The 72,089-nt window shown below is 38.5% G+C and overlaps 1 long non-coding RNA gene across 1 annotated transcript; it reads right to left on the bottom strand.

The window, feature by feature from the left end:
- Positions 1-37,601: 37,601 nt before the first annotated feature.
- Positions 37,602-40,933, bottom strand: LOC138826610 (uncharacterized). Its single transcript, XR_011371775.1, has 2 exons — positions 40,619-40,933; positions 37,602-40,220 (listed from the first exon to the last, which is right to left on the bottom strand). It is a non-coding gene; the product is annotated as an uncharacterized lncRNA (long non-coding RNA).
- Between the last annotated feature and the right edge of the window lie 31,156 nt (positions 40,934-72,089).

The following is a 72,089-nucleotide window of genomic DNA, read 5'->3' as shown; positions in this document are numbered from 1 at the left end:
GTCCCATGGTTTCCCTTATTTGCAATATCTAGTAGATGTATGAGTCAAGTGGAAAAGGTCAGTTAATGTGATGTCAGGAAAATGAACCCTTAGATGTGTATTTTAATGTTTTTTCTTTCTTCATGCATGTGTTTCTAACGCATTTATAAGATTATCCCTTTGTTGCTTTGTATGTCCGTCCCCCACAGTATAACCCCTGCTTTCACTATATTTGATGTCAGTATAACTTGTGGAAGAGATGGGGAAAAAACAGTTGTTTAAGGATACAGGTGGACCTGTTTCAACAATGAGAAGTACAAGTTGTCATGTCCAAAATGAGCTTTACAAAGTCGGTGCTGGGGGGGGGGGGGAAAGGAATAGGATTGTGATGGGGGGGAGGCGGGTGGCTGGTAAGGGATGTGAAGGGTAAACAAAGGAGGAGGCTGCAATGCTTCGTAAGAAATGTATGCATTATCCTGCCATGTAATTGTAAGTCCTCTGTACAGTATGTTCACAAATAAAATAAAATAAAATAAAAACAAAACACAAAGACACATCTCTTAGAGAAAAACTTTGTGCATACATTCTAAAAGACATGTGCATATGATATTCACAAAAATATTAGCTCATTTCACTTTTTGTCATTCATTCTTCAAATAATTTCTAAGCATTTCTTGGAAATTTGCTAGTCACTGAAAGAGAAAATCCTCAAAAACTGAAACATACTACCTAAAATACAGTATAATGGTAGTATTATAATTATCTGTGGGGGAGAGGTATACAAACCTATAGGCATGTATGTGTGTTTCAAATAATGCAGTTTAAACAAGATGGCTCCATAGCTACGTATGTATGCCCATAGAAGATGAGGCTAAGTGAAATGAACTCCAAGACATGAACACTAGAAGTGTGTTTGTTGTTGTTGTTTTTAATGTCTACGTGACTTTTTTTGTTTCTTTTGTATGTTCTTCCCACTACATTTGTCCCCTGTTGTAACTGTATTAGATTTTGGTATCTTAGTATTATATATACATTTATTTGAATTAGGAAAGGGAAGGGGAACAACAGAATGGTGAGACAAAGAACTAATGCAAGAGCAATATACACAAGACAATATGTTGGAAATGATCATCTGTACAACTTGAGGGGTGGGGTGGGGGAGGGAAGTAAGAGAAAAATGAAGGAAGGGGTAAAATGTTTGACAAGAAATGCACTTACCACCTTACTTCTGTAAATGTAACCAATCTGTAACTCACCTTGACAATAAAAAAAATACTATCTTAAAAAAATAATTGGGATAATAAAATAGTATTGAATTTCATTCTGCACTACTTGATAAAGAAACAAAAATCAGCAACACTGCTCAGAATTTTGTAGATATTATTTTCTAGATATAAATGAATATAAGACCATGGATGGATCTATGTGAATGATTCACAAAAAGAAAAGAACGTAACTCATAGGAACACTATTTTTTAATGTAGAAGCAAATGTTAAAAATATTTATTACACATTTTGTATATCTCACCTGAGCTGCAAAAAAAACTGAGGTTTCATATGCCTGAATAGCTAATTAAAACAGCAAGTCAACTAAATAAGGGAAATGGAATTATGGCACTTTCTCAGCATAAATGAATCAAGAATTTCTACCTAAAAATAACTTAAAAGATTTGAATATTCAGTGACTCAGTTGTAATTAACATTATGTATGTCATAAAAACAGAAATGTAGAGTTCTGTCCATTGCTTGTAAGCCCAGATTATCAGTACGTTGAGCTCTGAAGCCAGCTTAAACCCCATATAATAAAATAATCAAAAAATGCTGGAGGCATGGCTCAATGGAAAGAGTGCCAATTAAGCAAATGTTTTGCCCTGACTCAGTAACTCTGATCCTCAATACACAAAAGGAAGGAAGGGAGGAAGGAAGGAACGAAGGAAGGACAAAAAAGGCTGAGCTCTAACATAGAATATAGCACAATTTTTTAAGTAAGTTTTATATGGTGAAGATACTGTAAAGAGGGGTTACAGTTACATGGGCAGGTTAATGAATACATTTCTTATCAAGCATTGTTGCCTCCACCTTTGTTTTTCCCCTACCATCCCTTCATTCCCACCTCCCCAACTATCCTACCTCCATCACTGCCTGAATTGTAAAGTTCATTTTTTGACATAGCTCTAGTACATCTCATTGTTGCAATGGGTCAACCTGTATCCCTACTTAAACATTTTGTTTCTTCCCTTACTCTCCCCAACTTATACCGACATCAGATACAGTGAAATCAGGGGTTATACCTTGGGGGAGGAATATCAAAAGCAACCAAAAAAATCACATGGTACCTTATAAATAAGTTAGAAACAATAGCAAGAAAGGAAAAAAATACTTGTGTCCCTATCATGGGGTTCATTTTGCTTAACATCATCTTATCTGTTCATATATACATAGCTTTTGACCTTTTCTGCTTGTCCCAGACATATACTAGTTATTGCAAAAAAGGGAAACCATGGGGCCTATGTTTCCATTAGGTATTAAAATGTTTTTCAATTGCTCCTGTGAACAAAATACACTGTTTTTTTTATTGATATCGTACATAAAAAGTTAAAATGTTAATATAATATTTTAAAATTATAGTTATATACTATGCTCATATGTTAGTGTGAAAATGATCATAAATTATAAAACGTGACTAAAATTTGATTTTTAAATAATTGAACTATTCTGTATTTGATACGGTAAAATGTGTCATTTTGAAAAAAAACAAAAAATATACTGTGTGAATCACAGTCACTTTTCATTTCATATATTAAATTGTGTGTGTGTGTGTGTGTGTGTGTGTGTGTGTGTGTGTGTTTCCTTGGAATTTTCACAAATGCACATACTAGGCAAACACTGAACTATAGAAATATACTTTGAATCAGAAAACTATATTAAGTATATATTTACTTACATTTGGTTTTCTCATTAACATATAATATACAGAGAAAATGCATTCACTAAGAAATATGGAACAAGAGAATTTTGCATATGTTTAGAAGAATTCTAGAATTGACGTACATATATAAAGGATGATATACTGGTGAAGGCAGGACAGTGATTTTCTCCAGCATGACCTTCATTAGGCTGTCCTTTCCCTTTCTAATTCATCTACTGATGCATTGGAAGGTTATTGAAAGTGAAGGTAGAGGTTGCATACAAATAATATATTCTATAACACCTCACTAAAATTAAGTATGCATATAATCTGTACAGTCACTTTGGAGTAATTGGACTCTGAAGCTTTCCTCTGTCTTAATTGGTGACAGAAATCCCTGACAAACCCCACTTCACTGTGGGGGAAAAAAAGAATCGATTATGATTTTCTGTGTTTCCTTGACAGCTTCTTATTCACATACTCACATGAAAACACATATATACATAGACATGCATATGTACCTTCATTTATAGGTACATGAGTGTGTAAGTGTACAAATTTACCTTCTAAAAGAATGTAAATGATTTTGACTTAAAATATAATCGCACCTGGTTTCTTCTAAATATTGGTCAGGAATCAACTGAGCATGCTACCAAAACTGATCAAAATTCCCCCCAACTCTTCAAAATATGAAGAGAATGTGTACATTCAACAATTCTGGATGGCTTCAGTTTCTTTCCACAGCAAGAGTATGTTAGTTCAGCAAGAGTTTCAACATTCTGTTCAAATGCAAAACGTTAAACAAACAACTGCGGTTGAGATATTTATGCCATTAACTATGAGCAAAGATATTCATACATATATCTGCGATTACCTGCTAATCATCAAATGGTATTACCTGTGACAGAGACTGCCATAAATTTGTAATTATTTATGTACCCAAAGTAAAATGAAATCCTGGTATACATACAGAAATAATAAAATGGTTGGCCAAAGCAATATGGAGAACCTATGCTAAAGAAAGCTGTTGAAGAGAAACTTGTGAGAGTTTATCTGATAATAACTGAGCATGTCTTACTCCATTGTAATGAGCCAATAGAAATGATCTTTGATATCTGCTTTTAAAGCAGCAATAATATTGAGGCATTATGGAAGAAAGTAATATATCATTTAATAGAATTTGTCAAAATTCTGTTTCTAATAGAGGCTTTTACAACCAGTTGGGAAGAATTGAAATGACATTTAGTCTAAGTAATTAACAGTCACTTTTTAGTAAGTGGATTAAAAACATGAGTAGAAATATACATATATGTGCAAATTGACATGCTTTTTTCTGTCCTTCATTGAGAAGCACAGGTGTGTATGTGTAGGTTTGTATGTATATGTGCTATTGTACACAGATGCATAGCTGTATGCATATTTTAGGGCATATTTATTTATACGTGTGTATGCATGTTTGTACATGTGTGGCTATGTGTTTCTGTGGATACGTTTGTGTAACTTTGTGTGTGTTTTATATGTGTGGTCATAGGCCACAGGTGTGAGCCACTGGCACCTGACATATTTTCCAGTTTCTATGTATGTGGGTTTGTGTGTATTTTTGTGAAGTCTAAGAGGTGCCATTAACCATCATAATTTCTTTTCTTTTTCTTGAAATCTAAATTTCCTAATTTTAAGTTGAGGAAATACATTTTAAATTGACTAAATGACATTGTCAATGATACTTGTCCTATACTTGAATAACTTCAAACATCTTGACTTTTCTTTTTTATGAATTACACTTACACTAACTAAGGCTGAGGTTTTAAAGTATTTGAACAGATGGCAAGCCTGTTTCTTTATAACCCTGCATTTAAGGTTGAAAGCATTCAAAACACATTTGTTTTTGTAAATACATGTTTTTAAATCAAATACATTATTATTAAAAATCATAATTAATTTTATTATTTAAACGTTAGATTTTTAAGCTGGGCACCAGTGATTCATGCCTGTAATAATGCAGGACTGTAAATAATGCAGGACTTATGGTATACATGTGGTGGTGGACATATTCTTAGAATTTAAGAGATTGGTGGGCACCAGTAGCTTATACCTATAATGCTAGCTACTCAGGAGGCTGAGATCTTTATCTGCAATAAAACACCAAAAAATGGGAAGTGGCATAGTGGCTCAAATGGTAGAATGCTGGCCTTGAACTGATGTGCTGAGGAACAGCGCCCAGACCCAGGGTTCAAGCCTCATGGCCGACAAAAAAATAAAAATAAACAAATAAATAAAAGTAAAAATTTTCAGGGGTAAACCCCTTTGTACACTAATTTTACATTAAAAAACATTAAAAACCGATCAGCGGTAATCTTTGCTACTTTATGCTGCTGTAGTAGTGAATACCTAATTAATGCAAAGTAACCGCTGATACTCTTATGGCCCATCACAACGCCATCATTTTGCTGCTTAAAGTGATTCACTCATATCATGACTTCATTAAGGACCCCAGCATTTCATAAATACGTTTTAAAACTTAGTTTCTATTATCATATACAAAAAATCAATTTCAGAAATATTCTGAGAGCTTTTTAAATATGAATTATGGTAGATTCTTGCTAGAAGTTCATAAAATGTGTTTTGATGTTGCATGCATAAGTTTTTATACTCACACATATTATTTTATCAATATATGCTATCATAAATTTCTAAGAAACCTGAAGATATTTCCTTGGAATGACCTACTAAATTGTCAATAAAATTATTTTTAAACATCTAATTTGTTAATTTTATTTCTATTAAAATAATAAAATAGAATAGAGTTTATATCACTTTATTACTGGCAAATTAAGTACTATATAAGGATGATGATCTTATCTTTTAAATTATTTATATTTTAAAATAATTATTTCCATATTAAATTATTTCCATATTTTGTAGTTGATATATTAGAAACACATTCTATAAAGCTGTACTAATTGAACTATCACTAATTTAAACTATATTTTAAAACCAAAGGAAATAGTATATTTATATATTATATTCATGGAAAATTGAATGTACATCTTAAAACTCAAAATCTCACATATGCAATTTATAACACATATTTCATCCTGTATATAATATTGATATGCCATCTTTTTGAATTATGTGTACATTAGTCAAATATTTAAATATACATATGTTATGTTTTGATAAAGATATATTGTTTACTACATTATTTATGATAATGAGAAGGAATAGAAAATATATATAAGATGCAATATTGATATATCCTAAAAATTAAAATGAGATATTTAATGGTGAATAAATGGTAATACCAGATAAGTATTGTCATATGCTTTCTCTTTCAACAACAACAACAATAATAACAACGACAACCATAATAAAACACTATACTTTTTATTCTAGACTTCCAACTGACTAGGACCATACCACATAAAATATATTACTTTCCTTAGTCATGTAAATGTAACTCATCTGTAAATCTGCAAAAATTGTATTGCAGATGTAAATTGTATATATCCCATAAACATATTTACTATAGTCATAAATATTCCATAAACTTTTCATGTAAAATATTTTATATTTTTATGCAAGACCAACTCCACAGTATTTAATGTTATTCATTTATATTTAATATGTTATATATATTTACAAGGTTCAATTCACTTTGTATTTTTTTATCTGGCCACCTACTAACACGAAGCATTGATATCCTATGGTGTTTAAACTTATAGCTAAAGATTCCTAAGTACTATAAGTCTATGTAATCATTACAGATTATTCATTTTACTTTTGAAATTAAATCCTTTTTAATATAATGAATTAGAATTGAATATTTCAAATTGATATTTGTTCCCCTTCATCTGTGTGTTCTTGTATAGTGGAAATTCAACAAATATCTAACAGTAATTCTCACACTTGAGTGGCAGTCAATGTTTTATGACTATTGGGAATTCATTAGAGATTCATCATATAATATAATCATGCTATTTTAATATTTCATTTTCTACAATTTCATATTTCCCATTATGATGAAAAATTTTATTTATATAAAAATATTTAAGTTCCCAAGGAGGAATATACTAATCATTTATCCAATTAAAAATGTATTGAATAGCTGCAAAGAATAAAGAAAGGATGTGATGAACTCTGTGTGACTAAATGTAATTAAGAAAGAATTGCAGATATGGAAAAATAAGTAGACAGCAGTGTGGGACAGCAGGACTAAGGGAGCCAGGGAAGGATGAAAGGAAGGAAGAATAAAATTCTTTTGTGGAGGGGGAGTCTCATTTAGACTTATGATATTATATATAGAATTCAAAAACATCTCACTGAAATTCTTTTCCCAATTTGAACAGAAAGGATTCTTATTTAAATTTCAAATTGGAAATCTCCTTCAATTTTTCAAACAGTTGTTAACCTGAGCATTTGCAATTTGAATAAAAAGTATGATGATTTCCAAGGCAAAACTTTAAAATTCAGGTTTCTCAAATGGGAATAGGAGAGCAATTCTCTGTGCAATGCATTGCCTGCTGTTTTCATTAAACAGGAACTGTGCTTTTGTTTGAACCTTTGCCCCATAAAAATAGACAGAAAAAAAATCGAATGAATTCAAGTCTAACAGTTTGAGTTTTTAGTATAGCTGCTGTATTTTACAAAAATATCAAGTACTTAAATGCAGGTGGTTTCATTCACTGTTATTTTACAAGCAGCATTCTTTGGATTGGAGCTGGTATTGATGCAAGTTATGCACATTACCACCCCCTCAGGAGCTGGATGAACTCAGCTACAGAAGGATAAAGACAGAGAAAGCACCTGCACAGACACAGAAGTTGCTGACTAGAAATACATGCTCTGTTTGTTTCTTTATTTGTATAACATGAGCAGCTAAATAAATTGCCTCTAAACAAACAAATCCCTTTAGATATCAACTACAGGAAAACTAAACAATCCAAGTGGCACATTTCTAGTGCCTTTATTTACCACGTTTGTCTTGAGAAATTTTTAAAAGGTTCTCATAATTATATTAACTATTCATTGTTTTCATTAATTTAAATATTTAGATCATTTTATATAAATTACATGTAAGTTTTGAAGGTGATAAAAATTGTAGGTTGTATTACAGTTTATGGATAAAAATTGCATGTAAATTATTTAGTGTATGCAATAATGGGTATTACATATATTATACTATGTTATATCATAAGATGTATATACATGTGTATATAATATATAATATTGGATATTAAAAGAAACACAAAGAGACTAAGATTCTTTTTTTCAGTTTGGATATTACAAAACTACAGTGTTAGGTTTCTATGAACCTATGATTGAATAAGAAAATGTTTTTCACAAGTTCACCAAGATTTTCCTAGGAACAATGGTTTATTGTTTGATAATTCAGAATTCCAGTGTGCAATGCTGAAAATACCAATAGAATATGACTTTTATGAATGACAACAGTGTACACTTCATGGAATATAATGTGTATAATAAACTTTGCAAACACTTCATATACTTTATTTACATATATCCAGGCTGCCATGTCTAATGTTGAGTAAAAATTTTATAGGGTCAGGTAGTTTCAAGGTATTGTGTAAAATACTGTTATGTGTGTTTCCATAAAGACACTTCTGAATGCTACTAACACTTAGTTGATAGACTGAGCGAAGCAGACCAACTTGCCCAGACAAGTGAAGCTTTGAAGACAGAAGAAATTCTCAAAATAGGAGCCTCCCAGATGACATTGAGCTAAGATGCTAAGATACATATACATACATATATATTTCTACCTCAATTCCTGTGTGTATTCTCTATTTGTGTATCCATTCAACCCCCCATACACATATGTATTCTTGTATATATATATATATATATATATATATATATATATATTTGTGTGTATGTGTGTTAGTATAATAGACCTATATTTATATTTACCCCTGTATTAACTTGTATATCTATAAACATATATAAATATATATTTATTTAACATATACATATGTTCATAAAGGAACTTAGATATATAGAAATTAATTATACACATATGACAGAATTAATGTTCATATATACACACATATTTATATAAAATATGTTCATATTTATACATATATATACACAAACATATAGAAAACTTCTACATCTGCACATGTACATGTTTGGTACTATTATTATCTATTCTACTTCCACAAAATAAATTACAATGAAACCACAATAATGTAGTATAAATGAAAATAAATTCATGAAAATAATGGTGGCATAGAAGTAAACCAGAGATTATGACAATTTAGAGGTGGTTTTTCACAAGTGGAACCCATTTGACCAATGAGAAGAAATCAGATCTATTCTAATGCTCTTAGAAAAGTTGGCTTTTCCTGTTCAGAAATCCTTAATTTTGGTGACAAATGAAAAAGAAATCTATAATATTTTATAAATTAATTCATATAAATTTTATATTAATTTCAGTGTGCATCAATAAGATAAGCAGTGAGACCTGGATAAAAGTAGATGTCTAATCAAAATAATAATTTCACATAAATATCCAAATTCCAGTGAGTATTTATTGGTTTCTTACAACATTTTTTTTTTTTTGGTCCGATTGTGGGGCCTGACGCTGTCCCTCAGCTCCCACTTCAGCCACAGTGCCACTTCCGGCTTTTTTCTTTTTGCTTATGTGGTGCTGAGGAATCGAACCCAGGGCCTCAGGCATGCAAGGCAAGCGCACTACCACTGAGTCACCTTCCCAGCCCCCTCTTACAACATTTTGATCTGCACGGGAGATGGGTCATGGACAAATGTCCTCTTCAGATATCACATCTAAAACTGGATTTACCATGTAGCTAGAGTGCACATAGATGTTTTTAATTAACAAAAGATTGACCGACTAGTAGAGAAAATATATGTCAGTTTCCTCAGTTTGCCAATTGTACATTATTATGAGTGACGGTGCAGCACAAATATCAAATATTTAACAAAAACAACAAGAAAAAGAAATACTTCATTGAACAAGCAGATGAGAATCTAGACAATATCATAAATGAGGGAATCATGCAAATTTAAAATGATAAACATGAGTAATTAAATACTGACAATGACAAGGCTCTAGGATCTATAAAGATACTTTACAGATTACAAAAGTAAAAGTAATTAAAAGAGGAGTACTGACTCTGTGGAATCATTCCAAACTTTTGCTTTTTTAAATTTTATTTTATTGTAAAGATTCCATACAGAGACGATACAGTTAGTTACATGAGTAAGGTAATGAGTACATTTCAAAACAATCACAAGAAAGAAAAAAAATGTACTCATTACCTTGCCAACGTAATTGTAACCCCTCTGTACGGTATTTTCACAATTAAAAAAATGAGTACATTTCGATGTTGTTCAGTCTGAAATCATGAGATCTCTCTTGAGATGACACCTGCAGCTCCCTGAAATACTGAGAGCAGCAAAATGGATTTCTTTTCTAATTCTGGATTACTGGCTGGCTGGGTGTCCTCACTGGATTTAAAGCTGGTAAGAACTGTGGGTTTGTTCTGTTGCTAAAATTGCTGATCTGTTGCCACCAGATTGCTTGACTTACCCTATGGTTTTGTCCTCAGATTTCCCTGACCCCTAGTGAGCTGGGATTGGAGCTGGCAGTCTCTCTTTTACTTTATATTATATAAAATCAATTTTTTCCATAGCTTTTCAGTTGTCCAGTTACTTCATGTGTAATGTCGGATCCTTCTTCTTTCTGCCTTCATTATAGTCTATCCTTTGTCATACTCACGCCACTTATTCCTGGACACATCCGAAGCAGCTTCTATTCTGTGGTATGAAATCACCCAAGAAACTGAACCTTGAATTATTCCATTAGGAGAGGATGCATTTTAGATAAAACAAGACTGCTTGAATAAACACTTGATCACAAAATCATAAACACTAAATCAGGATGTAGGCAGTATGTAACGGAAGAAAAAATGTAAAAGAAACAGATGTTTGATGACAGTAGAAGTAGTGGATTTAAAAGAAATTCAATGTATGACTACATCCTTGGGACCTACAAGTGGTAACAATTCCTCTTCTCTTGTGTCTTCAGAATTATAATGTGACATGAGTTTTTCCTCTTTCACTTTAGAAGATGTGAATAAGAGAAAACTGGAAATAGAAAAGTGAGCACTGAGGCCAGAAGTTAATATCCACAGGTTAAATTCTAATATTCATGGACCTAATGATCGTAATTCATTTTGTTGCAGCACATAATGAAAATTCATAACTAAATTACTATGTACAAATATAATATGGACAATCTTTTATAAGACTCTCATGCCTACACCATTGAAAACCAATTTTTTATTAGTTTTCGTAATTTCGATAAATCATGTTGTGGTCCTACAATTTATTATTCACTAACTTTATTAAATTAAATATGAGCCTGGAAACACTTTCATATTTCTTGATTAATATTTGCAAAACTATATTAAAATCTTAAACATACAACATGTATATTTCTTTGTCCAAATCTAAGTTTCAAAAAATGCAATGCATTTAATTTATAACAAATTTTTATAGAAAAAATAGGAAAAATATAGAAAAATAAGTATAAATTAAATATGTAATCAAAATGAAATAACAATATCATCACTGTAGAGTACATCCACACTCATACACAAACAATATTTGCACACATTATATGTATATGGGTTTTAAAACCATGCACCATAAATCTGAATGTTGTAATTCATGTGATAGAATATTGTCATTGCATGAATGATTTAACTAAATTTATATAAGTTATACATACTATATTATGTTAAACTTATTACAAATAAATATTTATATACTTAATTTTGTCATTTATGGTATGTAAAATAAATTGGTATTCTGATGTATAAGATAATCTTTGTAACATGAATTCTTATATTTTGGGTTTATAAGTTTTACTTATCAACCATATGACTGTAGTATTTGGGGATGTATTTTTTGCTAACAATTCTATAAAGCTGAGTTGAGCTATAATAGTTTTAGTAGTCCATTTGCTCAGAAAATTATAAATAACTTGTTTATACATTGGGGATTTGTCACTCAGACAACTTGCATGTTCTAATTTTTCCACCTTTATACAGGCATATATTCTTATTCTACCACTTCAGGTGAATAAATACAAAAATAATAGGACAGATTTTTCTTTCATTATCTTATTGATATAGACATATGTATTTCAAATTTTAACTTTATTCAAAGATACATATTATAATATTCAAAGAAAAATAGTCCTATTTAGTAGTTAATATTACTTATTAACTACTGCTTTCCAAAGTGTATAGCTTATGATGACCAAGACCTTAAACTCATATTACTAGGTGTCTGTATTTTTATTTAATACTTATATACTGATACACGATGGTCTTCATTATAATCATAGTATTGTGGATCCAATAATAATATTTATTGTCAATAATTCATCTAGTTCTTAATAATGCACATGTGGCCACATGACACAATTACTGATATGAAGACTGTTGACTTGGGGCAGGGATGAGAGAGGATTCCTCAGAATCAATTGTTTGTCTTGTCTCACTGGCATGATTCTCTAAACTTGCAATAGAGATTAAAAGAAAAAAGGGTGATTGGCTCTTAGTTGTATTGTTTAATTTGATTTCAATGCTTTATAAAATTAAGGTTTTTCTTTATCTGTTATGAATTGGATGTGCAGTGACAGCGCTAATGCTCAGACAAATGGCCCACTCTTTTCTTTCTGCAATAGACTTCTGTCAGTGCATTGTAAAATCCTGAGTGCTATCAAGATTGCTTATTAGGTTAATGTTTAAACCACTTTTGGAAATGTATTTGGCTCGTTGGCTGATGCTGTCTAGCATCAAATTATGCTTAGCTTATTTTTTTTCCATGCAGCTCCTGATCCTTAGTGAATTTTATTTGCCATACTAAGAATGCAGGGCAGCACTCTGCACTGGAACTTGTCTCAGCTTTGCTTCTCTCCACTCTTTTCTTTTTCTTTTGCATTTTCAGTTTTTTAAAATTTATGCACAGGTAATTTTTCCAATATGTCACAATAATACAATGGTAATAATGGTGAAAACATTGTTTCTTCTTGTAAGATGCTTATTAAAACTTTCATATTTGTTCCAAGTATTATTTATTTTAATCTTCACTACTGCTGTGATTTAAGTATTTCATTATCCCTACCTTACTAGTGAGTAAATTAAGGCTTTTAGAATTTAATTTATTTTCAGTATTTACACAGCTAAGTTTGCTTTAATTGTTTTAACTTACCTAGAAAAATCATAATTTTAAGAAAGAAAAGGACTGTTCATTTTTTATCACAGAGAATGTCCAATTTCTTGCTTATCATATCTCACACTTGAGGATTTCTTCATAAACTTTACTATCTTTTTGAGCAGGCCATTCAAAATTTTTCTGGCAAATTTAAGTTCACTCTTTATATAAATTAATTTATAAACACTTCATATTTCAATGGTACTATTTTTAGAGGAAGTAAAGAATATGTGTAGATATGAGTCATCTTTCATTTCTGAAGTTCTCAACACTGTCTTTATTCATAACACGGTTCATAAGGCTAATGGGCACCTTCATAGGGTATAAAATTATGTACTCATTTTTATTATACATACTTATCAGCAAAACAAAAGCCATACATCCAAAATGTTAATATACTTATGCATAAACTTATGTTCATGTCAACCCATATATTCAATATTATCTGGCTTCTTTATTGCTGTCTTTAAATAGTTAACATAAGCTTTAATGATTTAGTCACATAATTTAGCTCTTTGATCATACTCTTAAATTATTTCTTGTCTAGAGAACATTCTTTAAACCTCTTCCAAAACCATTTTTTTCTTTCTGTCCTTTTAACTCAATAAAAGTGGCCTTTCAAATTAGTGCACAGCAAATTGATATAATTTGTGACATAGTTTATGTGCACTTGCCTGTTTCCTTCCTGCTTCATCTTTTAGTTCTCCCTGTCTGTCTTCCACGATGGTTTAGTTCAATTAGCTAATTTGAACTATCTTTATCGCCACCCAAGAGCTTTTATTTTTATACTTATTAACCATCACATGGATTAAGAAAACTTCCATGACATTCTAATCACAAAATCTTGCCTTATCCTTAAAATTTGGAATTTCATTCTTCTAATTACTGTCACACCTTCTGGCAGGCCCAGTCTCTGGAGTACTTTCTCCTCCCTGTGTGGCCATTGTAAGCTTCTCATCTCCCCCAACTTTCCTCCAATGATTTTCGTTCAATCAACTAGATTACCAGGAGATCTCAAATGTAGTGACTGTGTGACACTAGCAGTCTTGAGACACACGAAAAACCAAAGTTTTCTTTTGAATCCAAAGCCTGAGAATTACACATTTAGAAAAAAATTACTTTCTTCAGAGTTTCCTCTTTTCCTTTGAGTCTCCAGTGTATTTGATGAAGAATAACACATTAGGAAAGACAACCAGTTCCATACTTAAACTTCTGGGCATGTTCTTTGTAGTGGTTAAAGTACCATTGTCAACAAAAGTCAATTAGAACTTGGGGGGAGAGTATCTTATTATCTACATATTTCTAATATAATCACATTATTTTTATAACAGAGACGATAAAATTTTAGGGGAAAAAAAAGGAGATTTAGTGCTGACGGTTCATGTTGTAGAGTACCTATATAAAAAGGGCAAAACCCTTAGTTCCAACCCCAGAACAAGGAAAAAATTAAAAATGAAATAAAAAACCAAAAGTATTTGATTAAGCAAACAGAAATGAGAAAAAAAGTCAAGGACACAAAACATGGAATGACGGCAGTTTGGGCAGGAATGGTTAAGGATAGGGAATCTTCTCTTATTTAAGAGAATGGAATTATTGGAAGATACATAATAGTTCCAATTCCTTACCTTTTGGAATTCTACCTTACAGAAATGTGAAAAGAACTTCATATATATTGTTTAAAATCCATTAATTGTGTGATTGTTATACAACAATTTAAAATAATTTAGTTTTCAATAAGAATTTAGTATTTTGTAAACAATGCAAAAAGAACAGCCTAAACATTAAAAAATTAAACAGAATGATTTCTTATTTGACAAGTCTTAATTCCAGAAACCCTACAAAGCTAGGTTGAAATTTCACATTTTCTCCATTGATTTTTCTTTCTCAAGCAATAGCTCTTTTGACTACCACCAGTAGATTATTTGGTACATGTTTACAACGTGAATTTCCAGGATATCCTTTCCTGAAATAACATTTGCTTTGCTACTATAAAAGAAATGTATAACCTTCTCTTTGTCATGAACATATACTTAGGACAACTTAGGTGGGATATGAAACAAAAATGAGGAATTTCAAACCCTATCAAATCTATCCAATTACTGTCTAATCAGCCCAAATAATGGAATGTAGATTAAAAAAAGATGCAACTTTGAGATCAGCCAACAGCCGACTAAGCACTTCAGTTTATCCTAGATTGTCTCTAACCCACAGAACTTGGCATAAACCTGTTGTAATCAGTAATAATCAATCTTTGAAATTTGTGCATATCAGTAATACACTAATGTAAATGTATTGCTATGGAAAACAGATTCTTTCATTAGAGATTTTAATACCTAGCATCCTAATGTGACTCCCAAGGCCAGTGTATTTGTTAACATGTTCCACAAATTAGAACAGGAAATGCAAGTCAATATAAAGCATAGATAACTTTAGTATGGTAACTTTAGTATGGTAAGGCTCTGAGATTTCAGCATCATTCCTTACAAACACATTATTCCATCTTTATGGTTAAACATACCCATACCAATTAGAACATCATTTGTTACAGAAATAATATGATAAGATCAGCCAACATTATTGCCAGCATATCTTACTATTTCTCAGGTATAATTATATAGGTCTCCTTCAGATACTTTTTTTTTTAAGTGTTTTCAAATGTGATGTGCATCAAGGCTATTTTCACTTTCAAAATTCAAACACTAAAGCTCAAGTGGATTAAATAAAATTTTTCATGGCCAATGTTGCTGGGTAAAAATATTTATTACCAATTCACCCAATTTGTCTCAGAAAACAAAAATAAATGGACATGTAAAACTGAGTTGACTTCCACTCTTTTATATCTGGTCATTACTATCATCATAATTTTTCAAATTATTTTTGTAGCATTAATGTACTTATGTAAAGCCATGATTTTTTCTCTCAACTTCTGGAAGTCTCATGGCGCCACTGTGGTTTCTATTCAGTGAGCTGAGACACATTCTTCTATAAAATGCATGCATTTAGATTCTAACCCTAGTGTGTGAGCTTACTTGGAGATACAGTCATTGTAGATTTTTTTTTAAAGATACTAATGGGCACTTGTGATGGATGCCTATAATCCTAATTTATCAAGAGGCTGAAATCTGAGAATCATGGTTTCACGGCAGCTTGGGCAGGAAAACCAGTCAGAGTCTTATCCCAATTTATTACTAAAGTCCAAGAAAATGCAGCTGTAGCTCAAGTGGTAGAGCACTAAAAAAAGGAAAATGACCTGACTCTTGAGGTAAAGTACTAGTAAGTTCAAACATAAAATAAATAAAAGTATAGAATTTATCACTGAGTTTTAGGTCAAAGTGAAAAATGCCTTGTGAAAATAGAAAGTTTTGGATAGATTTGTCTATTTTTTATGGAAGGCAAAGGATTGCCTACATTCTCAAGCCAAGAAAGATGGGCAAGAGATTCTCATTGAAAGCCTCTAGATGTAAGCAACTTTACTAACACATTGGTTGCAGTCTCCCAGGCTTTACAATTGTGAGAAGATAATAATTATTTGTTGTTGTAGTCTACTCATCTTGTGGTATTTTGTTATAGGAGCTCAAAGGAACTAGAATGATTAACTTTGACCTAAAATTTACCATGATCATGTTATTTATCAAAAACAAAAATAATGACATAAAATACTTTGACTAATCCCTGCATTTAGTCACATTAAGTTGGAAGTTTTTTTTAATGCTTGAAACTTAACTAAGCCCTTCAATCATGTCCTTCAATTTATGAGATTTAAAAGCTGTTTAATGCTCATAAATATTTTAATCTGGAAAGTCTCTTGCATGGTTATTCGAATTCTCATATCTGGGTATGTATGTACCCCTCAGCTTCCCAAGTTCATCCCTTCTTTATATTTTATCAGATTTACCCAATAGTAATTAACATGGTCTATGAAATATTATTCTAGATTGTTTTCCCCCCCCAAAATTAGGTCTGAATGGTCTAAAAGAGATATCATGCCTCCAAACTTATCAGACATCTTAGGTGTATGACTCTGTTAATTATAAATGTTGAAAATGTTGTGCTTGGCACCTCATGCCTATAATTCTAGTTTTTTGGGAGACTGACATGAGGAGGATGTTGGTTCAAAGGCAGCCCAAGCAGAAAAGTTCCTAAAACCCTTCGTTATCTAATAGCTGGGCACTATGCTGTATACATGTCAGGCGAAGCTAGCTCCTATCTGAGAATCTGAGATTGGGAGGATTCAGATTCTAGTCTTTCATGGCAGGAACGTTTGTGACCATCATTCTCAACCTATCTCTGTATATGGTGACTTATATAACTCATTGTAGCTATTGCTGGGAAGCCTAAAGTATAGCGATTATACTTTAGGAATGAGATTATGCATGAGCTCAGGCAGAAAGCAAGTCCTTCTCTCAAAAATAACCAAGGAAAGGGGGGACCAAGATGGCGATGGAGCAGTAGGGAAACGCCACAGCTCTCTCCAATCAAAAAGAGAGTTCGAGTTCCAAGGCTTAATCTCCCCAAGAGATGGACAACAACAAAAAGACGAACACTCAGAGAAAAACCAGAGGCGGAGAATAACAAAAAAAGAAAGAGAGGAAAAGAAGAATTTCAAAACAGAGAAAAGCGAAGACCCCTCCCCCAACCTTTACTGGCCGCGCGGCAGTGTGACAAGCCGCCGGCCAGCCGGCCCGGCAGGGGCTGCGGGAGCCCCAGAGTCACAGCAGAGACACAGGAGGCCACTTTCAGATCACCAGGTACTGGTTTGCAGAACAGTGGCTCGCCAGGAACAGAGAAACCTACCAGCCGGGAGTCTCCACGAGGATCCCACCCCCCCTCACTCTCCACCGGAGCAGAGAGGCTTCATCCCGCCAAAGCTGCAGCAGCGCCACAAAGGGACCTGTTGGCAGACCACCCGCCTGCCTGATCGCGATCGCAGCGACCTGGCTGGGCCGCTTGGGCCCCAGAGGTACCGCGAAGAAGCTGCCTGAGTGTGGACACTTTTGACCCGACAGCTTCGACAGAGGCAGAGACAGAAACGAATCACACAGAGCCACCACCGCCCAACCCAGCCCGGATTGCAACAACAACTGACAACCTACACCACACAGAAACAACCAGCTCCAGGGTGAGTACCCCACAGGGGAAGTGTATCCCTCAAGGGAGACCAGAGCTGGAGGGAATCCCCAGACCCTGACCTAGATTCCATACCCCAACACCCGGACCACAGGACCCACTAAAACTGGGAACTGTTTGAGAGCTCCACCAGCCCATGGAGCACACTCAGCTGGCCAGGCTAGAGCAAGAGCACCCCTGGAAGGGAGCTTAAATGCCCAAGCCAGGAACAGCGCCCCTGGGTCAAGACTAGCAACAGTAGAAGAAATTTGAACTGTGTCCCCCAGGCTGTATAACCTAGGTGGTATACACATCAGCACAGGCCTAATGAGTGCGCTCCAGGCTGCATAACCTAGGTGGTACACACATCAGCACAGGCCTAACTAGCGCTCTCCAGGCTGGGGCCGGAACCAGGCCCGGGGATCCGGCGCCTGAACAACACAACCAACTCCTCCCAATTGAAGTAAAAAGCTGAGCATACGCCTCAACAGAGGGGAGAAAACCAGGAAACAACACTCCCCAGCAAGCACGCCTGTGACAACAAAAGACCTGGAGGCCCAGGACAAGAGAAGCCCAAACCCCACCAAAACTCCACCCATATACCCTAGACTGGGAATTGGGCAACACAGGCTGCCAGCACCTGATAGTAAGCAGGAGCTCAGACTGTTAAGGCGGCTCAGCAATAGAGTGATAGTCTTGGATGTATGAGGCCCTGGATCTGATTCCTCAGCATCACAAAAGCAAAAAGGGTCAGAAGTGGTGCTGTGGCTCAAATGGTAGGGTGCCAGCCTTGAGCTGAAAAGCTGAGGGACAGCACCCAAACCTAGAGTTCAAGCCCACAACCAGCCCAAAACAAACAAACAAAAACACATCAGGAGCCCATAGCAGACTCCAGTATTTGGGAGAGTGCATCCAGAGCATCTGATCTTCACAAGAGCACCCGTAGGAGCAAACACAAGGAGTCTAGGCTGCTCAACCCTTCCAAAGGCGGGAACTGCAAGCAATCTACAGCAGAGAGCTGAGAATCCAGCTGGAAATAGGCTCCCAACAGAACCCAGATCAGGCACAGACTCTCTCTACCAATACAGAATCAGCAACCAAGCAAAGACAGACACACCAAAACAAAATTGAAGAGCAGTCTCCTGAACCTCCATGCGAAAATCACAGAAAAAAATCACAAGGTTTACCACCACCCAGGACAGCAAGCTCACCTCAAAAGCCAGCAGCCATGCAGGGGAGAGCCCCAGTGGGAGCAAAGCAGGAATGAAAGACAAAAGCTACATCCAAGGGTTGCTGGAGGCAATGACTCAAGAAATAAAGCGAGAAATTGATCAGAAATTGAAAGAGCACAAGGATGAACTATCCAAAGAGATACAGGGTATCAAACAAGAGATGCATGCAAAAATAGAAGCTGCACAAACCTCAGTAAGAAGTGAGATAAACGCCAAATTAGAGGTAATGCATACCTCATTGAGAGGTGAGATCAGTACTCTGAGAACCAACATTGAATCCATAAAGGGATCCATTTCCTCCATGCAAACCACAATAGAAGCCACTGTCAACAGAGTGAATGAAATGGAAGGTAGAGTGTCAGATACAGAAGACAGAATACACCAACTGGACCAAAAAGTGACAGATATGGAAAAATCACTCAAATTAAACCAAAGGGATATTCAAGAGCAAGCAGATAATGCTAAAAAATTTAACCTTCGCATAATTGGAGTGGACGAAGGTGAGGAATTCCAGAGCAAGGGAATGCAACACCTATTTAAAAATATAATCAATGAAAATTTTCCCCACCTCAAAAACGACCATCTTAACTACATCACAAAAGCTTATCGAACACCCAACAAGCAAGACCCCAGGAGAAACACTTCTAGACACATTATAGTAAAAATGATAGATCTGAATAATAAGGAAACAATCCTGCATGCAGCAAAAATGAAGAAGGAGCTATACTACAATGGGAAAAAAATAAGAATTACTGCAGATCTCTCCACACAAACAATGAATACAAGAAAAGCCTGGGAAAGCACCATACGAGCCCTGAGAGCCAATAACTGCCAACCCAAACTGATATACCCGGCAAAGCTAGCATTCACATTCGATGGAGAACTGAAAACTTTTAATAGCAAAGAAAAACTAAATGAATACATAAACATTAAGCCAGCATTACAAAGAATTCTAAGAGGGGGGACACAACCTGAAGAAAGCAACCAGGAACTGGGGACTGCCCCAAACAGGCGTTACTCAAAGTCTAACTGAGCAAGCACAGGAGGAAAGGAAAGAAGAAAAACTTACGAAAACGGAATGGCAAGGACAACAATGCATCTCTCTATACTTTCTCTTAATATAAATGGGCTGAATTCGCCAATTAAAAGAAAACGAACTGAGGACTGGATCAGAAAACAAGACCCATCCATCTGTTGCCTTCAGGAGACCCACCTCTCAGCCAAACATACAAACAAACTCAGCGTGAAGGGGTGGAAAAGGATCTACCAATCAAACGCCCCCAGTAAGAAAGCAGGTGTAGCTATCCTGATATCTGACAAAATAAACTTTTCATTAAAATCCGTACAGAAAGACAAGGACGGACACTACATATTAATAAAGGGAACAATCCAAGAGGAGGATATAACCATCATCAACTTATATGCCCCAAATATTGGTGCACCCAGATATGTCAAACAAATGCTCTCAAACTTACAGAATAAAATAGATCCCAATACGATAATACTAGGAGACTTTAACACACCACTCTCACCAAAGGACAGGTCTACCAACCAGAGGATTGGCAAAGAAGCTACCGAATTAAGAGAGGCCATACTTCAAGCGGAATTAACTGACATCTACCGAGTATTTCACCCTAAAACAACACAGTACACATTCTTCTCAGCAGCTCATGGAACTTTCTCCAAAATAGACCATATCATAGTTCATGCAAGGAACTTAAGCAAATAGAATGGTATCGACATAATCCCCTGTATCCTATCTGACCACAGTGGAATCAAGCTAGCTCTCAATAACAAAGCATACCGCAGAAATTTCTCTAATACATGGAAATTGAACAGCACACTCTTTAACAATGCCTGGATAACAGAAGAGATCAGAGAAGAAATAAAGCATTTCCTACAACTCAATGAAAATGAAAACACCTCACAAAGAAACTTGTGGGACACAGCAAAAGCAGTCCTGAGGGGCAAATTTATTGCCCTCAGTGCCCACATCAAGAGAATGGAGACAGACCAAGTAAATAATCTCATGTTGCAATTAAAACAGCTAGAAAAACAAGAAAAAATGGGACCTAAAGCTACTAGACGAAGCCAGATAACCAAATTAAAAGCAGAGATTAACCAATTAGAAAATCAGAAAACCATAACCAAAATAAACCAAACAAAAAGCTGGTTCTTTCAAAAAATAAACAAAATTGATGGCCCATTGGCTAGATTAATTAAAAAAAGAAGAGAGGAAACCCATATTAATAGGATTAGGGATGCCACAGGAAACATCACAACACGTACCCAAGATATCCAAACAATTCTAACAGACTACTTTCAAAAGCTATACTCTCTAAAGGAAGAAAATCGGGCAGAAATGGATGCATTTTTAGAGAAATACAAGTTGCCCAAACTGAGCAAAGAAGAAGTTAACCAATTAAATAAGCCAATATCCTATAATGAGATACAGGAAGCTATCAAAAGTCTTCCAACAAAAAAAAAGCCCAGGACCAGATGGATTCACAGCAGAATTCTATAAGAGCTTTAAACAAGAACTAATACCCATACTCCTCAAGCTCTTCAGAGAAACAGAGAAGGAGGGAGCTATCCCAAACTCATTCTACGAAGCCAATATCACACTCATCCCCAAACCAGGCAAAGACCCAACAAAAAAGGAGAATTACAGGCCAATCTCCTTGATGAACACATATGCAAAGATCCTTAACAAGATTCTAGCTAACAGAATCCAGAAACACATAAAAAAAAATAATTCACTATGACCAGGTAGGCTTCATCCCAGAGACACAGGGATAGTTTAACATACGTAAGTCAATAAATGTAATCCAACATATCAACAGAGCCAAGGTCAAGAATCACATGATTATCGCCACAGATGCAGAAAAGGCCTTTGACAAAATTCAACATTCATTCATGCTAAAAGCTCTGGAGAAAATAGGAATAGAAGGAACATTTCTAAAAACAATAAAAGCCATTTATGACAGACCAATAGCCAATATTATACTTAATGGGGAAAAGCTACAACCAATTCTCCTAAAATCAGGAACAAGGCAAGGATGCCCACTGTCTCCATTTCTCTTCAATATAGTCCTAGAACCCTTAGCCAGGGCAATAAGGCAAGAAAAAGACATTAAAGGGATCCGCATAGGGAAAGAAGAAGTTAAGCTATCCCTTTTTGCAGACGACATGATACATCCACAATCCCAAAAACTCCATCCCCAAACTCTTAGAAATCATAAATCACTTCGGCAAAATAGCAGGATACAAAATAAACCCACAAAAATCAGTTGCCTTCCTATACACTGATAATGTACAGGAAGAGAGGGAAATAAAGGAGCAACCCCATTCACAATAACCTCCCGAAAAATAAAATATTTAGGAATTAACCTAACCAAAGATGTAAAAGAACTATTTTATGAGAACTATAAAAAGTTAAAGAAAGAAATTGCAGAAGACAGTAGGAAATGGAAAGACCTCCCATGCTCTTGGATAGGGCGACTTAATATAGTAAAGATGGTAATACTTCCAAAACTAATATACAAATTCAAGGCAATTCCTATTAAAATCCCAATGACGTACATCACTGAAATACAGAAAACAGTCCAAAAATTCATATGGAACAACAAAAGACCTAGAATAGCCAAAACAATTCTAGGGGATAAAGACAATATGGGAGGGCTATCCATGCCGAACTTCAAAATCTACTACAGAGCTATAATAACAAGGACAGCATGGTACTGGCACAAAAACAGACCCGAAGACCAATGGAACAGAATAGAAGATCCAGAAATAAATCCACAGGCCTACAGCCAGCTGATATTCGACAAAGGAGCCAAAGACATACAATGGAAGAAACACAGCCTCTTCAACCGCTGGTGCTGGGAAAACTGGGCAGCCACATGCAGAAAACTAAAAGTGGACCCCAGCCTATCACCATGCACCAACATCAACTCAAAATGGATTAAAGACCTTAACATTAAACCTGAATCTCTGAAACTACTGCAGGACAGAGTAGGAGAGACACTTGAACTAATAGGCACAGGAAGGAACTTCCTGAACAGAGTCCCAGGGTCACAACAAATTGGAGAGAGACTTGACAAATGGGACTACCTTAAAATAAAAAGCTTCTGCACAGATAAAGCTATCGCAACCAAGCTAGAAAGACAACCAACTAATTGGGAAAAAATATTTACCAGAAATATATCAGACTAGGGGTTAACATCCTGTATATACAGGGAACTCAAGAAACTAATCCCTCCCAAACCTAACAAACCAATTACTAAATGGGCAAGGGAACTAAAGAGGGACTTCTCAAATGAAGAAATAAAAATGGCAAAGAAACACATGAGGAAATGTTCATCATCCCTGGTGGTGAAGGAAATGCAAATAAAGACAACCCTGAGATACTACCTTACCCCAGTCAGAATGTCCCACATCCACAAATCAGCCAACGACAAATGCTGGAGGGGATGTGGAGAACGAGGAACGCTATTACACTGCTGGTGGGAATGTACACTCATACAACCACTTTGGAAAGCAGTCTGGAGGGTCCTTAGAAAGCTAAAGATTGACCTCCCTTACGACCCAGTCATACCACTTCTAGGCATCTACCCTGAACAACAGGAACCAATATACAAGGACACGTGCACCTCCATGTTTATTGCAGCACTGTTCGCAATAGCTAGGATATGGAAACAACCTAGATGCCCCACCACAGATGAATGGATCCAAAAATTGTGGTATCTATACACAATGGAATATTATGCAGCCATTAGAAATGACAAAATAATGGCATTTGCAGGGAAATGGATGGAGCTAGAAGGAATCATGTTGAGCGAGGTAAGCCAAGAACGAAGAGACAAACAGTACATGGTCTCCCTGATAAGTGGATGATAAATCCAAAATGTTAGGTGATATGACAAAACTAACAGGACTTAAGAAACAAAGAACTCCCACTCATCTGGTTGAACCACTACCAAATATCCCCATGCTGCTGATCACATATATTGTATATAACATGTGAGCACCGTTATATATTACAGACTGTGATAGACAATTTGCTCCAGGAAAGTTAGAATGAACTTGTGACTTTAAACGAGCATCATTATTCCACAATACTGTGAATTATCGGAAATTAAGTAATCACTTAATCACAATCAAAAAAAAAAAAGAACCTTGGGGAAGGGAGGGAGGGAGGGGATGGTAGGGGGAAAACAATGGAGGGGGTAACAATGCTCAAGAGGAAGTGTACTCATTACCTCACTCATGTAACTGTAACCCTCTGTATAGTATCTTTACAATAAAAAAATTTAAAAAAAAATAACCAAGGAAGAAGTGGAGCTGGTAATGTAATTCAAGAGGTAGAGTGTCAGCATGGTAAATGTAAAGGCACTCAAGTTAAATCCCACTACCATCAAAGCAAAACAAAATGCTGAAATTAAACAGTTGCTTAGGCTTGGGATTAAGAAAAAGGAGAAAGTATTACAGGTAGCAAGTAATATATATTTTCATTTAAGTATGTATTTACATACACATCTGAATGGCAAATATCCTATAAAAATTAAAAGACAAGAAAATTCACATCCCACCCAAAACCTCATTAAAAGGGAAAAAAAAACTCAGTGAAACATTTGCCTCTTACAAATCAGCACAAGATAAGGTTATTTTGTGAAACAATGATGAGGTTCAAATTTAGTTTTTCTAAATAGTGTCTATTTCTAAATAGTGTCCATTTTACTTGGATTTTTGTTATTAGGATTCTACTTTCTTTTATGGCAATATAACTTTCACAGCCAATAAGAAAAAAAACTGAGAATCTAATACTTAAGTTTTTAGATATGTGCAAATGTTTTGACAGATTTATTGGAATTTATATTATGTGTGTTTCCTTCATATATATGTAAATATTTATACAAACAGAAGAAGAAAAAGGGAAGGGTAAAGCGTTGAGAAAAAGAAAGGGAGAAAATAGTCAGACAGAGTCAGAGGATGTACTTTATCCTAGCTCTGTGTGTGTGTGTGTGTGTGCACATGCACACAAGTACATATTTGTTGTATGCTTCTCAATGTGTTGGAAAGTAGAAGAAAGATTAAGCATGCAAATTCAAGCACCTATATTCCCAGATGTCTTGTCTCAAGGGCAGTTGGAACTGACTGCAGCACATGAGGATCACAGCTAGGCATTTAATGCAGCATTTATGCGGAATTATACTTACGAAGAGCAGATTGAACTATTGAATCATCATACTGGGTAAAATCTACTAATTTCCCACATCTGCTCAAAGAAATTTGCATTTAGGTCACAGGCAGAAGCTAGCAGTCGTCTTCCCATATTGTAATCATTTTCTGCTAGAACTTTTCCAACATCCGCAACCAAACCAAGCCATCCTCCTTCCGGCACCTTCCACCCTTGCAGAAAATTCTACCTCTGCTCTCATTGCTGGGAATCTTGTAAGTGGCTTGCAAGAAAGTGACCAAGCCAAGCATTCACAACTGAAGCCAAAGCCAAAGAACGAGACACACTCAGGCTTGGTGCCAGTGGCTTGCATCTGTAATTCTAGCTCTTTGAGATTCTGAGACCTCAATGATTGTGGTTTCGCAAGAGTTTGGCTAAAAATGCCTGTGAAACTCCATCTGAAATTATCCAGCAAAATGCTGAATTGGAGGTGGGGCTCAAGTGGTAGAGTAACAGCCATAAGTGAGCAAGCCCAGGTCCTGAGTTTAACTCACAGTACCTAGAGGAGGGGAGGGGGAGGGTAAAGAGAGTGGGGGAAGGGAATAAGGGAGAGAAAGAGAGAGGAAGAGGTGAGAGAGGAGAGAAAGAGGCTTGCATAAGAGAAGTTTCCATAAGTTTTAGTAAAATTTTAAAAATATATATTAAATATGTACTCTAAATACATACAATTCAATGAAGGCATTTAAAGGACTAGAACTCGATTGAAGTGAAAGAATATGGAAAAATAGGTTTGTGCTGAATTTGATGTCACATTTAGTATAACAATAATACAAAACAGTGATGTTAGTTTTCCAGGACAGTTTTCCAGGATTATACTGAAATCACAGCTTATATCTAACTGAAAGCAAATAAAGACATTATTAAATATGAATAAACAAAAAATCTGTTTCAGATATTACTCATGTTCTCTGCTTGTATATTTACATATACCTCCTTGAATGTTGGAGGCTTTAAAAAATGCATAACACTTTATTTTTATAATTAACATGTATGTGTTACATTTAACTATGGAATGAAGATATCATTAAATGAAAATTAGAACATTTTTCTCATTTGACTCAGTAAATATTTCATAAGTTATACAATTACCTTGTTACTTTGCTGAGGAAAGTTTATTTAAGGGAAATGGGTATAGTAAGAAATGACACAGTTTGCAGATTTGGTAGAGAATTATGCAACAGTATTATTAAAGATGGACTTTTTGTATATATACACCACATTTTCTTGATCCATTCATCTACTGAGGGGCATCTGGGTTGGTTCCATATCTTAGCTATGGTAAATAATGCTGCAATACATATAGTTGTGCTGGTAGATTTAGTATGATCTTGTTTGTGATCATTGGGTAAATGCCCAAAATTGGGATTGCAGGGTTGTGGAACTCTATGTGGAGTCTTTATGCACAATGGAATTCTATGCCTCCATTAGAAAGAATGGCATTGCTCCATTTGTTAGGAAATGTAAAGACTTGGAAAAAATTATATTAAGGGAAGTAAGCCAGGCCCAAAGTAACATAGGTCCCATGGTTTCCCTTATTTGCACTAACTAGTATATGTCTGAGACAAGCAGAAACGGTCAGATAAGTTGATATAAGGCGAAATGAACCCAAAGATAATGACTCAAATAATTTTTTCTTTCTTGCTATTGTTTCTAACATATTTATAAGATGATTTCCTTGTTGCTTTGTATGTTCCTCCCCCACGGTATAACCCCTGCTTTCACTGTATTTGATGTTGGTATAATTTGTGGAGGAGAAGGGAAAAAACAAATTATTTAAATAGGCATACAGGTGGACCCATTGCAACAATGAGATGTACAAAATGTTATGTTGAAAAACGAACTTTACAACTTTGGCGCCAAGGGGTGGGGGTTGGGGATGTGTGGGAGGGAGATAGGATGGGATGGTAAGGGGAAACAAAGGAGGAGGCAACAATGCTTGATGAGAAATGTATTCATTACCTTGCTCATGTAATTGTAACCCCTCTGTATGGTATTTTCACAATAAAAAACAAAAAAAAAAAAGATGAACTTTTTAAATTAGAAAGACAGATTAGTACCCAGTGGTGGTTATAGTAAGATGCTTTATATTGATAGTTGAAAAATATTGTAATAGCATCCTAATGAGAAATACTAAGTTGTGCGTTCTTGAGAGTTTGAGGAGGAATGGGTTGAGTAATCAAAGGAATTAGAAGGTCTGGGTTGAGGCTATACCTGATTGAAGGAAGACCATTGGCAAAAGACAAAAATGCCAAACACTTCAATGAAACTAATCTCTAAAAAAAAGAGGTTACATAAGAGAAAAAAATAAGATTGAGACTCGAATAATTTAATTTTAGACATTTCAAATAAAAATTAAACTGAGCTAAAATGTCAATAAGAAATACTGTAGATGTATTCCTTTCTTTCTAGTTCTGAGATCTAAATGTCTGACACTAGCTTTTATACACAGATGAACTTGTTATGATAATTTATACACACACACACACACACACACACACACACACACACACACACACACACACACACACACACACACACACACACACACACACACACACACACACACATATATATTGTTTAACCAGAGGGGAACATCAAGTGGTAAGAAATTTTGAGATACAGTATCAACTTTTGAAACTTTAAGTGCTATGCATGTTTTTCTGAGGCCATTACTTAGCTACTATTAAACATTTTTTAAATTAATGATTGGGGTGATGAACCAAAGTGTATCTTTATTAAATTTGCTGATGACACCGATTTGGTAGGACAATTAGCACATTTAAAAGCTGGTTTGAAATTCCAAATGACCTTGATGAGTTGGAGAGGTGCCTGGATATAAACAAGATGAAACTGATTAAGTTCATGTGCCATAATTCATTCAGTCTATTTCTCATTCACAGTAGCCAAACCACTATGCAACTCTGTTGTGAACTTTTAATGACAATGCTTTGAACCATCTGTCTTCATTGTACTGCAGTCACAGCAAAAGTGAAGTCAAGATTTTGGGGCATCCAGCTGGCTTTAAACCAAAGTTGTTAGACTAATCGAAGTGATTTCACTGCTAAGCATCTGTAAGACTCCAGCACTCAGGTTTAATCACTCAGCCAAAATCACATGGGTCAGGTCATTCTTTTTTCCCCACCCTGGGCTGGAAATATCAACCAAAAAATCTGTATGTTGAAGAAGCAAATGTCATGTCACTAGTCACTCATGTACATAAAAGCAAAAGGAAATAGGATTGAGGTTCAGCTCAGTGGGAGAGCCAATTGTCTAAGCCTTAGAAACTCATGGATTGGACCCTCAGTACCATCTAAATCTAAAAAAATAGTAACTCACAAAGAAATATTTAATTACAAAGTGACATTATGCTACATTAGAAACAGTTTTTGAGGATTTTTTTATAGCTGACTTATTTCTTCAAGATGCTTGAAAATGCATATGTGACTACTGTAGTTTAAGAAGTAAACATAAAGCCAGTTGCCAGTGTTTCACACCTACTAATTCTAGCTACTGAGATCTGAGGATCATGATTTGAAGCTGGCCCAGGCTGCATGGGGCATGAGACTCTCAACTCAAATTAACCACTCAAAATTTGGAAGTGGCACTGTTCCTTAAAATGATAGAGTGCTAGCCTTAGGCTCAAAGACATCTCCCAGGCCCTAAGTTCAAGCCTCACAACATACAACAACAACAACAACAACAACAACAGAAGTAGGCATGAATAAAAGAAAATAAAAATTTACTGCAAAAGTAACAATGATGTTGACACTTTGTTATTTAAATTTTAAGGTCATGGTATATAATAAACATCTTACATAAAATTTAAATTATGAAGACATAACATTTTAACAAATTTTCAGAAGTGTGTCAGTAGTCTGATACTCATCCATCTTTTATTTCCTGTAGCCAATTTATCTAAAGTTAAGAAGAAAAAAAATCTAAGAAAGGTAGGGTTGAGGGTGAGGGTGAGGGTTAAAATATGCATGAACTACAGGAAGAATGCAGGCTGGGTAATCAAGATTTGAGACTAAGCCCAGGGAAAATGTGTAAAATCCTATGGTAAAATAATTTCAAGGCCAAGTGAGATGAAAGTGTCCTCAACTGGTAGAGTGTCTGCCTACTAAGTACAAGGCCCAGAGTTCAAATGCCAGTACAAGCCTCCTCTCCCAAATGTTTGTGTGTGCGTGTGTGTGTATGTGTGTGTGAGAGAGAAAGAGAGAGAGAGAGAGAGAGAGAGAGAGAGAGAGAGAGAGAGAGAGAGAGAGAGAGAGGGAGGGAGGGAGGGAGGGAGAGAGGGGGAGAGAGAGAGAGAAAGGGAGACTGTTTTGTATAAAGAATACATACTGAATGAATATATATGTCTGCCTGTGGGGATGTCTGTGTGTGTGTTACTGGGGCTTAAACCCTTACCTTGCATATTCATGTAGTTTTTTGAGGCACATCTCAACTTCTGGCTTTTATCTGGTTAATTGGATCCTCACATCTCATATCTTAGCCTTCCTAGGGGGTAAGGATTATAGGTGTGAACCCAGATCCCAAATGAATATTTTTTGGTTCATCAAATTATATGTTGAAAACAAAGTAACATGTTGAAAGGAAATCATTCGAAAACAAATCCAGAGGGGGGAAATGGTTAATTAATAGTTAGTTAAAATAGGCCCTACACAACTCTATTCTAAGTTTTCTGAAATATGCCCATTGTCACTATTTCTTTCCTATGTACTTGGCATGCAGGAAAACCTATGTTTGCATGCTATAATATATCTGTATACATCCAGAAAAATCATAGCTTCCTCAGCTCCCATGTGTTAAATGTGTACAAATAAAGTACTTTTAACAATAAAACAATTAAGTTGATCAGATTTTGAGAAGTTATATGACAGTGAGGATGTGTTTTACAATGTCTGCCTTTCAGAAATGATACATTATTTGAGTAGTTTTGCTCCTCATAATTGCATCAAATGTTTAATTATATTATTTATACTTTTCTAAATCTAAAAGTATTAAAATGTACTGGGATACAATTTTTGAGCTATAAAAAATCTTCTAAAAGCCTAATGTACATTACTATAAATGATTTCTATCTTTCCTATCTTGTTTTACTGAGATTATAAATGATTTTCTTTCTCTTATTTTTCTCTCTTAATAAAGGAAGATAGACAACATAATAAACTAGCACAGCTAGGAAAACAATAACAACTAAAAACAATAATTCAATGTGGGATGATATTACCAAAGTGTAACTCCTAAGTGTATAGAGTAAACATCACTGTTTTTAACACTATGAAAACAAGCAGTCATGTTTCCTTATCTCCTAATAATAAGTTTCATCAACATCCTGAAAGGAGGGCTGGGATGTAGCTCAGTGGCAAAAGCACTTGCCTAGTAAGTGCAACGTCCTGGGTTCGATCCCCAGTACCAAAAAAAAAAAAAAAAAAAAAAAAAAAGACAAAAAACATCCTGAAAGGGACACATTTTTTTTTCTGCTTTGAGAAAGATAATTTGGTAGTACTGTCATAAAAATCAAATTTCCATCACAGTATCAGACTTTGTCACAAAATTTAAAGCACCATTTCCCATGAGACAAATGGAAATCCACTGTCAGGTTCTGTGTGTTTTCCTCCCCAGCTTTCTGTGATGCACTGACCCCAGGGAAATAGATACACTCTACTCAAAAGATTTACTCTAAACTAATAAATACCATCCTAGAATGGTCAAATGCAAAGCATTCTTTTATCCTTTTTCTGTTATTTTGTTTTTTCTCTATACCTGATTCATAAAATCTATGATATATTTGATGATATTGGAATGATTTAAAAAACATTTTAAGATGAAATTGTGGGCTTCAAAAATGCAAATGTCTTACAATATCAGCTAAGATTATTTAAATGATTTGCATCAAATAGTTACTCATTTTGGAAATCTTTTCACAAAACATAGTTTTACATCCATAAGTACTCCTTTGCTACAGAGTCCAAACTTCATTTTAATATCAAAGCTGAGATATTTGCTATGTACTTGCTCTTACATTTCATCTCCTGCATCTTTCTTCTTCCCATTTAATGAGCTGTGAGCTCCAGGAATCAATGACAATCCTCCAAGCAACAAACATGCTGTATCAAACCAGTGTTGCTTGGTTTGGAAGGCTTTTGATAGTACCTTCACGAAGCTGTCAATACCTTCAGATCGCTTCAGGATGATAGACATATTTAAGTAGCCAATTTATTTAAGAATTATGCAAGCTGTGCACTGGTGGCTCACAACTGTATTTCTAGCTATTCAGGAGGCTCATGGTTTGAAGCCATCCTGGGCAGGAATGTCCATGAAACTTTTAGCTCCAATTAACCACTAGAAAACCGGAAGTGGAGATGTGGCTCAAATGGTAGAGCTCTGAAAGATTAAAAAAAAAAGAAGGAAGGAAAGAAGGAAGGGAGGGAAGAAAGAAGGTAGGGAGAGAGGAAGGTAGGAAGGAAGGAAAGAGGGAGGGAGGGAGGGAGGGAGGAAAGGAAGGAAGAAAGGAAGGAAGGAAGGAAGCAAAGTAGTTAGGTTAGAATTCAAATAATCTATAATTCTAAACATGTTTGTAATACACCCATTCCAATGGTTTACAGGATCAAGGAAGGAAAAGATACTAGACACATGAAGAAATGTTCAACATCCCTAGCCATAAAAGAAATGCAAATAAAAACAACATTGAGATATCACCTCACTCCAGTTAGAACAGCAAAAATCAAGAACTCTAACAACAACAGATGCTGGAGGGCATGTGGACAGAAAGGAACCTTACTTCATTGTTGGTGGGAATGTAAACTTGTTCAACCACTTTGGAAAGCAGTATGGAGGTTCCTCAAAAGACTTCACATAGATCTCCCCTATGATCCAGCAATCCCACTTTTGGGCATTTACCCAAATGTTTACAAACAAGATCACACTAAAGCTACCAGCACAACTATGTTTATTGCAGCATTATTTACCATAGCTAAGATATGGAACCAACCCAGATGCCCCTCAGTAGATGAATGGATCAAGAAAATGTGGTATATATACACAATGGAATTCTATGCCTCCTTCAGAAAGAATGACATTTCCCCATTTGTTAGGAAATGGAAAGGTTTGGAAAAAATTATATTAAGTGAAGTAAGCCAGGCCCAAAGAAGCATAGGTCCCATGGTTTCCCTTATTTGCAATATCTAGTATAGGTATGAGTCAAGCGGAAAAGGTCAGATAATGTGATGTTAGGAAAATGAACCCTTAAATATGTATTTTAATGTCTTCGTTTCTTTCATGCATGTGTTTCTAACACATTTATAAGATTATTTCTTTGTTGCTTTGTATGTCCCTCCCCCACAGTGTAACCCCTGCTTTCACTATATTTGATGTCAGTATAACATGTGGAGGAGATGGGGACAAACAAGTCGTTTAAGGATTCAGGTGCACCTGTTGCAACAATGAGAAGTACAAAATGTCATGTCAAAACCAACTTTACAATGTCGGTGTGGGGGGGGGGAGGGGGGTATAATTGGGTGGGGGGAGGGGGGAGGCTGGGAAGGGATGTGAAGGGTAAACAAAGGAAGAGGCTGCAATGCTTGGTAAGAAATGTATGCATTATCCTGCCCATGTAATTTTAGCCCCTCTGTACAGTATGTTCTCAAATAAAATAAAATAAAATTAAAAAAAAAAAAAGATACTAGCACAGTTAGAGGACAGGCTTTCAAATCTGACTTACAGTAAAACACCAATTCCCAAAGGCCAGAGAGCAGGGCCCTTGAAGGCTTCTGCTCCAGTGAACTACCTCACTATTGTTAACCTAATGATAGCCTGAGGCTTTCCCAGAACCTGAGGGAGGCATTTTAATTAAACTCATTACTTTAACAGGCTGAGAAAAAGCCTGACTTCTTGTGTAACTCTGTAACAAATTTTTCAGTTTCCTGCCAATGCTGTCCTTGTAACCAATTAAGTTGCTTTTACAGCCTGCTTCTGTTTTGAACCTGTAATTCTGCCCCCTAATCTTGCAGACCTAGATCTCTGCACCCATTCTGCCTTTGTGAAACTTGTTCTTTTTTTGGGGGGGGGGGATCCCGTTGTGGGGCCTGAACTCTGGGCCTGGGTGCTGTCCCTCAACTCTTCAGCTCAAGGGTATCACTCTACCACTTGAGCCACAGCGCCACTTCTGGCTTTTTTCTTATGTGGTACAGAGGAATTGAACCCAGGGCCTCATGCATGCAAGGCAAACACTCTACCACTGAGCCACCTTCCCCAGCCCATCTTCTCTATTCTTGAAATATACTGTTACATTGAAGAGTTCTTCCTGCTAACACAGCTATGGGATGGATCCTGAAAATGTCATTTGAACCCAGGGTTGGTTAATGATGTCTCTTTTATGCTTCTAGATGCTTAAGAAATCTACAAGTAACTTCTTATCACATAAGGCTTAGGAAGCAAATTTCTAAAAGTTTGACCTTTCAGAACCCTGAAGGACAGAAGGTTATTATCCTAGAGACTGAGAGCTGGGCAGATGGATTTGCTGCACTTAATCCCTTTGTTGCACTTAATTCTGGCTCAAATCCTAGTTTATTTCCTAGCTTGGTGCTCTTAATCTTAGCTACTCAGGAGCTGGACCTCTGCTTCTGGACCTCTGCCTTTAGTTCAGGGACCATGCACTGGCCATGGTCAGCCCTGCCAGTGTACTGGCATAGGTGACTTTGCCAAGATTTGTCGTAGGCCTCTCCAGCCCTTATGTCAGAGGTCTACATAAGCACACATTTTCCACTATTTATTTTTTTTTACTTTGCTCTCTGTTTTGTTTTGCTTTGTGCCACTGCAGGAGCTTGAACTCAGAGCATTGTCCTTTCATTTCTCCTGAAAGCCAGTACTTAACCATTGAACCACAGCTTCACTTCAGGCCTTTTTGTAGTTCATGGGAGGTAAGTGTCTCATGAACTTTCCTGTCCAGGCTGATTCCTAGTGGTGATCCTAAGCTCTCCTACCCCACCCCTGAAGAGCTAAAATGACAGGTAAAAGCCCCTGGGGCCAGGTGCTGGTGGCTCACACCTGTAATCCTAGCTACTCAGGAGGCTGAGTTCTGAGGATCTCGGTTCAAAGCCAGCCTGGACAAGAAAGTCTGCGGGATTCTTATATCCAGGTAACCATCAGAAAACCAGAAGTGGCTCAAGTGGTAGAGCACTAGCCTGGAGCTGAAGAGCTGAGGGACAGCTCCTAGGCCCAGAGTTCAAGCCTCATGACTGACAAAAAGAAAAAAAAAGCCCCTGAGGCCTGGCTGTCTTGTCTATGTTCATCAATATGTCTGTCTCTTTACATAACCATTAACCAATGTAACTTTGAAATTCATCTTACAAGTTTCATTTCATAGATATTTAGTAGAATTCATCAAGAAGTCAAATGTGGACCACAGTTCTTCTATTTTTAAAAGGATATCATGCATTAGTAATCAAAGACATACAGATGTTCTGAAATTTCTGAAGTCAGTTTTTGTAACCTCTAGACATTTTCCCATGGTGTTTAATGTTTGGAGCTATTGGTATTGTTTGTAGGATACCCAATGATGGTATGTCGTTCTTCATTCCTGTTCTTCATACTAGTTTTTCTTAATGCCTTTCTCCTTTTCGATAATGAGCTTATCTTTTTTTTTTTTTTCAAAATCCTTAGTATTTTTATTAGGTCTGTGAATGTTGCACGATCTCAGTGTATTTATTTTATTTTATTTTTTCTGGGTCTTCAATTCTTTTTTTTTAATTTTAATTTTTATTTTTTGTGAACATACTCTACAGAGGGGTTACAATTACATGGGCAAGATAATGAGTACATTTCTTATCAAGCATTGCAGCCTCCTCTTTGTTTTCCCTTTACATCCCTTCCTAGCCTCCCCCCACCCCTCCACCCAATCCCCCCCACACACACCAAAGTTGTAAAGTTCATTTTTGACATGACAACTTGTACTTCTCATAATTGCATCGGGTCCACCTGTATCCTTAAATGACTTGTGTTTCCCCATCTCCTCCACAAATTATACTGACATCAAATATAGTGAAAGCAGGGGTTATACTGTGGGGGAGGGATATACAAAGCTACAAAGAAATAATCTTATAAATGAGTTAGAAACAAATGCATGAAAGAAAAAAACATTTGAATACATATCTAAGGGTTCATTTTCCTAACATCACATTATCTGACCTTTCCTGCTTGACTCATACATATACTAGATATTGCAAATAAGGGAAACCATGGGACCTATGTTTCTTTGGGCTTGGCTTACTTCACTTAATATAATTATTTCCAAGCCTTTATAGGAGAAACCCTAGGCCTCCTTGGCTCAGGCCGAAATTTTCTTAATAGAGAACTGGAAACACAACAAATCAAAGAAAGTTTGGACAAATGGGATTGCAAGAAGTTGCAGAGCTTCTTCATGGCAAAGGACATAGCTAGCAAAATCAATAGAAAGCCCACAGATTGGGAGAAGATCTTCACTAGCCATACAATGGACAAGGGTCTCATATCTAAAATATAGTTAGAACTCAAAAAATTAAATCCCCAAACAACAAATCCTCAAAGAAACAACTGCCCAATAAATAAGTAGGCTAAAGACTTGAAGGGAAACTTCTCTGAAGAAGAAAGAAGCATGGCCAATAGACACATGAAGAAATGCTCAACCTCCCTAGCCATAAAAGAAATCCAAATCAAAACAACATTGAGATACCACCTCACCACAGTTACAATGGCTATAAGAACTCTAACAACAACAGATGCTGGAGGGGATGTGGACAGAAGGGAACCTTACTTGATTGTTAGTGGAAGTGTAAACATGTTCAACCACTTTGGAAAGCAGTATGGAGGTTCCTGAAAAGACTTCACATAGAACTCCCCTATGACCCAGCAACCCCACTTTTACAAACAAGAGCTTATCTTAAGCCTTGCTAACTATTTACTCCACCTCTCGATCCCCACCACCTGCCTAACTAGGGCTTGAACTTATGACCTGAGTGCTGTCCCTCAGCTTACTCATTCAAGGATAACACTCTACCCCTTGGCCCACAGCTCCAATTCAAGCTTTCTGTGGTTAATTAGATATGAGTCTCATAGATTTTCCTGCTCAGTCTGGTGTCATACATGTCATATCTTAGCCTCCTGAGTATCTAAGATTGCAGGCATGAGCCACTGCCACCCAGTTACAAAGTCCTATTCATGACAGTGCCCATATAGAGATGTTGTTTAAACAACCGCAGATGGGAGCCGTTAAGTCTGAAACTTCAGGTGTTCATTGGGAATGATCCCTCATGCAGTGGACATGGGGATCTGGCCCTACTCATTGCCTCAAATCCCAGACCCAATGGGCAGCAAGAGGCTTGGGAGTTTACCACTGAAGTCACAAGTGTCTGTGTGAGAAGCCCTATGTGTTCCTGGCTTGTGCAGTTCCTGAGGTGTGAAGGGGAAGTAGACCCAGAATGTGGAAAGGAGTTAAACATGCTGTGGCCAGGCATGTGATCCTGGGATGGACACAGGGTCAGTAAGTCCAGTGGACACAACCTGAATGTCCTTAGCATGGCTGTTGGGCACGGTCTATGGTACCAAACTGTCAGCTGACAGCACTGTCCCCTCAGAAGTGTGGCCCAAGGAACACAACTCAGGAAGAGTAGGGATGGAATGGAGCTATTCCCAGGATGCCAGATGGTGTCTTGGAGGCTGAGGTATGTCCATGAATCATGGGTGGCCACTCAGCTGCACACAGGCATGCCCTAGCAAAGCACTTGCCACTATCCCTCCCACCATTGTTACTCCTCTTTTCCTTTCCCAATTGAAGGTGTTATACCCAAGTCCTAGAGATCCTCCAACAACCACTGAGAGACCAGGCAACCCGAACTGCAAAATGCAAGGTTTATTCAACAAGCCAAGGCTTGGGCCTCGTCCCATACCCGCAGAAGGCAAAAAACACAAAATTACAGCAATGCTATGGTTTAGGGACAAGTTCGATTGTGATCGGTCAGGGACCAGGTGTCTGCTTGAACCATCAAGGCAGACAACTCTTGTGGTTAATCTTCTGCTGACTGGGTCGCGAAACCATCTTGTTCTTGGGTGTTCTGCAATCTTTAAAAAACAGTTCTCAAAAATTTTGCACAAACATGTTATTATTCAGCTCATTTTTGCAACCTTTGCAACATTAACTCAGAACAGGAATTAGAGACTGACACAAGTCAACTTTAGAAGCTGTCACAATATGGCTTTAGTTTGGTTCTTACATTCCCCCCTTGAGTTTTGGCACAGTTATCAATCTTGATGACATTACATCTCAGTTTCAACATCAGATGTGTTTACAGGAGTATAGGTGTGTTGTACCATTAATTGTATTGTAACAATCTGTTTAGCAAGCAAGGCCCAACAGTAAGCAATAGCAGTAATATAAGCAAGGGTCCAATTAATGTAGAAATTAAGGTAGTTAACTAAGGAGAAAAATTAAACCATGATTCAAACGATCCTTGTCCAGCCTCTTACTTTTTCTTTCATTCTTCTAATCCTTCCCTAACTTTTGCCATGTTATTTTTTACTACCCCTGAGTGATTTACATAAAAACAGCATTCTTCTCCTAATGCAACTCATAGTCCACCTTGTTGTAAAAATAGTAAGTCTAGTCCTCTTCTATTCTGTAAGGCCACCTCTGTTAAAGAGGTTAAAGAATCTTGCAAGTGGGAAATTGAGCTTTCTATTCTTTTAATCTCATCTACTGATTCCCTCATGGCTGAATAATGCTGTTCCTGTCTTGTTAAAGCCGCTATTCCTGATCCTAACCCTCCAATGCTTGCACCTAACAGCAGGCTAATTGTAATAGCTGTGAAAGGCTCTCATTTATATCTATCTTTCTTAAATTTTGGAGCTTCATATAAACCTAAAAATTCCTCATTACTATGGTAAAAAAAAAGTCTTGGTAACAATCTTATCATCACACAATATTCCCCTGCATTCATTATAACTTATATGCACACAACTAGTTAGTCCAGATTGATTATACACCCACCATGTATTGCTAGGAGGGATCAAATATTTCATCTGTTCATTCCCCTTCTCAGGCTGTTTTATGATTTTGTTGGTTATCCAGTTCATATCCTGAGGTACTTCACCTATGCAGATCCCTTGACCTGTAACTCAGCCCATTGTTAATCCAACTTGACTAGTCCATCTGCACTCATTTTGGTTCACAGACCTCGTTACATTACCTACCACTGCTATCCCCTCATAATAAGGTGGAACAGTGTCATAGCATAGCCAACAAGAGTTAGTTAATTCTGAGGTAGAGGCATTTAATAATGCAAAGGAACCTATAACCAATTCTATTCGTGGATTTTTAGGCAATGCTAGTACTAGGTCCACTGGTTCTACTTTTCTGGGGGTGGCTGCCCTACTAATGTAGTGTGTTACTCTGTAACTATAGGGTAGTTACGTTTTCAGGTTGGGGTGGTGCAGGTGGGGCTTTCTCAGGCCGAATAGGCTGAATAACCTGGTTAGGGCCCACTGGGGCGATTCTAATGACTTCTTGTCTAAGGTTTATTCTGAAAATTAATCATGGTCATAATCATCCTTATGTAGCCTCAGTCCCCATGTCCTTCCTTGGGCCCAACCAAAATTGTTTCCCTTTCTCAGTAAACGTAATAGTTAGAGGATTACACCGGAATTCTTTGCACGGTCCATCTAGAATTGCTCCACAATTTTTTTCACCCTGATAGGTCCATTTTCTAGCCATAGTAATAAGGTCCCAGTTAGAGGACGGCTTCCAATGTCCATCTCCTGTGGTTTCACAACCCCATTCTTTGCAAAAATAGTCTTGTTCATAACCACACCTTTTTGCAAGATCTGGGCTCCTCCCATCCCTAGGACAGACATAGATAGGCCATCTCCCTAAGTAATATCTTCTGGCTGGGGTTGCACATCCTCCTGGCCTGTTGTCTAGTCCATGTGAGTTACAATGTCTTTTTGTTGCTGTACGAGTTGTTTGGCCATTGCATTCAGGCAGTTTGCTAGGGTCATAATGGTAGGGAATATCCCAACTCCCAATTGCTAAATCACATAAGTCTATTGTTAAGTCTGGCCACCAGGTATTAAGTGGGGCTTCTGTTGTTGCCACAGGGATAGGTTTGCCCATTTAGGATTCACCAGCCAACATAGTTGGTAAGGGGCAGAAGGGTTAATTCCCTTTACCACAGTGCTTATCAATAGTAGAATCAGTCCTTGGACAATCTTCTGATCTTCAATTTTAGTGGGTTGCTTGGGTGAGGCACACCCTCCATGCTGACACTGAAGATGCTGCTGGTCCTCCTCCTCAGGATTGAAGGGATCAGCTGGCTTGGCATGGGTGTGGTGGATCCATGCAGTTACTCCGTCCACCTTTAAAGCTGTAGGAGTGGTCAGAATCACCATGTATGGCCCTTTCCACCTGGGCTCCAGTGTCCTTGGGTGATGCCTTCTGACCAGGACTCAGTCCCCAGGCCTGAAAGAGTGAGGAGTGGGTATAGAAGCAGATTCATAAATGGCTTTTATCTTAGGACAGATTTCTCCTTGCACCTTCTGCAAGGACGGAACAGTGGTTATTAAGTCTCCATTACCTAGCTCAGCCAATAATTCTGATTGGAGACTAAGGATCATTGGAGGTGGATTGCCAATCATGATCTCAAAGGGAGTCAATCCTAACTGGTAAGGAGAGTTCCTAACTCTGAACAGGGCCAAGGGAGGAAGGGTCACCCAGTCTGCGCCAGTCTCCAAGGCTAATTTAGTCAAGGTCTCTTTTAGTGTCCGATTCATTCTTTCAACCTGTCCTGAACTCTGGGGTCTATAAGCACAGTGCAATTTCCAATCTGTCCCCAGTGCAGTGGCTATTCCCTGACTTACCTTGGATACAAAGGCTGTTCCATTGTCCGACCGTATTACTGCAGGAAACCCATATCTTGGGAGAATTTCCTCTACAATCTTCTTGGTCACTATTCCCGCAGTCTCTTGCTTGGTTCGGAAAGCCTCAGTCCATCCTGAAAAGATGTCTACAAACACTAGTAAATACTTATAACCAAACTTTCCTTTCTTAAGTTCAGTGAAAGCCACTTCCCTGGCCTAGTCACCCTTATTCGGCTTCCATTAACTTCCTCTCCCCTTCTGGCATTAGTTAGCTGACATGCTCTACATTTTTTAACAATGTCTTCTATTAGTCCATTTCCTTCTCTTATCTTGATTTTCGAGCCTCTTAGCAAGTCCTGCATCCTCCTGGTTCCCATGTGTGAGGCATGGAGAATTCTTTTTAACATCTGTAGTCCTAGAACTCGGAGAATTAAAAATTTTGCGTGAGCTAGGTGCCACCATCCATCTAGTTTTGGGGCCATAGGAAGGAAGTTTTGATGCCCATTCCTCTGCCTTTACTGGTAGCATTCTAGGTCCAGGATGTATGTGTCTGGCCACCAAGGTGATTAATTTTCCAGCTGCTGCTTGTCTAGCAGTCTGATCGGCCAATCTGTTGCCTTTCGCTGTGTTGGTGTCCCCTTTTTGATGCCCTGGACAGTGCATGATGGCCAGCTGTACTGGCTCCCACACAACTCTAAGCAGTCCCAAAAATCTCTTCCTTATTTTTAATAGATTTTCCCTCTGCTTTTAGCAGGCCTCTTTCTTGATATATAGTTCCCTGTATATGGGTTGTTGCAAAAGCATACCGACTGTCTGTGTAGACATTCATTCTTTTCCGTCCAGCCACGTTTAAGGCTTTTGTTAATGCTACTAGCTCCACTCACTGGGCTGAGGTCCCTCTGGGCAATGCTTTGGCCCATACTGCCTGATCTTCCGTGGTCACTGCAGCTCCCGCATATCTGTGTCCATCCCTGATGAAACTGCTTCCATCGGTGTACCGGGTCAGGTCAGGATTCTGCAGTGGTTGGTCTTGTAGGTCTGCTCTGGTCCCATGGACATGAGCTAGTATTTCCTCACATTGATGTAGCGGCTGCTCGTAGTCAGGATCTTGCAGTAGAGTAGCTGGGTTGAGGGAAGTTGGCATGCAAAAGGTTAAGTGTCCTGAGTTGAGCAGGAAAGCCTGATAATGGGTCATCGTCTCATTGCTTACCCATCTATCAGGTGGTTGCTTAAGAACTCCTTCCAGAGCATGGGGAGTGGCCACAGTCAGGGGCTGTCCCAGCGTTATTTTTGTGGCATCTTTAACCAGGAGAGCCACTGCTGTTATTATTCTTAAGCATGGTGGCCATCCAGTTGCCACAGTGTCCAGCCTTTTTGATAAATAGGATACAGGCCTTTTCCATGGTCCCAGCTTCTGGGTTAGCACTCCCTTAGCCACTCCCTCCTTTTCATCCACAAAAAAGGGTAAAAGGTTTATATACATCTGGCAAGGCCAATGCTAGGGCCTGCAAGAGGAGTCGTTTCCGAAGTTCAAAGGCCTGCTGTTGTGCATCAATCCAAATAAAGTTATTTTCTTTTAGTTTTGTGGCCTCATACAGGGGATGGGCTATTTCTGCAAAGCCTGGTATCCAGTCTGCAGAATCCTGCAGTCCCCAGAAACTCCCTCACTTGCTTTGGAGTTTTTGGAGAGGGTATCTTTAACACAGTCTCTTTCCTTGCCTCAGTCAGCCACCTCTGCCCATCTCTGAGGATATATCCCAAATACTGTATTTCTGGTTTACAAAGCTGGGCTTTCTTAGCCGATGCCCGATACCCCAGCCCTTCCAGAGTTTGTAACAGATTGGCAGTTCCTTCTCTGCATTCTAATTTGGTCTTAGTGGCTATCAGTAGATCATCAACATACTGCAACAGACTCACCCCTGGGTTCCTTTCCCGATACTCATGTAGGTTTTCATGAAGTGCTTCATCAGAGTAGGGAAATTTTTGAATCCCTGGGGAAGTCTAGTCCAGATTAGCTGTCCACTGATGCCTCCCTCAGGATCATACCACTCAAATGCAAACAATACCTGTCTTTTCAGGGCCAGGGGAAGGCTGAAAAAGGCATCTTTTAAGTCCAGGACTGAATACCATTTCCTATCCAGAGGTAAGGAACTCAGCAAAGTATAAGGATTTGGCACAGTTGAATGAATGTCCATTACTCTTTTATTTACTTCTCTCATGTCCTGAACTGGCCTATAATTGGAGCTGTTGGGCTTCTGAACGCGCAGTAAAGGTGTGTTTCTGGCTGATTGCGTCTGTATGACTCCTTTTATCAACCTGCGTATATGTGGAATTATGACTTTTCAGGCATCAATGGACATAGGATACTGCTTTATTTAAACTGGGTCTGCTCCTGATTTCAGCACTTTGGGGGACTCTGTATGACATCTGGATAAGGACTAAATCTAGAACTCATTTGAGCAAATCTGTTCTGATTCTGGAGGTGTCCAGAGGTCAGACTACAGATGAATGCCCACCATTATGAATATTATCCATGTTGACCCCATTATCATTGGACTGCAAATATAATATCCAGTGCCTCAGGCAAATGGAAATCTCTTGGAGGAGTGGTCAGTTGGAGCCTCCTATTTTCCCCCAAACACTCATCATTTTGGTCATCCCAACATGTGAGAATAAATGTGCTCATTTATTCTACAATTCGATCTGAAATAGCTATTACCTGCCAGGATCCAGACTCCATTCCCGTATCCTCCTCCTTGCCTCCATGACATGAATCTCTTCTTGTGTAAAACTGCCTCTCTGTGCCTGTATGGAAATTGGAGATTGTAAGGGTTTATGTATAAAACTTAAAGGGGTGAAAGGATCCAAGAGTTGGCATATAAAACACAATTGTTAGGCATCAGTGGCTAACATCTGTAATCCTAGCTATGCAGGAGGCAGAGATATTGAGGGTCATGGTTCAAAGCCAGTCTAAGCCAAAAATTAGAGAGAATCTTATCTCCAATGCACCAACACAAAGATAGAAGTAGAGGTCTGCCTTAAGTGGTAGAACACCAGCTTTGAGCAAAAGAGCTAAAGGACAGTAAGCAGACCCTGAGATCAAGCTCCAGGATCAGCAAAAAAAAGGTTGAAAAATTTCATAATAAAAAATACTTGGGGGAAAAAAGAAGAAAAACCATTCCACACGTCTTCCCTAACTTAGGGGAGTTGTGCCCCAAACCATGCTGACAATTGATTCTGAAGCATGAATAAAAACAAGAACTCAGAGTAGATAAGGAAACCTGAGGTTGCTGAGACTCTAGCATTTCTTTCCTTCTGTCTTATTTTTTTTGTCATCGTGGGGTTTCAACTCTGAACCTGGGTGCTGTCCCTCAGCTTTTCAGCTCAAGGCAAGCGCTCTACCACTTGAGCCACAGCACCACTTCTGGTTTTCTGAGTAGTTTATTGGAGATAAGAGTCTCAAGGACTTTCCTGCCTGGGCTGGCTTTGAACTGAGATCCTCAGATCTCAGCCACCTGAGTAGCTAGGATTACAGGTGTGAACCACCAGCGCTGGGCTTCGCATTTTTTTCTAATTGGAATACCAAAGCAGAGATAGCCACATTTTCTAGCAAGATATGAGAAATTGTTTTCTGCAGAACCCAAACATCTCACAGAGAAAAGACTTCAAGAAGAAAATACCCCTCAGAATTCTCCTAAGTCAGCCCAACCAATCATCATAAAATGCAAACATACATGCACACAAAAAGGTCTGGATGAACCCTGTCATTGGTACCCATGCTTAAATGAAAGCAGACAACCAAAGAAGATTGATGTAAGAGAAAAGAACGACAACAGAAAAAGAGAAGATAGGAAACATACTTTGGAGGTGTCAGAGGTGAGAGGAGAGAGGAACAAATGCTATTCAGGAAGATGAAAAACTGAAAGAGAAAAACAAAATCTGTCCTTAGCCTGTGAGAGAGAGCAGCCAGAGACACTGAATCCATAAAGTTAAAATATGATTCTATTAAAAGAGTCATAACAAAGCTGAAAGAACTCTTGGAAAATAAGGATGTGATTGGAGAAATAAAAACCTAAGGATCATAAGACAGAGTAGAAGATAATCTATCAAATATAAATACATAAAAGACTAAACAATGGATAACAAGGAAGAAAATACTAGAAACACAGATAATCCATCCAGAAATTCCAGCACCTGTGTAACAGGAAGTCTGATACAGAAATGAGGGAAGAATAGAAAGGCAGTAATCACAGAATATTTTCTAATTCTTTCCTATAAGGAAATAACCTGAGTTTCCACAGTGAGAGGCTCAGCACAAGCTGAGCTATAATTACAAGCTCACGCCTGTAATCCTAGGTACTCAGGAGGCTGAGATCTGAGGATCATTGTTCAAAGCCAACCTAGTCAGCAAAGTCCCTGTCAGCCTCTTATCTCTAAAACTCAAAAACCCAGAAGTGGTGCTGTGGCTCAAGTGGTAGAGCACTAGCTGTGAGCACAAAAAGGTTCTGGGACAGTGTCCAGGCCCTGAGCTCAAGCCCCACAACAGACAACAACAAAAACAAAGATCAGTACAGGATAAAACAGGCTTAAGTCAAGGCTAGTGCTCAACAATCAATGATCAAAGAAATTTCTCATTTCTCCAGATGAAGAACAAAAGATACAAATGTTGTTTTTGGTGGTGATGGTATTTTTGCTTTTTTTTTTTTTCTTCTGTGAGGTGAGTAAAGAAAGGACCAGAAAGGGAGGAAAGGAGAATAAACAAATGGACTCATGCAATTCAGTAGACACTATCTGGAAAATGACATATAACTTGTGGGGAGGGATGGGAGGGGGAAACAGGGAAAGTAAAGGAAGGGGTGACAGTGTCCAAAAGAAGAAATGTACTCATTACTTGACTTATGAAATGGTAGACCCTCTGTACAACACATTAAAGTTATATTAAAATATATCAACAATAAATTACATTAAATTATATTTAAATTTTTGTATTAAAATTTAAATTATATTAAAATTAAAATCATATTTGAAAAGCTAAAAATTCCCCTAGAGAAAAAAAAAACACTTGAATACATACCAATGCTCACTCAATAGAACTTCATGAAACTTTAAAGAAAATGAAACCAGTCCTTTTAAATGAGAAGAGAAAATAATTTTATAACCCAGAGTCCTCTTCCCAAGTTAAAGGTCAATGAAGTGCAGAGATTAAATCAGTGTTATTTCAGAAAACAGTTTTCCTTTCAATGTTTGTTCCTGTGGTGTCTATTCTGAGAAAACTCCCAAAAGAAGCTCTTCACTATGGTCAATAGACACATGAAGAAATGCTCAATTTCTCTAGCCATAAAAGAAGTGTTAATCAAAACAACATTGAGATTCCACCTCACCCCACTTAGAATGGCTAGAATCAAGAAAACCAGTAACAACAGATGTTGGAGGTGATGTGGACAGAAGGGAAGCCCATTGCATTATTAGTGAGAGTGGAAACTTGTTCAACAACTTTTGGAAAGTAGTATGGAAGTTCCTCAAAAGACTCCACATAAAGCTCCCCTATGACCCAGCAATCCCACTTTTGGGCCCCAAATGATCACAAACAAAACTACACTAAAGCTACCAGCACAACTATGTTTATCTCAGCATTATTTAACATAGCTAAGCTATGGAACCAACTCAGATTCCCTCGGTAGATGAATGGATCAAGGAAGCATGGTGTATATATATATATATATATATATATATATATATATATATATATATATATATATATATATATATACACACAATGGAATTCTATGCCTCCATCAGAAAGACTTGGAAAAAAATTATATTAAGTGAAGTCAGGCCCAAAGAAACATAGGTCCCATGGTTTCTCTTATTTGCAATAACTGGTATATGTCTAGGACATGCAGCAAAGGTCAAAAGCTATATACATATGACCATATAAGATGATGTTAAACAAAATGAACCCAAAGATAGACAGTGGGTTTTTTTCTTTCTAGCTATTGTTTTTAACATATTTATAATGTAGTATGTGCTTTTTTTGTTTCTTTGGTCTGTTCCTTCCCCATGGTAAAATCCCTGTTTTATTCTAGTGTCCTACTTCTTGTATATACATTTTTCTAATTTGGGGAGGGGAAGGGAAAAAACAGGTGCTTAAATAGGGATAGAGGTTGGCTCATTGTAACAATGAGATGTACAAGACAATATGTTGAAAACAAACAAACTTTACAACTTCAGGCACGGGGGAGGGGAGTGGGGAGAGGAGTTGGGGAGGTAGGGAAGAAAGGAATGGTAGGGGAAAAACAAAGGAGGGGTAACAATGCTTGATAGGAAATGTACTCATTACCTTACTCATGCAACTGTAACCTCTGTACAGTAACCCCTCTGTACAGTATCTTTACAATAAAAATATATATTAAAAAACAAGCTCTTCACCAAGATGACAAGAGCAAAAAAGCAAGGTGATGGACATGAGGTTTAGTTGGGGAAAAGAAGAGAAGAAATTCACAAAGATGACAACAGGAGAGACCCCAATAGGAGAGTGGACAGAAAATACAGAAACAGGGACATATACAGGTTCAAACAAGTCAGAAACTCAACAGGTCATAGCTCCAAAAATATGTTCTAGAACATTTCCAGAAAGTATGTTCTTGAATGGGTTCTAGAATAGGCACTGGAATAGTTTCCAGGATTGGGTCTGGAATGTATTCTAGAATCTGTTGTACAATGTTTTCTACAATCAGTTGTACACCCAATATGTCTGAAAGTAGTGAAGAGAAATGAGAACACATAACGACAGTATGGTTGATGGAGGCATATTTTAATCTTTAATTTTAATTTTTAATTACATTTAATTTTAAATTACATATGTATATAATTTATACATAAACTTTATGTACACATTTATTTATATATTTATATAATTTTATATAATTTATGTATAAATATACATTGGCATATATTATATTATACCATTATATTATACATATATTACATTATAATTACTTTAAATTATATACATATATATGTATTTATTCACAAATTATATACATATATGTAAAGGCAAGTCCACAGAAAATAAAGTTAGAATCATGTCTTTGTGGCTTAGCAAAGAATGACATTCACCTAAAGTAAGCTTCCAATATTCATGTAATCACCTATGTAGTACCCACAGGAAGGATTCAAAGGATGAAGATGGGATTTGTGCATTAAAGGGGTATTGGGGATGACCAATAACTACTATTTCTCTTTAGTGGAGCATGTGTGCCAGAACTGGGACTTGAACTCGGGGCCTGGACCCTGACCCTGAGCTTTTGTGCTCAAGGCTAGCACTCTACGACTTGAGCCACAGCTCCACTTCTAGCTTTTTGGTGTTTAACAGGAGATAAAGAGTTTCACAGACTGCTTTTCTGCCTGAGTTGATGTTGAACCATGATCCTCAGATCTTCCTTACAGGTGTGAGCCACCGGTGCCCAGCTGACACACACTATTAAAGGTACAAAATTGAAATTGTTGGTTACCATATATATAGTCAATTATCCTTGAAAGAAGTATTTGATTCTGTAAACTTTTATTCAAAATGAAAAACTATCCAGGCACTGGTGGCTCATATATTTAATCCTAGAGACTCAGAAGGCTGAGATCTGAGGATCTTAATCTGAAGCAAAAAGAAGCTGGAAGCGGAGCTGTGGCTCAAGTGGTCGAACTAGCTTTGAGCAAAAGAAGCTCAGGGACAGCACCAGGACAGGCACAAAAAAAAATTAAAACCATATTTAGATGCATGGAACTGAATGCCCTAAATTCAAGACCCAGGTCAGGCACAAAAATATTTTAAACCATATTTAGATGCATGGAACTGAATATGGAGCTTATATATAAACCCCACCATCTAGAGCCAAGTGATTTTTGACCATGCCCAGAAAAGACAAGCAGGCACTGGAAAAGGGACAATCTTTTCAATACATGAGACTGGAGAAATTAGATATCTTCCCTGCAGATGAATAAAATCAGATCCCTATCTCTCAGCAGTTTTAAAAAAAGAAATCAACTCAAATGGATCCATGATTTAAATGAAGATTTGAAACTGTGTGATTATGATGTTTATGTGTAACATTTCAATCAGGTAATACTTTATTTTCCTCATGCATTTTCTTTTGAGACTGGGACTCAATTTGGGTATCTGATGTTTTTGCTCAGCGGCTGGTGCTCTATCACCTGAGCCATGCCTCCAACCCCAAACACGATTGCTTTATGACAATTGCAAATTAGGGACAAGTACTGGGAAAAGCAGACTAGCACATTACTTACAGGAACACACAAAGGATCAAGGCCATCACAAGCCAAGTCCCTATAGAATAATGAGATGAGATTGTTTTTACAATCAAATGACTCTCACTCTCTTACCTTTCCTTCTGGCCTCCTCAATTAGAGCCAAGCAGCTTTTGGTTACATTCATATAGGTAAACTTTCTTCTCTAAAACCTTTTTCTTATTAGACAACTTAAAAAGTAAAAATAATCCAGATGCTGGTGGCTCACACCTATAATCCTAGCTATTCTGGAGGCTGAAATATGAGGATTGAGGTCCAAAGCCAGCCCATGAAGGAATGTATCTGAGACTCTTATCTCCAATAAACCATCAGAAAACAAGAAGTGGTACTGTGGCTCAAAGTGAAAGATAGCTAACCTTGAGCTGAATAGCTCAGGGACAGTTCCCAGGCCCTGAGTTCAAGCCCCAAGACTGTACAAAAAAAAAAGCAAAAATACCTTTTTGAATACACAGATGAACAATTACACTTTCACTAAGCTCCCTTCCAAAAAAGGACAGAATACAAACATACATAGTAGCACAAAAGAATTTTTTTATTGCGAAAATACTGTACAGAGGGGTTACAATTACATGGGCAAAATACTGAATACATTTCTTATTAAGCATTGTAGCCTCCTCCTTTGTTTACCCTTCTCTTCCCATCCTAACTCCCCCCCCAAGTTGTAAAGTTCATTTTCGACATGACAACTTGTACTTCTCATTGTTGCAACAGGTCCACCTGTATCCTTATTTAAACAACTTGTTTTTCCCTTCCCCTCCACAAATTATACCGACATCAAATACAGTGAAAGCAGGATATTCCTTCCACATACTAGAAAATGGGTTTTGCAAGATTGGCCAAAAGAAAGAAAATTGTAAGGAAAAAATAGTCTCATATAGTAGGATGCTACCAGAATATTCAAGCTTCAGAAGACAATATGGAAACAGCTATAAAAATTAAATCACATTTCTGAATCAGCAGTTTCTTCACTAAGCATTTAGCCTAAAGTATGCTAGGAAATTGTAGAGCTGCATATAAAGCAACCAGAAAAGAAAAAGAAAAAGAAAAAAAACACAAGCATCTGTCAATACCAAACGGGGCTAGACACCTGTGGCTCACACCTGTAATTCCAGCTACTTTGGAAGCTGAGATCGGAAGATCAAAGTTTGAAGCCAACCCAGTCAGGAAAGTCTGTGAGATCTTATCTCAAATTAACCAGCAAAAAGTAGAAGTGGAGCTATGGCTCAAGTGGTAATGCTAGGCCCCAGTACTGACACACACACAGAGCCATTGGGTTGCATCATTAAGTATTGCACATCCTTACAATATAATCCTGCACACTCTTTAAAAAGAATAAATTCAACATATCTCACTGGCACAGAAAGGCTTCTAAAATATATGGCTTAGCTAAGAAAATCAAGGTTCTACACAACACCCTCATATTTTTGTACGTGTCCCCAAACTGCTTTCCAGAAAGGAAAAGCTGTCACTTTGGAGAGAGGCTAAAGCTCAGGAGGAAGAACTTTGGTTTGGCTGCTATTTGGTTTTGTGCTGTTGGATGAACTTTGGGCCTCATATATGTTAGACAAATGCTTTACCATCAAGATATACTTCCAGCCCTTGCTTGGTTTCTAAGCCTTTTGAAAGGTTTCATGTCCCACCATAACTAAGGATCATTTATTTATTTTTAAATCACCAATTGTAAAGAGAGAGATCATGCTTGAAAAGCAATGGATTAGTTCTGGCTCTAAGGATGAAAATGACTTTCTGAACTTTTCTTCAAAAATTAGCAACAAGCTGGGTGCCGACAGTCATGCCTATAATCCTAGCTATTCAGGAGGCTGAGATCTGAGAATCCTGAGCAGACAAATCTGGGAGGCTTTTATTTCCAATTAACCAGCATAAGAAAGTACAGGTATGGATAAAGTGGTAGAACACCAGCCATGAGCAACAAAGTTGAACAAGAGCAAGCAGAAGGTTCTAAGTTCAAGCTTTAGTACTGGCATGCGCACGCGGGCACACACACACACACACACACACACGCACACACACACACACACACGGTTAGCAGCAATCTCAGAACTAAACTTTCAGACTATTGCTGACTACTCTGGAGGAATGGGAGCACTTGTTTCTTCTAATCCTTTAGAAGAGGTCAGGGACTACTGGTTGCTACCAGTAGCTCAGCATCAGCAACTTGTTCAATACATGCAGGAACAAATGGGAGTTGAATGAGGTAATGCCTGACAAACGTGCCAGAAGGAGGTGACCACCCTTCCCCGAGGGAGCTAAGGCCCTCTGTCCCTCTGAGATGTGACCCCTAACCTCTGAATCCTCATTTGGGAAGAAGGTGACTGTCACACTGACTCCTTTTTCTGGCATGATGGATGAGGAGGATCAGAACATAAACGGAAGGCTTCTGCAGTGGTGGCTTCTATTGGCTTTCTGAACACATCGTGCAGCTGGCTGGCTGTCAGGAGCAGGGACCAGCAATTTATGACAATCCCTAAGCAGAAGCAGCCTCTACAATGCTGGTTCAGCAGTAGCCCAGGGACCGGAGCCAAATTTTCACTCTCCTTGAAGCTGTAGCTCCTCTTGCACCAAAGCAGAAGAAGGAAGAGGCCCTGGTCTCTCTCTCTCTCTCTCTCTCTCTCTCTCTCTCTCTCTCTCTCTCTCTCTCTCTCTCTCTCTCTCTCTCTCTCTCTCTCTCTCTCTCTCTCTCTCTCTTGGGACCTGAATATATCACTGTTGTTGAGATGATGTAGACCTAGGCAACCCAGATAGCTTCACCAGGCCCAGCCCTGCCAAGTGACACACAGGGATTTGCGACCCATCTCAAGATGCCATAATTCATGTTGCCAAAAACCAGGCAGAGCTCTGCAGCTGATACAGCAGTCCAGGTAGAACAAGTTTGACTGATGGAGCCCATGAGGCATGAGTCTATTCCCTAGCTTTGCTGTTTGTCAGTGAGTTAATCTTGGACAAGCTGCTTAACATGTGTCTCCATCTCTTAACTATAAAATGACAAGTGTGTGTGTGTGTGTGTGTGTGTGTGTGTGTGTGTGTGTGCACGCGTGTGTGTGCATCTGACAGTCCTAGAGCTTGAACTCAGGGCCTAGGCACTTCTCCTGAGCTTTTATGCAGCTCAAGGTTGGTGCTGTACATAAAGCTCTTTATTTTTGGTGGTTAATTGGAGATGAGGCTCTCAGATTTGCCTGCCCAAGCTGGCTTCAAACCATGGTCCTCAGATCTCAGCTAGAATTGTAAGTATAAGCCACTGGCCCACAGTTAGGCAATTTTTATAAAAGACAACTGCTTTGATTGTAGGCTTGTTGTGAGAATGGAGGGAGATAGACCATTTGTGGAGGCCACTGTGTAGCAGGCAGTTCAGGAAGTAAAATGGGATCCTATTTATGATCAAAGAGATTGCATCTGGTGATCATATCACACATGGCTTCTTGAAAGGGTAAGGGATTGGGAAGAAGACAGCTAAAACATTCTTCACCAGATGGAGGTGGCCAGGAATGAACGAAAGGAACCATAGAAACAGGAGAAAAGGAAGAAGAGGTAACCAGAGTCGGGCACCAGTGGCACATGTCTGTAATCCTAGCTACTTGGGAGGCTGAGATCTGAGGAGAGATCTGAGATCTCATCATTCAAGGTCAGCCTGGGCAGGAAAATGTATGAGACTCTTTTTGTCAATTAAGCACCAAACACAAACACACACACACACACACTCACACACACACACACACACACACACACACACACACACACACACACACACACACACACACACACACACCGCCCATCCCATAGATGGCTTATTGATGCAATTACATGGTTCAAAGCCAGTGGCACCTGATGGAGAAGAAAAAGACAAAACCAGAAAGGGCAGGATGGCCCCAGCCCTACTCCCTGGGGCCGGCTGTACAAGTGCCAAGTGCCTTTTCCTTGTGAACCACAGGGGCAGATGCGGGCCGGCAAGCAGACAGGACCACAGCCCTGGCAACAGGAGGAAGTGGTAGTTGAGGTTTCCCGGTAGCTCTCTTGATCCTCTCTGGACCTCAGGACCTCTCCTAGGCTCCCCAGTGCTTTCCCTCTCTGCTCTCTGCTTGGCCTGCTCCAGAGGGACAGACAGACAGAAGTTAAAAGAGCAAGGTAAGTTTCCTTTCACCCCTACCCCATCTCCTCATCCCTGTCCAGGGGCAGGGCGTACAGAGGTGGACACACAGGGAATCAAGAGCTCCGGGCTGCTGCCATTGGATCAGTGGGAAACTGGGCTGTTTGCATTTCCAAGTGCTGAATGGCCAGCCACTGTGATGTCCATGTTAATAATTCCTGATGCTTTGTATTCCAGCAAATGTTTAATCACTCACTGATCAATAATCCTCACTAGGCTGTTCTTTTTTCCTTTTTTTAAAGAAACAAATCCCTTTTTACTCTTCAAATCCTTAAATAAAATTAGGCTGCTTTAGCCTTGGATGCGTTATTCCTCAAAGAAGCTGTGTGGTTTCATAACCTCGTTTGGGGTATTTTTAAAGGGACTGCCTAGACACACTTGCTCTTGGTGTCACCTAACTTGTCTCTGCAATTGCTGTGTGTTATAAGCTGGTTTCCTCAGACACTGCTTTCAACACAGATCTACTTTTTTTTCCCTCAAAAGAAGAAAATAATACAAAGTGAAGTTATTTGCCCTAACTAAATCAGTGAGTCTAATCTTTGCATTCCTGGCTTACACTTAAGTCCTTCTGTACAACTTGATTTCTACCTTCCATCTATAATTTCTTTCCAAAAGCATATTGAAAGGAAAACAACTCCATTCCTAGGCCATCTTAAGAAGCTGTACTTCTTTCTTAGAGGCACGGCTGAATGTTTTGGAAAATGCACATGACACATGGAAAGAGACAACGGCTCTGTCCTCACAGGGGATGGACTGGCAGGGGGGTCTCACAATCCACTCCAGGTCCACCAAAGTTCCACAAACAATGGCAACAGAAAGAAACTGCCTTTCATCTGTAGCAGCAACCAAAGCAGCAACTTTCACCAAAGCTAACCCAAGCCAGGGGTGCGTCCCACACACACCAACCACTTCCACAGTTAGCCCATAAGAGCCCCAGCAGCTCACCACAATATTTATTAGAAAAACACATAATTTGTGGTGGAGAAAGAAGAGTCTCTCATACAAAAAAGAAAAGGAAGAAAAGGGGGGGGGGAAGCTCTTTCAAATGCAATTAACCAAAGACATATTTCCTCTGTGTTTGTAAAGATCAATCTATGAGAAGCACAGTTTTGTGTGTGTGGGGGGGGGGAGAGAAATGGGTTATCCCCACTAGTTAAGAAAGACAATTAAATTATTGGAGATTACCTTCATCATTAAGGAGAATGAGCTTTATTCATATTTACAGACCTAAGCAGACTTCAGTTTCCAGGTCGCAAATGAATCTCTTCTCGTCTCAGATGCACATGTGGACACTGACATGGGCTGCTATTGAGTTGATTGGATAATAATCTTATTCTCAAGCTCCTGCTGGAAAGAAGAGCTCCAGAGTAGGGCAGGAGGGGGAGGGGGAGATGGGTGAGGGAGGGAGGGAGGGAGGGAGGGAAGCAAGGAAGGAAGGAAAGAAGGGATAAAAAGAAGAATCCAATCATGTATTCTTCCTGGTTGGTAAAAAAAAAAGTAACCCCAGTATCCTGGAAGGATTTCAAACACAGGCAAACAGTGTGCAGGAGGGTGTGTTAACAGCATGCCTTTGTGGTGTGGCCTGCCTGAGACACTCTTAATGAATATTACTTCCTTCCCATTGGCTGTTCCCGCTAGAAACCCAGATCCGTCCCTCCTTTCAGAAGTCAGGAATTCAGCTCCAGCCAAAGTCCAGAAAACATGCTCACACAGGGACAAGGCCCCACCATCGATCCATAGCCTTTGAGGTTGTGTCCTACAGTCAACCTGACCAACAGTACATAGGAGTGAATTTTTTCTGCCTTGGGTTGTGTTCCCAGCTTCGTGTCTGTTCTAAACTGAAGGTCCATCAAAGAAAAGAAAAATAGACAGCTTTCTTTAGAGAGAACATGCTGTCGTAAATGCTGGGGAGAAAGAACTTTCTCAATCAGGCTTCCAAAACCAGATATGAAACGTTGTCTATATCTTAAAATCCACCCAGGTGATTTTTAAAAAAAAAACTCTGTGCCAAATTAAAATAAAATCCACAATTAATATGTGTCCTTTTGTGGACTTAAGCTTCATCTCCCTCTGAAATGCCACATACTAACGCACACTTTGAAAAGCTGTTCAGAATCACTTGGAGCAGCAATATCTAAGCAGTATATAAATATGCATTCAGGTGACAGGATGATTAAGTTTTCTTTTTCAAACCATGCTCTTCTCCATAACTTCTCCTGTCTGCTTACTGACAGGAGACTTGATCTTCTCAACATTTTAAAGCAGATTAATTTTTGAGTATCTGAGAAGATATAATTCTTGCTCATAAGAAAAAAAAGCAACAAAAAATTGAAGGTGGGACAGAAGAAATGGAGAAAAATATTTTATTTTAAAAAATAGTAATAATAAAATATTTTGTGGCCCATTCAGTATTTCCCATATATAATTTATTAAAATTAGATCAAATTATGAATATTAAGTGCTCATTTGAACTAAAGTGCTTCCTCTTTCATACATACATGCACACACACACAATTTGTGTTGTATCAGTTTCAGAAGGCAACAGAAACTCTAAGGATACAAAGAAATATGGTGACCCCAGCCTCTAATACAAAGCGAGCTGGGCAGCCCTGAGCTCCTGGATTACTGAAAGGTGTTTCTGTGCACATAACAGCAAGGCCTCCACCTCTCCCTCCCTGCCTGTAACTCATTGCACAGCTGCAGGTAGCTGTGGCTCTAGTCCCCTTATCTAAGGTCCTTGGTCCTTGTTCCATATTTTCCTTACCACTATTAAATAAATGAGATGTCTTTCCTGTAATTCTAGGTTTCTGTGTTTAGAATGGAAGTGATTTTGTTTTTAATGCTTTGCTAAAGAGGGAAGAATAAAACTGAGCTCTCGCTCCAAGAGTGTTTATTTATGTTATTATAAGAGCAAACTAACTTTTCAGCACTTAGATAAAAAAATTAGTTTGCAAAGGCTAAACAACTTTCCTGTCCCTACCCCAAGAGTGGGGGCAAAATAAAAATATTCATTTGCCCTAAGACGATCACATGAGAGTTGTAAGAGTCTTCCCCCCACCCTTGAGAAAAGAGGGTAAAACCTGGGCCATAACCAGTGCCTGAGTCTGCCATGACCTCACCTAGGGGCCTTCAGCCTATGTCTGTGGTGTGTGTGTGTGTGTGTGTTCTTCAGCCTATGTCTGTATGGTGTGTGTGTGTGTGTGTGTGTGTGTGTGTGTGTGTGTGTGTGTGTGTGTGTGTGTGTACACCAATGCAGACAAAGTCCCTATGCGTGGCCGATGGCCTGGTGTACTAGGGTAGCATGGTTCCTCAATAAGTGTAAATTACATCCACGTCTCCAGATTTGTTTCCATGAACTATACTAGAAAAATGCATCTTAACCAAAGATAGATATATATTATCACAGATACAAGATCATATATAGTATGTGATATATCATTGTATGATTCAATTCATACAGAGCTGAAGGCATAAAAATAACTTAAGTGGATATTGTTCAAAGTGGTAGTCATTCTGGAAGGTAGCACCTTGGAGAGACCTTAACTTATAAGGCACTTTTTGGAGTGCTGGAAGCGTTCCATTTCCTGATGGGAGTGGTACATATAGGGGGACTCATGTGTATATTTTGCCATTGGATTTTATACTTTCTAGTATGTGAGTCATTCCTCACCAAAAAGAAAAAAAGAATCTACCAAGTAAGTTCAGTGATCATTGATGACTTCTTTAAAATCCATTATTTTTGCCAACTTCAAAAAAAAATCTGTGCGAAAAAAATGGATTCTTTGCTCTGTTCATTATGAGAACAAAATCAAATGTGAATAATTTAGTGACTGGTTGAGGTTTGACATCTCAAAAGCGTTTGGGGCCTAAATTTTTCAGAAGCTCTTGGTTTCACAGTTCACGTTGGCACTCCAGGGCTTCACACCATCAGAATTCAGATATCTGCACTTGGCAATTTTATATGTGGACGTCTACACGCCACATTCTAACAGCACATCAAAACTCATTACATCCAGAAGCAAGCTCGTTATCTCAAAATAGGCACCTTCTTAACCACCAGCCCCCACCAAATTCCTTCACCTTGTTCTATTTTTGTGTCAGAGAGTTTCTCCTCTTCTCATTACCCTCTTGGAAATTTGTCTTTGAGTAACTCAGCTGTGCTTTCATACTGACTTTCCACATCTCTCATATCCTACACTTGGCCACACCTCCTATGAGCGTATTAGCAATGAACGCCTAATTAGTATTCTGGTTCCTGTCTCTGCCTCCACAGCACCACCGGGGAAATCTTCCCTCTGTGCTCCTGACAGTCCTCTGCTGCTGCAGCACAAAACCCGTCCTCAATGTGACATTCAAGGTCTCCTCTAGCCTCCTCTCCCCATGACTCCACCGCAACCCTACTGTCCATCTGCACCTCACCAGCACAGTAAGGGACCAGGCATATTCCTCCCACACCACCCCTGCTCGTGCCTCGAATCCTTCCTTTCTATGACATCCAAATATTGCATACCCCCTAAAGACAAAACATTCACTGTCTCCCTGAGATGATTTCTGTGAAATGGCTTTCCCCATTGAAGTGCCTGTGTGGTTCTATCAGTGGTCAGGCAGGTAATTCTCACCTATGCCAATGTCTCTCAGTGTTCGCTGCCCCTTTTATATTGTGGTTTTGTTATCAGTGGTGGCACACATCAGTTTATAAATACAATGCACCTTGATCATGCCACCCCTTCATCATTCTCTCCCAACCCTCCCAAAACCAGCCCTGTTCTCAATTCTTGGTTTCACAGAATACATGTTAAGTATTATGGTTGCCTTCCTCTCTTCATTCATCCACCCTCCCTCCACTTGACATACTCATACCTTTAAAGTGCCAGTTTCCTGGTATTCATTTCGTTGGACTATGAGTTTGTTTTCCTGAGGAATTTTACCCTCCGAATTATCCCCTGCAAATACCATACTTCAGTTAATACATCTGTGTACACTTGCATACAAACTGTGTCTGTTTACTTGTACACTTATGAATTAGTTTCTCATTTCCATGTGTGTAAGGACTTGTCTTCACAAAGTAAAATAAAAAAATTTCCAAGTTGAAATTTATATTAAGTGAAGTAAGCCAAGCCCAAAGAAACATAGGTCCCATGGTTTCCCTTATTTGCAATATCTAGTATATGTCTGGGTCAAGCAGAAAAGGTCAGATGAGGTGATATAGGGAAATAAACCCTAAGATATGAATTCAAATGTTTTCTTTCAAACAACTGCCCAATAAATAAGTGGGCGAAAGACTTAAAGAGAAGCTTCTCTGAAGAAGAAAGAAGGATGGCCAATAGACACATGAAGAAATGTTCAACATCCCTAGCCATAAAAGAAATGCAAATAAAAACAACATTGAGATACCACCTCACTCCAGTTAGAACAGCAAAAATCAAGAACTCTAACAACAACAGATGCTGGAGGGGATGTGGACAGAAAGGAACCTTACTTCATTGTTGGTGTAAACTTGTTCAACCACTTTGGAAAGCAGTATGGAGGTTCCTCAAAAGACTTCACATAGAACTCCCCTATGACCCAGCAATCCCACTTTCGGGCATTTACCCAAATGTTTACAAACAAGACCACACTAAAGATACCAGCACAACTATGTTTATTGCAGCATTATTTACCATAGCTAAGATATGGAACCAACCCAGATGCCCCTCAGTAGATGAATGGATCAAGAAAATGTGGTATATATACACAATGGAATTCTATGCCTCCATCAGAAAGAATGACATTTCCCCATTTGTTAGGAAATGGAAAGGTTTGGAAAAAATTATATTAAGTGAAGTAAGCCAGGCCCAAAGAAGCATAGGTCCCATGGTTTCCCTTATTTGCAATATCTAGTATAGGTATGAGTCAAGCGGAAAAGGTCAGATAATGTGATGTTAGGAAAATGAACCCTTAAATATGTATTTTAATGTTTTCGTTTCTTTCATGCATGTGTTTCTAACACATTTATAAGATTATTTCTTTGTTGCTTTGTTATGTCCCTCCCCCACAGTGTAACCCCCGCTTTCACTATATTTGATGTCAGTATAACATGTGGAGGAGATGGGGACAAACAAGTCGTTTAAGGATTCAGGTGCACCTGTTGCAACAATGAGAAGTACAAAATGTCATGTCAAAACCAACTTTACAATGTCGGTGTGGGGGGGGAGGGGGGTATAATTGGGTGGGGGGAGGGGGGAGGCTGGGAAGGGAGGTGAAGGGTAAACAAAGGAGGAGGCTGCAATGCTTGGTAAGAAATATATGCATTATCCTGCCCATGTAATTGTAGCCCCTCTGTACAGTATGTTCTCAAATAAAATAAAATTAAATTTAAAAAAAATATTTTCTTTCATGCGATTGTTTCTAACGCATTTATAAGATTCTTTGTTGCTTTGTATGTCCTTCCCCCACAGTATAACCTATGCTTTCACTGTATTTGATGTCGGTATAATTTGTGGAGGGGAAAGGGAAAAACAAGTCATTTAAACAGGGATACAGGTGGACCCATTGCGACAATGAGAAGTACAAGTTGTCATGTCGAAAACGAACTTTACAACTTCGGTGGGGAGGGGGCGGGGAGGATTGGGGGAAGGGGGGGGATGTAAAGGGATGGGAAGGGGAAACAAAGGAGATGGCTACAATGCTTGATAAGAAATGTACTCATTATCTTGCCCATGTAATTGTAACCCCTCTGTACAGTATTTTCACAATAAAAAAAATGTAAAAAAAAATTTCCAAGTTGATGAACTCCAAAGCCAAGTGTTATTTTTCTCTATGACTCAAGTGTCTCAATGAAGATCTGCTCAGAAGTCGAACTCACAAATTGCTAAGTTAGAAACATCAGCAGGGAATCTGTGTTATGTTTGCATTGCATTTAAAATGTCCTTACTAGGATATATATCAACAATAGAATGATGATCTTTTATGTTTGCACAGGCTTTTATGCCCCACCTAAAGTATCTCCTGATTCCCCTACCTTTCAAGTGAAGACAACAGCTTTTATTGGGGTCATTTCTTTCTTCTTTTTTTTGGGGGGGGGGTCCAGTCATGGGGCCTGAACTCTGGGCCTGGGCTGTCCCTCAGCCCTTCAGCTCAAGGCTAGCACTCTACCACTTGAGCCACAGCACCACTTCCGGCTTTTTTCTTTTTGCTTATGTGGTGCTGAGGAATCGAACCCAGGGCCTCAGGCATGCAAGGCAAGTGCTCTACCACTGAGCCACCTTCCCAGCCCGGGGGCCATTTAACAGAGCAAAGCCACATTCTGGAGACAGACAGTCCAATTTCCTTTGGAACAAAGAGACGAAGTTCTCCAACTCTGGCAGACCTGAAGTCAATGCCAGTTCATGTCATTACTTGATGCTGAATTACTTAACTTCTTGTGTAAAAAGATGGGGCTGCAGTGGTGCCCACCTCCTATGTGTTGTGAAGATGATTTGAGGAAATGCCAGGCATCAGGTACTGTGCAAAGAAAGTCATCAGGGGCAGAACTCCCATGCTGCACCCAGAACCTCCCCCTACACTCCCCCCACTACGCCCCCCACTGCTCCCACCACACCCCTCCATCCCCACCATGTGGGCCTCCCCACTCCAGGCTGACAAGTCATCCCTGACCTGGGCAGCCCTCCCGCTGGACCAGACACCCCTCCACCACTAATGGGATCCTGGCTGCACAAGGCCTCTGTCAGCTCTGCAGGCCAGGGCGACAGCGCCCTCCAGCAGCCACCTGCGGAACAGCACCTGCTGCCCTGTCCAGGGGGGCGGGCCCAGAGCCTGGCCAGGAAGTTCCCCCGCCAGGCACAGGGCCCCACCCGACCTCCCTGCCGTGCTAGGTGCCCTCCTCAACCTTTGCTCTGAACTGAGGGTGAAGTTGGTCCAGATTGCCTCCAACTGAGAGCCTCCGCCCTCTGACTCCGGGACCGCGGGGACCACGGAGTGGCGGGCGTTGGGCACAGTCAGGGTGGGAGCCAAGGCCGGGCTGGGCCTGCCAACCCTCAGCCCCGCTGGCCCCGCTGACCCCGCTGACCCAGCGACCCTACGACCCCGGCCCTGCGCAGAGCAGCGGGTGACCCACAAGCTCTGTGCTCTGCTCGCTGGAGAGCCACAGAAGGGCGGCCCGGAGCATAAGGCAACATTCACACCCAGCACCTAGGACAACGGAATGACTCACACTAACACCACACACACAATCACACACACCACACACGGTCACACTCCACACAACACACACACCACACATGCTCATTCAATCACACCACACACACCACACGCTCACACTCAATTACACCACACACACGCTCACTCACACACCATACACCACTCACACCACACACCACACATGCTCTCAATCACACCACCCATTATACTCACACCACATACGTTCACACTCACGATCACACTACACACACTCATTCAAAATCATACCACTTCCACACCACAAACGCTCATACACCACACCACACACCATACACGCTCACTCACATACACCACACATGCTCAATCACACCACACCACACCTACAGCTCTCACACCACACTCAGTCATACCAAACTCACACCACACAGTCATACCATACCACTCACGCTCACACTCACCATACACCAAAAATACCACACACTACATGCTCATACTCAATCACACCACACACACCACACTCACACTCAATCACACACACCACATATGCTTGCTCACCATCACACCACCCACACACCACACACACCACACTCACACCACATGCTCACACTCATACCACACCACACACACACACCACACACGCTCAGTCACTCACTCATACCACACACACCACACGCACTCACACTCAATCACATCACACACACACCACTCACGCTCACACACACCACACACCACCCACACTCACACACACACAACCCCCTGGTCTGTCACCTTGAGCTGAAGAGCGCAGAGACAGCACCCAAGCCCAGAGTTCAAGCCCAACAACCGACCTCTTCAAAAAAATATCCTGAACTGAACATAGCATATATGTATATATGTGAAATAACATGGCAAAATTCCTTTGTGTAATACACACTTAAAAAAATGAATGATAGGAAAGTAATATAGGCTCTTCTGGGTGATCAGGTACTAGCAGGAGGGAAGAGGGCCAAGTAGAGGGCAAATTAAGTACTTTACACATTTATGAAAATAGAATAAAACATTTTCAACAATTTGTATGCATGTATGGAAATGTCTGAGAGCTAATATAGTAGAAGCCAGGCACTGGTGGCTCACTCCTGTAATCCTAGCTACTCAAGAGGCTGAGATCTGAGGATCGAGGTTCAAAGCCAGCCTGGGCAAGGGAAGTCCCTGACACTCTATCACCAATTAACTACAAGAAAACTAGAAGTGGTGCTGTGGCTCAAGTGGTAGGGCTCTAGCATTAAGCTGAAGAGATCAGGGATGGTGCACAGACCCTGAGTTCAAGTCCCACAACTGACAAAAAGAAAGAAAGAAAAAAAAGTCAGTACATATGGCTTTAAATCTAATATATTAAACTTTATTCTTAGGAGTAAATAACCAAGCATTTCTCAGTTTTCTGAGGTCTCTTTAGCAGTATAATAATTTCAGTAGTTCATCTAGACATAAAAAGTCAAAGTTTATTCCATAAATAAGAACACAATTTAATCCAAATGCCATCTTATTTAATCTTAAATGCCACCTTATTTTCCTCTAGCTATGATGGTATTTTTTCCTCCAAGACTGAATAAATAATTCCTAAACTAATTGGGTATCTAATGACTCACCTGTACACTTGAAAATTTCACTTTTGGATTGTTATCTATCTCCCATAAGCCTTCATTGAAACCTTTTTGTTTATTTGGTTTGCCATACTTTTCCTTATTTTCTGAGTAAGGAAATATATCCTTTGGTCCTAAAAAAGCACTAAAACAGAAGAAGATAATAAGTGCAATGCAACCTCAAATAAATACATAGTACATTACTAAAATAACACTATTATAGGATGCATTTCATAAAATACAAATTAAAGGGAAGACAAGGATATAAAGTCTGATGAATTCATTTCAATGAACACAATCTCACCAAGACATGACAAAGCTCTACGTACTGGCAGAACAAATGTTGGAAGTCTTTTTGGGGGGAGTATGTATGCAGATATTGGGGCTTGAACTCAGAGCCTCCCACTATTGCTTAGCTTTTTTACTTAAGGCTACAGTCACTCTACTACAGCCATAGTTCCACTTTCAGATTGGAACAAAAGAGAGCCACACAGACTTTTCTTCCAGGCTGGCTTAGAATTTTGATCCTCATATCTCAGGCTGAATAGCTAGGAGAATAGGTGTGAAACACCAGCCACCTGGCTTCTAAAAGATTTTTAGGCTCCATTTCTTTGCAGAACAATAAATGTTTTCTGTTTAGAGGTAGGGATAAGGTAGACTATATTTTATTCCAAATACTACTGTTTTTTTCATTTACAGTACTAAAGACTGAATCGAGGGTCTCACAGAAACAAGTCAAGCACTACACCACAGAACTACATGTCAGTCTGATATACTTTATTAATTCAGTAATGAGTTCCTAGATCCATAACACCATCTCATTTACATAAACTTTTTTTTTGGTACTGATCCTGGGCCTTGAACTCAGAGCCTGGGCACTGTCCCTGAACTTTTGTGCCCAAGGCTACAGCTTTAGACCACTTGAGGCATAGCTCCACTGGTTACTGAAAATGGGATTCTCATGAACTTTTCTGCCCAGACTGGCTAAGAACCTCAATTCTCAGATCTCAGCCTCATGTGGCTATTAGAGGCAAGAATCACCAGCACCTGGTCTCATTCAGTTTAATTGAACAGGCTTTTCAGGCACAGAGTTCAAGCCCCACGGATGACAAAAAACAAAAACAAAAACAAAAAACAAAAAACAAAAAACAAAAAACAAAAAAAAAACTTCCCCCCCAAACTGGACAAAGCCAGGCTGGGGAGAAATAAAATCACCAAATCTGAATAACCAGCAAAGAGATGGTCTGGAAGCATGGTTCAAGTGGTAGAGAACCAGCCAAGCAAACGAACCAGGCTCAATGCCTCAAAGCTCAAGCTCAAACTCTAGTACTGTGAAAAAACAGAAAGTACCTAATTTAAACATCATTATATACTTCTAATTAAATATGAACAGATTTTCATGTCAGTAATTATTTAATGCATTTTGCTAAATGGACCTATCAATCTATTGTTTGAGCACTTTTTCTGTGCCAATAGTGAGGGCTTGAACTCAAGGCAAGGCTTCATACTCTTGCTGTCTTTTTTCTGCTCACAGCTGGTGTTCCATCACTTGAGTCACACACTCCAATCTGCTTTTCTGCTGGTTAATTGGGATTCCCAAGCACTTTTCTTTGGGCTTCAAACCAAGATACTCAGATCTCAGTTCTCCTAAGTAGCCAGGAGGCTGCAATATTTTAAGAGTCTGGGACCAGTGGCTCATGCCTGTAATCTAGCTACTCAGGAGGCTCAGTCTGATGTTGGTTTAAAGCCAGCCAGGCAGAAAAGTCCAAGGGACTCTCCGATTAACGAGCAAAATCCTAGAAGTGCAGGTATAGCTCAAGTAGTAGCACACACCAGGCCACTGAAAAAGCCAAGCAAGAGTATAAGACCTTGAATTCAATATTCAGCATCAGCACACAAAAAAATAAAATAAATATTGTAACAGTAAATATACTGCTCAATGTTTGATCTTCACAATCAATTCCAAGTATAGGTGGGGTAAAGAATATGCTCAAGACTGATAAGTCAAAAACAAAGCTGATGAACAAAAGAACTGTCCATGGGGATACAATCCCCTAAGATTCCTGAATAGTACATAAATTAGCCTAGAGACCGCACCGCTAGTTACCAAGGAACACATTATGGTGGCTGTGGCTATGGTTTTCTCTTAGAAATGTTCCATTTTCAAATGGCCTACAAAAAGTGTTTTATATGCAAAATGGAAATAGGACATAATCTAATTACATTTTGATAGCAAATACAAAAAAATTGTGAAGCCAGGAACCCATGGATCACACCTGTAATCTAGCTATTCAGGAGGCTGAGATCTGAGGATCATGGTTAGAACCCAGCTCAAGCAGAAAAAGCCATGAAACACTTATCTGCAATTAACTATCAAAAAGGGAGAAGTGAAACTGTGGCTCACGTAGCAGAGCACCAGCCTTGCACAAAAAACAAAAACACTAAAGGAAAATGCCTAGGCCCTGAGTTCAAGTGCTGGTACCAGCTCGAGAAAGAGATTAAAGGGAGGAAAAAAGGGAGGAAAGGGAAGAAGGAAAGAAGAGAAGGGAGGGAGAAAGGAAAGGGAGAAAGAAAGGAAGGAATGAAGGAAGGAAAATTGTGAAAGTTCACAGGAAAAAAAAATCAGAACACAACAGGTTTAGAAATTCTAAAATATAAAAATATTATTCTTTCTCTTTAGTGGTTAAATTGTAGAACTTTCCTTTTATTATTTGCTTTTTAAAGGAATTGAGAAAATTAAGCAGTAAATTCCAAATCTAACAGTAAACTTATGTGGATTGAAGTTCTTTTGCAAATATATAGAAAAGCAGTAATGTCTCTGATTTTACCTTTTTACTAAACAGTATGGATGCCCATAAGAAAGCCCACACAAAGTCACCACAAACTTAGACCTTTTTTTTTTTTTTTTGGGTCCAGTCATAGGGCCTGAACTCTGAGCCTGGGCGCTGCACTTGAGCCATACCGCCACTTCCGGCTTTTTTCTTTTTGCTTATGTGATGCTAGGGAATCGAACCTAGGGCCTCAGGCATGCAAGGCAAGCACTCTACCACTGAGCCATCTTCCCAGCCCAAACTTAGAACTTTTAAGTCAAACCAAAGGGGCTATAATCAAAATATGAAGGCCTATCAGAGACAAGGACATCAAGATCAAGTCATTTATCTTTGTTAAGTAGTATTTTCTAAACAAAACGTTTCATTTTCAACTTATCAACTCTAACTTGCTGCTTCACTTACCTATTATAAAATCACAAAATATGAAACAAATCTTAAAAAGGATGTTTACTAAAATTTTATAACAAGTCAGGCACGAGTGATTCATACCTGTAATCCTAACACGTTGGTAAGGTAAGAGCTGAGGATCATGGGTAAAAGCCCATGAGACTTTTAACTGCCAAAAATTCAGAAGTGGAACTACAGCTCAAATGGTAAAGTACAAGCCATGAGCAAAAAAAAAAAAAAAAAAAAGAGAGAGAGAGAGAAAAAAAAAATCAGAGACAGTGCCCAAGTCCTAAGTGAAGGCCCAGGCTTGGCTAAATAAATAAATAGATGCTATGACAGTAAAAGGTAGCATGTTGGGGAAAGACGACCAGCAGAAGGAGAAAGGACAAGCTGGGTGCCAGTGGCTACGCCTGTAATCCTAGATACTCAGGAGGCTGAGATCTGAGGATTACAGTTCAAAGTCAGCCCAGGCCAGAAAGTCTATGAGACTCTACTCTCCAATAAATCAGCAAAAAATTTGAGTAACACTGTGGCTCCAGTGGCAGAACACTAGCCTTGAGTTGAAGAGCTGAGGGACAGAGCCCGGGCCCAGAGTTCAAGTCCCACAACTGAACCCCCCCCCCAAAAAAGGAACATAATTTCAACAATGTACATTATATGCATGTATGAAAATACAACTATGAAATCTCTATAAATGTACAGTAATTAAAAATTATATGCATATGTGTACACCGTTATATGTTATAGACCGTGATAGACAATGTGCTCCAGGAAAGTTAGAATGAACTTGTGACTTTAAATGAGCATTATTATTCCACAATACTGTGAAATCTGGGAAATTATGTAGTCACTTAATCACAATAATAAAAAAAAAAAAAAGAACCTCGGGGAAGGTAGGGAGGGAAGGGATGGTAGGGGGAAAACAATGGAGGGGGAAGCAATGCTCAATAGGAAGTGTACTCGTTACCTTGCTCATGTAACTGTAACCCTCTGTATAGTATCTTCACAATAAAAAATTTAAAAAAATTATATGCATACTATACACTACATATACTATATAATATTTTTTAAGTTTCTAAAGTTGAACATTAATAAGAGATAAAAGAGTTTGGAGAGTTCGAAGACATTCTCTCAATTAGCAAAACTAATCAGCAAAGTTCAAACTGAGCTGATCTAAACTTAGTAACACTACAATAACAGCCTTAGAAAAAAAATATGCAACGTTACTATTAATTTATAAATCCCAACAAGTATTGCTCCCAAAACAAGTCTTTCAAAGCCATACAATTCTTACTGGCATTTTATTCAACACATACTTAGCATTAGTCTAAGTAATTATTTATGAAAGCACCTTATCTGTGTCCTAATGTTCTAAGATAGATGATATCCCTATTTTACAAATTCAGAAGGACACAAAGGTAAGTAATTTGCTGAAAGTCACATAAAATCGGCAAATGTGACTGCTGTAATCTACTTGTATTAAATCCTGTGTCAAGTGTTACAACACAAATTCATCATCAACCCATGACTTTACTCTCCAAGCTTTTGGGAGGTACTGACTTTGCAAATGTAAATGGTATACTTAAAAGAACACTGATAATAGCTGGGCACCAGTGGCTCCTGCCTATAATCCTGGTTACTAAGTAAGCTGAGAGGATGAGAGCTGAGGATCACAATTTGAAGCCAGACCAGCAGGCAAGTCTATAAAACTCTGACCTCCAGAAATGAATCTATGGCTCAAGTGGTAGAGTGCTAACCTTGAATAGAACACCCCGGCCCTGAGTTCAAGCTCTAGGACTAGCAAAAAAAAAAACAAAACAAAAAAACCCAAAAAACACTGAAGATCAAAAACATTAAAGTATACTTTGAAATAAAAATGCCACTAAATTTTTATGAAATAGGTAGTTTTATTTTTTTTGTGGGGGGAGCTCGTGGGGCTTGAACTCAGGGCTTGGGCGCTGTCCCTCAGCTCTTCAACTCAAGGCTAGAGCTCTACCACTTAAGCTACAGTGCCACTTCCAGTTTTTTGATGGTTTATCAGAGAAAAGATTTTCACACACTTGGGGCTGGGAAAGTGGCTCAGTGGTAGAGCGCTTGCCTTGCAATGCATGAGGCCCTGTGTTTGATTCCTGAGCACCACATAAGCAAAAAGAAAAAAAGCCAGAAGTAGCGCTGTGGCTCAATTGGTAGAGAGCTAGCCTTGAGCTGAAGAGCTGAGGAACAGCGCCCAAGCCCACAGTTCAGGCCCCACGACCTGACCCCCCCTCCAAAAAAAGATTTTCATGGACTTGCCTGCCTGGGCTGGCTTTGAACCATGATCCTCAGATGTCAGCCTCCTGAGTAGCTAGGATTACAGGTGTGAGCCACCAGCACCCAGCTTAAAGCAGGTATTTTTAAATTTGAATATACCTTAATTTCCTTTATTTTGGTCAGTCATGGGCCTGAACTCTGGGCCTGGGCATTGTCCCTCAGCTCTTCAGTTCAAGGCTAGCATTCTACCATTTGAACCACAGCACCACTTCCAGCTTTGTTTGCTTATGTGGTGCTTAAGTGGTGCTGAGGAACCCAGGACCTCATGCAGGCAAGGACTCTACCACTGAGCTACCTTCCCAGGCCTTAATTTCTTGATTATTAATAGCCTCGTTTTTTCCCCCTTAACCATCTTAATACCTAATTAACCAAGTAATACCTAATAACTTTAGGTACCCAGTGTAATGTTGTGGTTTAAATACAGACTTTGGGCTACATATGCTTCTCAGTGGTAACACTGCTCAGCAAGTTCAAGACCCTAGGTTTAATTTTCAGCATTGAAAATAAAAGTTCTCCATTTTTTAATGTTGGGGAAAGAATAGTCACTTTTAAATTTAAAATACTAACCTAATGCTGGAGGTTTTTGCTTACTGAAGGAGCACTTGCCTTGTATGAACTAGGACCTCATTGGATCTCCAAGACTGTTAAAAAAAAAAGAAGTAACAATGGCCTACACAAGTGCCCTATAAAACTGTAAGAATGTGTATATATATACATACGCGTATATGAATATTTTACAAAATGTCTTAAAATCAGAGAAATCATAAGTAATTTTTTTTGGGTGGGGGAGGTCTGGTCATGGGGCCTGAACTCTGGACCTGGTTGCTGTCCCTCAGCTCTTCAGCTCAAGGCTAGCACTCTACCACTTGAGCCACAGCACCATTTCCGGCTTTTTTCTTTTTGCTAATGTGGTGCTGAGGAATCGAACCCAGGGCCTCATGCATGCAAGGCAAGTGCTCTACCACTGAGCCACCTTCCCAGCCCACTCAGAAAGAATATTTTAAAGTTACAAAAATAAAAAATTGGAGGCTGGGAATATAGCTTAGTGGTAGAGTGCTTGCCTAGCATGCCATGATGCCTTGGGTTTGATTCCTCAGTACCACATAAACAAAAAAGCAAGAATTAGCGCTGTGGCTCTAGTGACTGTAGGGTGCTAGTCTTAAACAAAAAAGCTAAGGGAGAGTGCCCAGGCCCTGAGTTCAAGCCCCAAACTGCCTCCCTTCCCCTCCAAAGAAAATTCAACTAATGCCAGCTACATTTAATACAGTATGTGTAAATTTGGTATGGCTCAGGATCATCCCCAAGGCTTGTTAGATTGTTGAACTCTTACAGACTGACTCAGAAAATCTTGGATTAGCCCTAAAATATGTTTCTTTAGGGGCTGGGAAGGTGGCTTAGTGGTAGAGCGCTTGCCTTGCATGCATGAGGCCCTGGGTTCAATTCCTCAGCACTACATAAAAAGAAAAAAACTGAAGTGGCACTGTGGCTCAAGTGGTAGAGCGCTAGCCTTGAGCTGAAGAGCTGAGGGACAGCACCCAGGCCCAGAGTTCAGGCCGCCCCCCACAAAAAAGATGCATTGTACTTATAAATTTATCAATTTGTTGAATTCAAATCCCTTTGTACAACTAAAGACAATTTTTTTAAGTTTCAAAAAAATAATAATTTGTGGTATTTTATAATACCACTAACATGAAATGGCCAGAAATGGTGATTCAACCGTGTAGATTAGTGGTTGTTTAGTACTGAAGAGAATGGAATGATCATGAATACAAGAAACTGCTAAAATCTAATGAAATTCGTATTAAAATCAACTTAGTGGTATACATTTTGTGTATATTATCACAGCAAAACATAACTGTTGAAAAAATTATGTGAGAGCTAGGATAATGGTACAGGATTATAATCCTAGTTACTGGAGGGGCAGGTAGGACTGTAGTCCAAGACTAGTCTGAGGCAAAAATACAACTCCCTTTCCAAAAACAACCAGAATTTAAAAGGTCTGAAGGATAATTGCTTAGTAAGCATGAGGCTGAGTTCAAACCTCAGTACCACACATACACATTAATAACTGGAAGCTGGTTGCTAAGAAACATTAAATCAGACGTTGTCATTGTAGCCATTTCTAGGAATATAATTATAATTAGAAGAGGAATACCAAGCTTTGTTTCTCTTCATCCCAAATAAGCAAGCCTAAGCTACAGAAATTATTTTAAGTTCAAAACCAGTCAAATTATATAGTAATTAGAAGGCTATTAAATGATAAGTATATACAAATATAATCATTGGAAACCCATGAGATAGCTCCCAGAAAATCTTATGCATGTAAAAGTAACAGCTCAATTTTCAGCTAATTTTTGAAAAATTAAAATTGTCTCACCAAATCAGTTTGTGCCCATATCCACTAGGGACAGTAGAACAAGCCAGAGTGGCTCTACTACCCATAAGCCTCTAGTACACTCAAAGGAACTGTCCAGATTTCATCTTCTCGTATTTCGTACAATATAGCCTAAGGCCTAAAGCATAATATAAGATAATCCTTATGGAAATCACTTAGTTGGGCCAGGCACTGGTGGCTCACGCCTGTAATCCTAGCTACTCAGGACACTGAGATCTGAGGATTGAGGTTCAAAGCCAGCCCAGGCAGGAAACTCTGTGAGACTCTTATCTCCAATAAACCACTAGAAAACCGGAAGTGGCACTGTGGCTTAAGCGGTAGAGTGCCCGCCTTGAGCTGAAGAGCACAGGGACAGAGTTTAGGCCCAGAGTTCAAGCCCCATGGTTAACAAAAAAAAAAGAAGAAGAAATCAATTAGTTGGGCCAGAGGCATGACTCAATGGTAGAGCACCTGCCTACCAAGTACAGGACACTGAATTCAAATCCCAGAATGGGGGGGGGGGGGAAAGTCCATGTAATTTTACTGAACAGAAATATTGAATGTCCTGTAAAAACTTCCCATACAAACTTTCCCCCATTCTTTTGCTTCCTTCCCTGATTAAGAAAATTAAACTTTCAATCAAAATTAAATCTACAGTGCCTTTACTATCTAAAAGTAAAAGATACATAGTGCTTCCTCAACACAAAGAGGTAGCTTGAAAATTTATTCTAAAGTTCAAAAATAATTTTACAGTTTTGTGTTTCTTTCCTATTCCTCTTTAAATTAATCTCTACTTTTTCATTTTATGCACAATCCTGAAACTTCTAATTTGCATCTAAAAGCTAACAGGACTTAGGTCTCATGAGTTCCAAAACAGAAAATGGGTAGTTTGTTTGTAGGTAGTTTTACAGCTCCATCAGGAACTTCATCTACCTAAAAGAAACATTAAAAAAAAATTACCATCATTCAGTCATATACTCTTCAACACATCTGAATAAGTTGGTAACATATTCAAGACAGCTGAAGATATAAATCAGACATTTTACAGGTTCCAAATCTTATTTCCAACTCTGAAACCTAAGAAGTTCTGTAAAACAAAGGTGTCTTTTTCAAACTCACTTTGTTGCAAAATCAAAGCTAATTCAGTCATTTCTTTTACGCAGTCATGTTTCTATGATTTCTCTGCAGAAAGTTATGTGCCATGCTAGCAGTAGCAAAACACATGGAATATGTACCACCATTAACTTCCTCAAATCCCCAAATTCTCAATTCTTAAACATCTTAATCCAAATATTTCACATAAAGAATG

This window comes from Dipodomys merriami, unplaced genomic scaffold (genome assembly GCF_024711535.1).
Source record: "Dipodomys merriami isolate MVZ:Mamm:240054 unplaced genomic scaffold, mDipMer1.0.p SCAF_1446, whole genome shotgun sequence".
Classification (NCBI taxonomy): Eukaryota; Metazoa; Chordata; class Mammalia; order Rodentia; family Heteromyidae; genus Dipodomys; species Dipodomys merriami.
Note: the sequence above shows the minus strand (reverse complement) of the source record. Positions and strands in the feature narration are given on the sequence as shown.